The sequence below is a fragment of the Hordeum vulgare genome, chromosome 7H (assembly GCF_904849725.1).
Source record: "Hordeum vulgare subsp. vulgare chromosome 7H, MorexV3_pseudomolecules_assembly, whole genome shotgun sequence".
NCBI lineage: Eukaryota > Viridiplantae > Streptophyta > Magnoliopsida > Poales > Poaceae > Hordeum > Hordeum vulgare.
The window spans coordinates 477,252,333-477,324,421 of NC_058524.1; positions in this window are offsets into that span (position 1 = coordinate 477,252,333).

Sequence of the window (72,089 nt, forward strand, 5' to 3'; positions counted from 1 at the left end):
GGATTTCTATTACTTATGCACTAGATTTTGGGAAGGATGCATCCCTCTGAATTGCTTGAATGCCTCTTTGATCACTCTTATCCCAAAAAAGATGAACCCTACCTCGGTAAATGACTATCACCCTATATCTCTGCTGAACTGCCTCCTACAGCTCATCACAAAAATTCTTGCTGATCGTCTTCAAAAGGTCATTCTATCTTTGCTGCATTCAAACCAGTATCGATTTATAAAAGGAAGAACAATCAATGACTGTCTAGCCTCGGCCTTTGAATACATTTTCTAATGTGAGAAATCTGGAAATGAAGTGATCATTCTCAAATTAGACTTTGAAAAAGCCTTTGATCTCATTGAAGATGATGTCATCCTTTCGATGTTGGAAAAGTTGGGATTTGACTCCAAATGATTTCACTGGGTAAACTCTATTCTTTCCTCCGGTCATTCTTCGGTTCTCTTAAATGGAATCCTTGGGAAGAGTTTTCGTTGCAAACGTGGGGTACGCCAGGGGGATCCAATATCACCTCTCTTATTTGCTATAGCTACTAATCTGCTGCAATATGTAATCAATAACGAGTACAATGAGGGAAGGCTGCAGCTCCCAATTGATCGCTCTAGAGCATACCCGATTGTCCAATATGCGGATGTTACAATCTTGATCATCCCAGCTTGCCATGTTCAGCTTGCTATATACACTGGGCTTCGGATAATTTTTCAAAAGTCAAATCTTAAACCAATCAATATTTCTCATGAGAAAGCTTGAGAGCTTGCAAGCATTTTTGGATGTTCGGTTGGATCCTTCCCCTTCACTTACCTTCGACTACCTCTGGGTACCACAAAACCATCCATGAATGACCTCATGACATTAATTGATAGAGTACAACGTCACATCTCTAGTACATCGGCTCTCATGTGCCACGGTCAGAAAATAACTATTATAAATTCAATGGTATCCTCAATGATCACATTCGTGTCTTGCACCTTGGAACTGCCAGTTAAGTTCTTTGATACGTTTGACAAGATTCCAAGGAGATGTTTATGGCACAAAAACAATTATCATGGTGAGTCCTATAACTATTTGGTTGCTTGGAATAGAGTATGTTGACCTAAATATAAAGGAGGCCTTGGAGTAATTAATAGCAGAGTGCATAGTCAAGCTCTTCTTTTGAAATTCTTGGATAAGTTTTACAATCATGCAAACCTTGAATGGGTAAAATTGCTATGGGAATCATACTATGAAGGTTCTATCCCTCATGCTATCCCTAAGTGTGGCTCTTTCTGGTGGCGATCTTCGATCAAATTAATGCCTATTTACAGAGGATTAGTCAAATGTGGAGTTCAAAATGGACAACATGTCTCCATGTGGCATGATAAATGGAATGATCTTATTCTGGCTGAAAACTATGGATGTCTATACTCTTATGCAAAGGCTGAGGATATATCAGTTCATACATATTATGATAGTGAGGATTTGAGCATGTTGTTCCATCTGCCACTTTCCCCTGAGGCACTCTCAGAGTTGCAAACTATAAATAGTTTAAAACCGACAAATGTGTTGCACTCTGAATATGAAAACAAACGGTCATACCCATGGGGACCTGTCTATTCGGCTAAAAATATTATAAGCAATGCCATAGACACATTACTTTCCCAGAGCCCTTCAAATGGATATGGAAATCAAAACTACAAATGAAATTGAAGGTTTTCATGTGGTTCTTACTAGGTGACAGACTGAACACAAGGAACATGCTGAAAAGAAGACAGTGTCACATTGCTGACATAGAATCTTGTGTTCTATGCACAACCCAAGAGGAAGAGACCATTGACCACTTAATCTTTAATTGCCAATTCAGTCAACATTGCTGGGCCAAGATTGGTATATCCTAGAACTCCAGTACCTCAAGGATTGAAGCCACAATTAGAGCAAAAGAAAATTATTCTGGCAGACTATTCTTTGAAATCTTCACTATTACTGCCTGGAATATTTGGAAAGAGAGGAACAATTATATCTTCAATCAGATCGAACCTACACATAACTCTTGGCTTGAAAGGACTAAGGCTGATCTTAGTTGGCTTAGATATAGAGTGTTTACTGATCTGAGTGATTATAGCACTTCCCTTGTAAACAATCTCTAGACTCTCATTATTTTTTCTTTTCTTGTTTTGAGGACTTTCCTCCTCTTCATGTAAATATTATTTATTCTAATATAGCATAGTAGGAGCCCCTCCTACTATTTTCCAGCCAATTTTTTTTCATAAAAGATGTCCAAGATAGTGTATTTATATGTGAGTCTCCTCTCTTGTATCATAGTCTTGCTTAGATTGCAACAATGACCAATACTATGTTTGTTTACTATCAACAACTTTTATTACTTATACCCTTTTTGTGTGAAGTCATTACTTCTCAGGAGATGATCATATGATATTTAGATTTCTTTTTATTTCCATGCTATGATGATGGGTGAACATAGGTAAAGCACAAAAGTTCAACTAATCTTTATTATATAACTCGCATACTCGATTACAAGGATAGGTGGAACTCAAAACAAAAATTCTAAGCAAATCAAATCAAAAACTTATTTCTCTGAATAATGAAACAACTAAGGATCGAACTAAGATAGATAGTAATGACGGAAGTGAGGGTGATACGATACTGGGGCACCTCCCCCATGCTTGGGACAAGCCAAGAGTTGTGCCCATACCCATTTACTCAGGCATCCTCCTCATGTGTTGGTGGTGGTGTAGTAGGGGCATTCTTCTTCTCTAGCTTACATCGAAGGATAAAACTCTCCTCCCTCAAGTCATCGTTTTCTTGCTCAAGCTTCAATATCTTTTTGCATAATGCCATCTTGCTTTCCTACATACGTGACGGGATAAATTGATCCTTAGATTGATTTCCCCATTTGGAAGACTTGATTTCTTGAATTACACATGTATATCTTCAGGCTGGTGTAGTTGAACTTCATCTTCATCTGAGATGGATTCCTTTGTTTCCTCCAAATCCTTGTCATCCTCCTCATCCATGGACCAAAGGTAGGGATAGATATCCCCAAAGATCTTTGGCTCCGAATTATAGTGGGAGACAATGCTCTCTTCATATGAATCTTGAGACAACATATTCTCAGGCCTGCTAGAAAAGTAGCTCGAAACAAGAAAAGAGGAAAATCTCGTGATGCGGTGGTCAAAACACACGGGAGTATATATAATGAATTTTACCATGTTAGAATATGTACTTGGGAAGAATACGGATTCCGGGAAGCGCACGAGGGCCCCACAAGCCATTAGGGCGTGGCCTAGGGGTGGGGGTCACACCATGTTGGCTTGTGCCTCCCTCGTGGGTCCTCTAGACTCCTTTTTATTTTATATTTTTCAAAAATACCAAAACCAACAAAAAATCTTTTTTTTTTGGATTTTTTGGAGCCGGATTACTTACCGTACCACGCACCTACCCCTTTTTCACGTTTTGGAGTGTTCCCAAACACTTCCTTTATGTGCTCCTTCGGTGTTATGACTTGGATGAAATTAGTTTCTTCATTAATGGGTGTACCCAAATATAATGCTTGATTATTTGCCCATTCACCACACTTGGATTTTTACGTTCTAACTTAATAATTTTATAGCACCAGAGCAATAAACCTCCTCAACAACATAAGGTCCTTCCTAGTTAGAGTGGAGTTTCCCTGCAAAAAAATCTAAAACAAGAATTGTGCAAAAGCACTAGGTCCTCTACATTGAATTCTCTTGTCATGCCATCTTTTAACCTTTTCTTCAAATAACTTAGCATTTTCATAAGCTTGTGTCCTCCATTCATCTAGTGAGCTAATATCAAATAACCTATTTTCACCGGAAAGTTTAAAATCAAAATTAAGTTCATTAATTACCCAATAATCTTCATGTTCTAACTCAAGAGGTAAATGACAAGCGTTTCCATGGACCATTTATATGGGGACATCCCCATGGGATTCTTATAAGTAGTCCTATAAGCCCACGATGCATAATAAAGTTTCTTAGACCAATTCTTTCTGGACCTATTGACAGTCTTCTGAAAGATTAATTTTATATTGTGATTGCTCAATTAAACTTGACCACTAGATTGAGGATGATAAGGTGATGCAATTCTATGGTTAACATCGTACTTAGCTAAAAGTTTACCGAAAGCACCATGAATATAATGTGAACCACCATCACTCATTAAATATCCAGGGACACCAAACCTCCGAAAGATAATGTCTTTAAGCATTTTAATAGAAGTGTTATGATCAGCACTACTAGTTAGAATAGCTTCTACCCACTTAATAATGAATCAACAACAAGTAAAATATGAGTATATCCATTAGAGGAAGGAAAAGGTCCCATAAATTCTAAACCACACACTCAAATGGTTCAATAGCAAGTGAATAGTTCATAGGCATTTCCTGACGTTTACCAAGATTATCGACCCTTTGGCATTCATCACAAGAAAGGACATACTTATGAGCACCTTTAAAAAGTTTAGGACAATAGAAACCGGATCGTAATACCTTGTGTGCAGTTCTGTCACCGGCATGGTGCCCTTAGTAGGCCTCGGAATCACACTTCCTTAGAATTTGTTACTGCCCATGCTCAGGTATGCAATGTCTAATAACACCATCTACTCCTTTATAAAGATGTGGGTCATCCCAAAAGTAATGTCGTAAATAATAGAATATTTTTTCTTTTGTTGATAGGTTAAGCTAGGCGGAATATATTTAGCAACAATGTAATTAGCACAATCCGCATACCAAGGAGTACTACGTGAAGTGTTTATAACAACAAGTTGCTCATCACAAAAATTATCATCAATAGACACTGGGTCATCAAGAACATTTTCCATCCTAGACAAGTTATCTGCTATAGGATCGTCAGCTCCCTTCCTATCAACGATATGGAGATCAAATTCTTGGAGCGATAACACCAATCTAATGAGTCTAGGTTTAGCATCTTTCTTTTCCATAAGGTATTTCATAGCAGCATGATCAGTATGAATAGTTACTTTAGAATCAACAATATAAGATCTAAACTTATCACATGCGAAAACAACTTCTAAAATTTTCTTTGCAGTAGTAGCATAATTTCTTTGAGCAGTGTCTAGGGTCTTGCAAGCAAAATGAATACATTCAATTTCTTGTCTACTCTTTGCCCTAGAAGAGCACCAATAGTATTATCACTAGCATCACACATAATTACAAATGGTAGTTTCCAGTCTGATGGTCAGACAATAGGTGTTGAAATTAAGGATTTCTTAAGTATTTCAAAGGCTTCTACACAATCATCATTAAAAATAAAAGGAACATATTTTTTGGAGAAGATTAGTTAATGGCCTAGGAATCTTTGAGAAATCTCTAATGAAACACCTATAGAAACTAGCATGACCAAAGAAACTTCTTATACCTTTGATATCTTTTGTGCAAGGCATTTTCTCTATTGCATCAATTTGGCCTAATCCACCTTAATAACTCATTCAAATTTTTTAAGCTCAAGCACTATACCTTCATTCACCATAAAGTGACATATGCTAATTCAAGACGAGATTACTTTATTCACATATCTGCAAAACTAGATCAAGGTTGCTCAAGCAAGCATCAAAGGAAGTCTCGTACACGGAAAAATCATCCATGAAAACCTTAACAATCTTTTGAGAAAAGTCGGAGAATATAGCAGTCATACATCTTTGAGAGGCAGCAAGTATATTTCATAGACCAAAAGGCATACACCTATAAGCGTAAGTTCTAAAAGGGCAAGTAAAGGTAGTTTTCTCTTGGTCCTCTTTTGACACAGGTATTTGAGAGAATCCAGAATATCCATCAACAAAGCAAAAGTGCGTGTGCTTAGATAATCATTCTAACATTTGGTTAATAAAAGGCAAGGGATAATGATCTTTCCTAGTATCCTTATTCAAGTTCCAGAATCAATTACCATCCTATAACCAGTTACTATCCTTTGTGGAATAAGTTCATTTTTATTATTAGACACAACGGTAATAACACCTTTCTTAGGAACACAATGAACACGACTTACCCTTCTACTATCAACAATAGGATAGATTATACCTGCTTCGAGAAGTTTTAGGATTTCAGTTCTTACCACCTCTTTCATCTTAGGGTTGAGACGACGTTGATGATAAACAATTGGTTTAGCATCAGGTTCCATATTATTATTGTGCTCGCACAGAGTGGGGCTTATGCCCTTAAGATCATCAAGAGTATATCTAACAGCAGCCCTGTGCTTCATTAAAGTTTTGAGTAATCCCCTTTTTCATGTTCTGAAAGCTTAGCACTAATAATAACATGATATATCTTCTTTGTCATCAAGATAAGCATATTTCAAAGTATGAGGTAAAGCCTTAAGCTCAAATACATGATCTCCCTTGGGTGGAGGAGGGTGATACGTCCATTTTGCATCATGCTTTCATGTTGATAATTATTGCTTTATGGGCTATTATATTACTTTGTGATACCATATTTATGCCTTTTCTCTCTTATTTTGCAAGGTTTATTTGAAGAGGGAGAATTCAGGCAGCTGGAATTCTGAACTGGAAAAGGAGCAAATCTTAGTCCACTATTCTGCACATCTCCAAATGCCCTCAAACGTTACGTGGAATTTTTGGGGATTATATAAAAAATACTGGGCGAAAGAAGTACCGGAGGGGGGCTACCAGGGCGCCACAAGCCCTGCCACCGCCACTCCCTGGTGGCGGAGGGCAAGCTTGTGGGCTCCCTAACGGCCCACTAGCTCCCCTCTTTTGCTATATGAAGGGTTTCGTTCCAGAAAAAATCAACCGGGAGCTTTTTCGTGGTTTCGTCGCCGCCACGAGGCGGAACTTGAGCAGATCCCATCTAGAGCTCCAGCAGGACGATCCTGTTGGGGAAACTTCCCTCCCGGAGGGGAAATCGTCGCCATCGTCATCATCAACACTCCTCTCGTCGGAGGGGAGGCATCTTCATCATAATCTTCATCAGCACCATCTCCTCTCCAATCCCTAGTTCATCTCTTGTAAACAATCTCCATCTCACGACTCCGATTGGTACTTGTAAGGTTACTAGTAGTGTTGATTACTCTTTGTAGTTGATGCTAGTTGGATTACTTGGTGGAAGAGTTTATGTTCAGATCCTTGATGCTATTCATTACACCTCTGATCATGATTATGATTATGCTTTGTGAGTAGTTACTTTTGTTCCTGAGGACATGGGATAAGTCATGCTGATAATAGTCATGTGAGTTTGATATTCGTTCGGTATTTTGATATGCTGTATGTTGTTTTTGCTCTAGTGGTGTTATGTGAACGTCGACTACATAACACTTCACCATATTTGGGCCTATAGGAAGGCATTGGGGAGTAGTAAGTAAATGATGGGTTGCTGGAGTGACAGAAGCTTAAACCCCAGTCTATGCGTTGCTTCGTGAGGGGCTGATTTGGATCCACTAGTTTAATGCTATGGTTAAACGTTGTCTTAATTCTTCTTTTGTAGTTGCGGATGCTTGCGAGAGAGGTTAATCATAAGTGGGATGCTTGTCCAAGTAAGGGCAGTACCCAAGCGCCGGTCCACCCACATATCAAACTATCAAAGTAACGAATGCAGATCATATGAACATGATGAAACTAGCATGACAGAAATTCCCGTGTGTCCCCGGGAGTGATTTTCCTCCTATAAGACTTTGTTCAGGATTGTCCCTTGCTACAAAAGGGATTGGGCCACTTGTTGCACCATTGCTACTACTTGTTACTTGTTACTTTTTGCTTGCTACGTTTCACCTCGCTACACCATCACTTGTTACCGCTACTTTCAGTGCTTGCAGTTATTACCTTGCTGAAATCCGTTTATCAGAGCCTTCTGCTCCTCGTTGGGTTCGACACTCTTACTTACCGAAAGGACTACGATTGATCCCCTATACTTGTGGGTCATCAAGACTCTTTTCTGGCGCCGTTGCCGGGGAGTGAAGCGCCTTTGGTAAGTGGAAATTGGTAAGGAAACATTTATATACTGTGCTGAAATTTATTGTCACTTGTCACTATGGAAACTATTCCTTTGGGGAGGTTGTTCGGGCTATCTTCACCACGAACGGAAGCACAAGGAGTTGTTCCACGACCTGAGGTACCTACTGAAAATATATTTTATGAAATTCCTTCGGGTATGCTTGAGAAACTGCTAGCTAATCCTTTTACAAGAGATGGATCTTCACATCCAAACTTGCATCTGATCTATGTAGATGAAGTTTGTGGTTTATTTAAGCATGCAGGTTTTCCCGAGGATGAGATAAAGAAGAAAGTCTTTCCTTTATCTTTGAAGGATAAGGCGTTGACATGGTATAGGCTATGTGATGATACTGGATCATGGGACTACAATCGGTTGAAATTGGAATTTCATCAAAAGTTTTATCCTATGCATTTAGTACATCGTGATCGGAACTTTATTTATAAATTTTGGCCTCGTGACAGGGAAAGCATAGCTCAAGCTTGGGGAGGCTTAAATCAATGCTATATTCATGTCCCAATCATGAGCCCTCGAGAGAAATCATCACTCAAAACTTTTATGCTCGGCTTTCTCATGAAGACCGCACCATGCTTGACACTTCTTGTACCGGTTCTTTTATGAAGAAGGATATTGATCACAAGTGGAATTTATTGGAAAGAATCAAACGCAACTCTGAAGATTGGGAGCTGGAGGAAGGTAAGGAGTCAGGTATGAATTTCCAGTTTGATTGCGTTAAATCTTTTGTTGAGACAAACACTTTTAGAGATTTTAGCACTAAGTATGGACTTGACTCTGATATAGTAGCTTCTCTATGTGAATCTTTTGCTGCTCATGTTGATCTTCCCAAAGAGAAGTGGTTTAAATATCATCCTCCTGTACAAAGCAACATAGCCAAAACCAATCTAGTTGAGGAGAAAGTCATTGCTTTTACTGATCCTGTTGTTCCTTGTGCTTACACTGAGAAACCACCATACCCTGCTAGGATAAAGGATTATTCTAAAGCTCCAACTGTGATACGTAGGGGTTACATTAGAACAGTTGCACCCCCTGAGGAGATTAGAGTTGAACCTAGTGTTGCTATTATCAAAGATCTCTTAGCCGAAGACATAGATGGGCATGTTATCAAATTCTGTGAGGACTCCGTTAGAATTGCTAAACCTCACGCGAAAGACAAATACAGACCTGTAGTTGGTCTGCCCGTTGTTTCAGTCAAGATAGGAGATCACTGTTACCATGGTTTATGTGATATGGGAGCTAGTGTTAGTGCAATACCCCGTTCTCTATATGATGAAATCAAAGGTGAGATTGCACCTGCTGAGTTAGAACCCATTGATGTCACTATTACGCTAGCTAATAGAGACACTATCTGCCCTCTGGGAATTGTGAGAGACGTAGAAGTCCTGTGTGGTAAGACGAAGTATCCTACTGATTTCCTCGTCCTTGGTACTGCACATGATAGCTTTTGTCCCATCATATTTGGTAGACCCTTTCTCAACACTGTCAATGCTCACCTTGATTGCACTAAGAAGACCATCACTGTTAGTTTCAAGGGTGTGTCTCATGAATTTAACTTCTCCAAGTTTGGAAGACAACGCCATGAAAGAGAGTCGTCTGGTAGGGATGAATTCATTGCTCTTGCCTCTATTGCCGTACCTCCTACAGATCCTTTAGAGCAATATCTGCTTGAGCATGAAAATGATAGGCATATGGAGGTGAGAGATGATATAGATAAAATTTTCTTAGAACAATATCCTATTCTCAGGAATAATCTGCGTGTTGAACTGCTTGGGGATCCTCCCCCACCAAAGGGTGATCCTGTGTTCAAGCTTAAACAGTTGCCTGATACTCTTAAGTATGCCTATCTTGATGAGAAGGAGATATATCCTGTTATTATTAGAGCTCTCCTCCCAGAGCACGAAGAGAAGAAGTTACTAAAAACTCTGGGGAAGCACCGTGCTGCTATTGGATATACTCTTGATGATCTTAAGGGTATTAGTCCCACTCTATGTCAGCACAAGATTAAAACCGATCCTGACTTTAAACCAGTTGCTGATCATCAAAGGAGATTAAATCCTAAGATGAAAGAGGTCCTGAGAAAAGAAATATTAAAGCTTCTGGAAGCAGGAATCATTTATCCTGTTGCTCATAGTGATTGGGTAAGTCGAGTACATTGCGTACCTAAGAAGGGAGGTATCACCGTCGTTCCTAATGATAAGGATGAACTAATCCCACAAAGGATTATTACCGGCTATAGGATGGTAATAGACTTCCGGAAACTGAACAAGGCAACTAGGAAAGATCATTATCCTTTGCTGTTTATCGACCAAATGCTAGAAAGGCTATCAAAGCACACACACTTTTGCTTTCTAGATGGTTATTCAGGTTTCTCGCAAATACCTGTTGCGCAATCTGATCAGGAGAAAACCACTTTCACCTGCCCCTTCGGTACCTTTGCCTATAGACGTATGCCTTTTGGCTTATGCAATGCACCTGCCACCTTTCAAAGATGTATGATGGCTATATTCTCTGACTTCTGTGAAAAGATTGTCGAGGTTTTCATGGATGACTTCTCAGTTTACGGGTCTTCCTTTGATGATTGCCTCAGCAACCTTGATCGAGTCTTACAGAGATGCGAAGATACCAACCTCGTCTTGGATTGGGAGAAGTGCCACTTTATGGTTAATGAAGGCATCGTCTTAGGACACAAAATTTCTGAAAGAGGCATTGAAGTTGATAAGGCTAAGGTTGATGCAATTGAGAAAATGCCTTGCCCCACAGATATCAGAGGTACACGAAGTTTCCTAGGTCATGCTGGTTTCTATAGAACGTTCATTAAAGACTTCTCTAAGATTTCGAGGCCTCTTAACAACCTCTTGCAGAAGGATGTTCCTTTTGTTTTTGATGAGGATTGTGAGGAAGCCTTCGAAATACTTAAGAAGGCTTTGATAACCGCACCTATTGTTCAACCACCTGACTGAAACTTGCCCTTTGAAATCATGTGTTATGCTAGTGATTATGCTGTTGGTGCTATTCTAGGACAAAGAGTTTATAAGAAGTTGAATGTTATTCACTACTCTAGTAAAACTCTAGACAGTGCCCCAAGAAATTATGCCACTACGGAAAAGGAGTTTTTAGAAGTCGTGTTTGCATGTGAGAAGTTCAGATCTTACATTGTTGACTCCAAAGTCACTATTCACTCTGATCATGCTGCTATTAAGTACCTTATGGAGAAGAAGGACGCTAAGCCTAGGCTGATCAGATGGGTTCTCCTGCTACAGGAATTTGATTTGCACATCGTTGATCGAAAGGGTGCTGATAACCCTGTAGCAGATAACTTGTCCAGGCTAGAGTATGTCCTTGATGACCCACGACCTATTGATGATAGCTTTCCTGATGAGCAATTAAATGTCATCCGCACTTCACATAGTGCACCGTGGTATGCTGATTATGCAAACTATATCGTAGCCAAATACATACCACCCAGTTTCACCTATCAGCAAAAGAAGAAATTCTTCTTTGATTTGAGACACTACTTTTGGGATGATCCTCACCTTTATAAGGAAGGAGTAGATGGTGTTATTAGACATTGTGTGCGTGAACATGAACAGGGACAGATCCTGCAGAAGTGTCATTCCGAAGCCTACGGAGGATACCATGCTGGAGATAGAACTGCTCATAAGGTATTGCAATCAGGTTTCTATTGGCCCACTCTCTTCAAGGATGCCCGTAAGTTTGCCTTGTCTTGTGACGAATGCCAAAGAATAGGGAACATCAGTAAGCGTCAGGAAATGCCTATGAACTATTCACTTGTAATTGAACCATTTGATGTCTGGGGCTTTGATTATATGGGGCCTTTCCCGAGTTCCAATGGGTACAATCACATCTTAGTTGCTGTGGATTACGTCACTAAGTGGGTAGAAGCTATCCCCACTAAAAATGATGATCACCACACCTCTATTAAGATGCTTAAAGAAGTCATTTTCCCAAAATTTGGAGTCCCTAGATATTTGATGACTGATGGCGGTTCACACTTCATTCATGGTGTTTTCCGCAAGATGCTCGCTAAGTATGATGTCAACCATAGAGTTGCATCTCCTTATCATCCTCAGTCTAGTGGCCAAGTGGAGTTGAGTAATAGGGAGATCAAATTGATCCTACAAAAGACCGTCAATAGATCTCTAAAGAATTGCTCTAGCAAACTTGACGATGCACTATGGGCTTATAGGACTGCCTATAAGAATCCCATGGGCATGTCACCGTATAGAATAGTTTACGGTAAGGCCTGTCATTTACCTCTTGAGCTGGAACACAAAGCTTATTGGGCAATCAAAGAGCTCAACTTTGATTTCAAACTTGCCGGTGAGAAGCGGTTGTTTGATATCAGCTCGTTAGATGAATGGAGGGCCCATGCATATGAGAATGCCAAGTTGTTCAAGGAAAAGGTTAAGAGATGGCACAACAAACGAATACAGAAACGAGAGTTCAATGTAGGTGATTATGTCCTGTTATACAATTCTCGTTTGAGATTCTTTGCAGGCAAGCTTCTCTCTAAATGGAAGGTCCTTATGTTATCGAGGAAGTATATTGTTCCGGTGCCATCAAAATCAATAACACGGAAGGAAATTTTCCTAGAGTGGTAAATGGATAAAGAATCAAGCATTACATCTCTCGTACTCCCATAAATGTTGAGACCAATATCATCAATGTCATAACTCCAGAGGAGTACATAAGGGATGTTTATCACCCTGTTTCAGACCCTGAAAACGAAGAGGTATCTGTTTCGGTAAGAAATTGGACTCCGATGCTTTTCAAATAGGAAATTTCCTCCGTTTTCAAATTTTTGGAAAATTAGAAAAATAAAAATCAGTCCGGAGAGCGCACGAGGCGGCCACAAGCTTGGACACCGCCCCTACCCCCTGGTGAAGGAGGGAGGGCTTGTGGGCACCTCGTGTGCCTCCCGGACTCCGTTTTCTTGCAGAGCACTCCTTCTGGTCCAGAAAAAATAAATATATATTCGCCCGAAGGTTTTGATCTCCGTATCGCGCAGTCTTCCTCTCTTTTCATTTCGAGCCTGTTTCTGTGGCAGATCTAGATCATCATGACTTCCCCAAACGCTCTTAAGGACAAGATCTTCGAGAAGGTCATCAATCCTTACCTCACGGAAGTGCTGAAACACCCTCAATCTATCAAGATGAGCAAGGGGATGTTGCACATCCGTGATGTTGAGGGGCCTAAGAAGACCGGAAGCACGGAGACGAGGCTCGAAGCAATGGAGCAACAAGTCTTCAAGTGCTAAGGGATGGTGGAGCGTGGACTCAACGCCAACCACATGATGATCACAGAGTTCACTAGCAATCACAAGATGGATGCCATTGACATTGGGAAACACCTCTCCAGGCTCTATGACAGGGTTGATCAACTTCAGGGCCAGATCTATGACCTGCAGAACCAAAACTGTGAGTATGAGTACAGATATAAATCAATAAGGTTGGATGTAGATTTGAGGACTCCGGCTACTCGTTCATCCTGCCATGATGGAGCACCTATGCCTTGGAAGACGGAGGATTAGACTACTCCAACAAGTCCACCACCATCACCACCAAAGGAAGACAACCAAGCATTGGTTTGGGCAATCCCCTTGGCTTCTGCCAAGCATGGGGGAGTTGCCCTGGTATCGTATCACCTTTATATCTTTTGCTTTTATCTTTGTTTTAGTTTTTTCATTTTCAGTTTTTATTTCTACTCTTAGAGGAATAAGTCTTTAGTGTTTAGTTTGAGTCTTTTGCTTTGTCTCTCCCCCGATGTATTCAAGCTTGCGAGCTATATAAAAAAGAGTATCTTAGTCAAGGGCTTTGTTTTGTGTCGTGATCAAAAGTATGAAAAGAACGATAGCATGAAAGATCATGAGACGATCTTATGGAAAGTGATAACTTCACATATGACATGTATGATGATTGAAACTTGTTGAGAATAAATAAACATAGACCTTAGTCACTGTTGCAATTAATAAGAATTGATAAGGAAGGAGAGGTTCACATATAAATATATCATCTTAGACACTTTTTACAATTGTGAGCACTCACCAAACTATTACATGCTTAGGAGTAGATGTTGGACAAGGAAGACAACATAATGAATTGTGTTTGCTTGGTTCCAAACAATTTTATATGTTTAGAGATCCCTTAGCATGTGACGATTGCTTCCACCACATATTAGCCAAAACTCCTGCACCAAGTAGAGATACTACTTGTGCATCCATGAACCTTCAACCTAGTTTTGCCATGAGAGTCCACCATACCTACCTATGGATTGAATAAGATCCTTCAAGTAAGTTGTCATCGGTGCAAGCAATAAAATTTGCTCTCTAATATATATGATTTATTAGTGTGTGGAAAATAAGCTTTGTACGAACCTGTGATGAGGAAGACATAAAAGCGACAGACTGCATAATAAAGTTCTTTATCACAGGGGGCAATATAACGTGACGTTCCTCCGCACTAAGAGGACACGCATTCAAACCTCAAAAGCGCATGACAACCTCTGCTTCCCTCTGCGAAGGGCCTATCTGTTGGAAATATGCCCTAGAGGCAATAATAAAATGGTTGTTATCATATTTCCTTGTTCATGATAGTCGTCTATTGTTCATGCTATAATTGTATTAACAGGAAACAGTAATACATGTGTGAATAAATAGACCACAATGTGTCCCTAGCAAGCCTCTAGTTAGCTAGCTCGTTAGTCAATCGATGATCATGGTTTCCTGATCATGGGCATTAGATGTCATTGATGACGGGATCACATCATTGGAGAATAATGTGATGGACAAGACCCAATCCTAAGCATAGCACTAGATCGTATTGTTCGTATGCTAAAGCTTTTCTAATGTCAAGTGTCTTTTCCTTCGACCGTGAGATTGTGCAACTCCTGGATACCGTAGGAGTGCTTTGGGTGTATCAAACGTCACAACGTAACTGGGTGACTATAAAGGTGCACTACGGGTACCTCTGAAAGTGTCTGTTGGGTTGGTACGAATCGAGATCGGGATTTGTCACTCCGTGTGACGGAGAGGTATCTCTGGGCCCACTCGATAGACCATCATCATGAGCTCAATGTGACTAAGGAGTTAGTCACACGATGACGTGCTACGGAACGAGTAAAGAGACTTACCGGTAACGAGATTGAACAAGGTATAGGTATACCGACGATCGAATCTCGGGCAAGTTCTATACCGACAGACAAAGGGAATTGAATACGAGATTGATTGAATCCTTGACATCGTGGTTCATCCGATGAGATCATCGTGGAGCAAGTGGGAGCCACCATGGGTATCCAGACCCCGCTGATGGTTATTGTCCGGAGAGGTGTCTCGGTCATGTCTGCCTGTCTCCCGAACCCATAGGGTCTACAAACTTAAGGTTCGATGAAGCTAGGGTTATAGGGAATTGTTATACGAGGTTACCGAAAATTGTTCGGAGTCCCGGATGAGATCCCGGACGTCACGAGGAGCTCCGGAATGGTCCAGAGGTAAAGATTGATATATAGGACGGATGGTTTTGGACACCGGAAGTGTTTCAGGCATCACCGGTAACGTACCGGGACCACCGGAACCACCGGAGGTGGCCCCGGGGTTCCACCGAAGGGGGGCAACGACCCCAAGAGGCTAGATGGGCCAAGTGCGGGAGGGAACCAGCCCCTAGGTGGGCTGGTGCGCCTACCACACCCAGCCCAATGCGCAAGTGGCGGGGAGAGGGGGCAACCCTAGGCGCAGGTGGGCCTTAGGCCCACCAGGTGGTGCGCCACCCCCTCCCACTCTAGCCGCGGCCCCCCTTTTTTCCATCTGCTAGCCGCCGGCCCCTAGGGAGGGAACCCTAGGGGTGGCGCAGCCCCTCCCCCTCCTCCTATAAATAGAGAGGGGTTTTGTCCCTTGGGAGATAGACTTCTCCCTCTCCATCAGCGCAACCCTGCCCTTCTTTCTCCTCCTCTGTGCGATGCTTGGCGAAGCCCTGACGGGAGACCTCGTCTCTCCATTGACACCACGCCGTCGTGCTGCTGGAGCACTTCCCCAACCTCTCCCTCCTCCTTGCTGGATCAAGGTGCGGGAGACGTCACCGGGCTGCACGTGTGTTGAACGCGGAGGTGCCGTAGTTCGGCACTAGATCGGAATCACACCGCGATCTGAATCGCTTCGAGTACGACTCCATCAACCGCGTTCTAGCAACGCTACCGCTTAGCGATCTTCAAAGGTATGAATATGATCTTAGCTCTCTCTCGTTGCTGGTCTCTCCATAGGAAGATCTAAATATGGTGTAGGAAAATTTTGAATTTATTCTACGTTCCCCAAGAGTGGCATCCGAGCCAGGTTTTCTATGCGTAGATTCTATGTACGAGTAGAACACAAAAGTTGTGGGCGATGATTTGTTAATTTTCTGGCCGCTACTAGTCTTACTCTTTTCCGGCGGTATTGTGGGATGAAGCGGCCCGGACCGAATTTACACGTACGCTTATGTGAGACTGGTTCCACCGACAGACATGCACACCGTGCATAAAGGTGGCTAGCGGATGTCTGTCTCTCCTACTCTAGTCAGATTGGATTTGATGAAAAGGGTCCTTATGAAGGGTAAATAGCTTTGGCATATCATCATTGTGGCTGTCACGTAGGTAAGAAGGCGTTCTTGCTAGAAACCCAGATCAGCCACGTAAAACTTGCAACAACAATTAGAGGACGTCTAACTTGTTTTTGCAGGGTTTGACATGTGATGTGATATGGCCAAAGTTGTGATGTTGCATGTATGATGTATGAGATGATCATGTTATTGTAATAGGTTTCACGACTTGCATGTCGATGAGTATGACAACCGGCAGGAGCGATAGGAGTTGTCTTAATTTATTGTATGAGATGCAACGCCATGTGCTTACTACTTTTACTTCATTGCTAACGGTTAGCTATAGTAGTAGTGATAGTAGTAGTTGGCGTGACGACTTCACGGAGACACGATGATGGAGATCATGGTGTCACGCCGGTGAAGATGATGATCATGCGATGACTGAAGATGGAGATCGAAAGAGCAAAGATGATAATGGCCATATCATGTCACTATATGATTGCATTGTGATGTTTATCAGTTTTTACATCTTATTGCTTAGAACGACGGTAGCATAATAAGATGATCCCTCTTAAAATTTCGAGAACGTATTCCCCTAAGTGTGCACCGTTGCGAAGGTTCATTGTCTCGAAGCACCACGTGATGATCGGGTGTGATAGATTCTAACGTTCGCATACAACGGGTGTAAGTCAGATTTACACACGCGAAACACCTAGGTTGACTCGACGAGCATAGCATGTACAGACATGACCTGGAATACAAGAGACCGAAAGGTCGAACATGAGTCGTATGGTTGAATACAATCAGCATGAAGTTGCTCACCATGGTGACTAGTCCGTCTCACGTGATGATCGGACACGAGTTAGTCAACATGGATCATGTATCACTTAGATGACTAGAGGGATGTCGATTTAAGTGGGAGTTCATACTTAATTTGATTAAATGAACTTAATTGTCATGAACTTGGTCTAAAAGTTGTCTTTACAAATATTGTAGATGGCCAACGTCAACCTCAATTTCAACGCATTCCTAGAGAAAAACAAGCTGAAAGATGATGGTAGCAACTATGCGGACTGCGTTCGCAACTTGAAGCTCATCCTTGAAGCAGCTAAAAAGGCTTATGTCCTTAATGCGCCGCTAGGTGACCCTCCCGCTCCCGCAGCAGCCCAGGACATTCTGAACGTCTGGCAAACACGGAGTGATGACTACTCTCTGGTTAGGTGTGGCATGTTATACAGTTTAGAAACGGGGCTCCAAAGGCGTTTTGAGCAACACGGAGCATATGAGATGTTCCAGGAGCTGAAGCTAGTTTTTCAAGCTCATGCCCGTGTCGAGAGATATGAAGTATCCGACAAGTTCTTGAGCTGTAAGATGGAGGAGAACAGTTCTGTCAGAGAGCACATACTCAAAATGTCTGGGTTACACGGTCGTCTGACTTCACTTGGAATCGAACTTCCGGATGATGCTATAATTGACAGAATCCTCCAGTCTCTCCCACCAAGCTACAAAGGCTTTGTGCTTAACTACAACATGCAAGGGATGGAGAAGACCATTCCCAAGTTGTACTCGATGCTCAAGTGTTGATGGTCAACAAGACCACTAGTTTCAAGAAAGGCAAGGGTAAGAAGAACTTCAAGAAAGACAGAAAAGTTGTTGCCGCGCCCGGTAAGCCAGATGCCGGGAAGAAGAAAAAGAATGGACCCAAGCCTGAGACTGAGTGCTTCTATTGCAAGGGAAAAGGTCACTAGAAGCAGAACTGCCCCAAATACTTAGCTGACAAGAAGGCCGGCAACGTTAAAGGTATATGTGATATACATGTTATTGATGTGTACCTTACCAGCGCTCGTAGTAGCTCCTGGGTATTTGATACCGGTGTTGTTGCTCACATTTGCAACTCAAAGCAGGAACTGCGGAATAAGCGGAGACTGGCCAAGGACGAGGTGACGATGCACGTGGGGAATGGTTCCAAAGTCGATGTGATCGTTGTCGGCGCACTACCTCTACATCTACCGTCGGGATTAGTTTTAAACCTTAATAATTGTTATTTAGTACCAGCTTTGAGCATGAATATTGTATTAGGGTCTTGCTTAATGCGAGACGGCTACTCATTTAAGTCAGAGAATAATGGTTGTTCTATTTATATGAGTGATATGTTTTATGGTCATGCTCCGCTGGTGAATGGTTTATTCTTGATGAATCTCGATCGTGATGTTACACATATTCATAGTGTGAGTACCAAAAGATGTAAAGTTGATAATGATAGTCCCACATACTTGTGGCACTGCCGCCTTGGTCATATCGGCGTTAAGCGCATGAAGAAGCTCCATACTGATGGATTATTAGAGTCTCTTGACTTTGAATCATTTGACACATGCGAACCGTACCTCATGGGCAAGATGACTAAGACTCCATTCTCAGGAATAATGGAGAGAGCAACCGACTTCTTGGAAATAATACATACTGATGTGTGTGGTCCAATGAACGTTGAAGCTCGCGGTGTCTATCGTTATGTTCTCACTCTCACCGATGATTTGAGTAGGTATGAGTATATCTACTTGAGGAAGCACAAATTTGAGACATTTGAAAAGTTCAAGGAATTTCAGAGTGAGGTCGAGAATCAATGTGACAGAAAAATTAAGTGTCTATGATCTGACAGTGGAGGAGAATATTTGAGTCACGAGTTTGGCACACACCTAAGGAAGTGTGGAATCATTTCACAACTGACGCCGCCTGGCACACCGCAACGCAACGGAGTGTCTGAACATCGTAATCGCACTTTATTAGATATGGTACGATCTATGATGTCTCTTACCGACTTACCACTGTCATTTTGGGGATACGCATTAGAAACTGCAACATTCACTTTAAATAGGGCACCGTCTAAATCCATTGAGACGACACCGTATGAACTATGGTTTGGCAAGAAACCTAAGTTGTCGTTTCTTAAAGTTTGGGGCTGCGATGCTTATGTGAAGAAACTTCAACCAGAAAAGCTCGAACCCAATGCGGATAAATGCGTATTCATAGGATACCCTAAAGAAACTATTGGGTATACCTTCTATCTTAGATCCGTAGGTAAAACCTTTGTTGCCAAGAACGGATCCTTTCTAGAGAAAGAGTTTCTCTCGAAAGAAGTAAGTGGGAGGAAGGTAGAACTTGATGAGGTAATTGCACCCCCTCTCGAACAGGATAGTAGCGCAGCGTGGGAAGTTGTTCTTGTGGCGCCTACACCAACTGAAGAGGAAGTTAATGATGATGATCATGAAGCTTCGGATCAAGTTACTACTGAACCGCGAAGTTCCACAAGGGCATGCTCCGCACCAGAGTGGTACGGCAACCCTGTGATGGAAATCATGTTGTTAGACAACGGTGAACCTTCGAACTATGAAGACGTGATGGCAGGCCCGGATTCCAACAAATGGCTTGAGGCTATGAAATCCGAGATAGGATCCATGTATGAGAACAAAGTATGGACTTTGGTGGACTTGCCCGATGACCTGCGAGCCATAGAAAATAAATGGATCTTCAAGAAGAAGACTGATGCAAACAGTAATGTAACCGTTTACAAAGCTCGACTTGTCGCAAAGGGTTTTCCTCAAATTCAAGGAGTTGACTACGAAGAGACTTTCTCTACCATAGCGAAGCTGAAATCAGTCCGAATCATGTTAGTCATTGCCGCCTTTTATGATTATGAAATTTGGCAAATGGACGTCAAAACAGCGTTCCTTAACGGGAACCTTAAGGAAGAGTTGTATATGATGCAACCAGAAGGTTTTGTCGACCCTAAGGGTGCTAACAAAGTGTGCAAGCTCCAGCGCTCCATCTATGGGCTGGTGCAAGCATCTCGGAGTTGGAACATTCGCTTTAATGAGGTGATTAAAGTGTTTGGGTTCATACAGGTTTACGGAGAAGCCTGTCTGTACAAGAAAGTGAGTGGGAGCTCTGTAGCTTTCCTCATACTTTATGTGGATGACATATTATTGATGGGGAATAATATAGAGATGTTGGAGAGCATAAAGGCCTATTTGAACAAGAGTTTTTCGATGAAGGACCTTGGAGAAGCTGCATACATATTAGGCATCAAGATCTATAGAGATAGATCGAGACGCCTCATAGGTCTTTCGCAAAGCACATACCTTGACAAGATATTGAAGAAGTTCAATATGGAAAACTCAAAGAAAGGGTTCTTGCCAGTTTTGCTAGGTATGAGATTGAGTAAGACTCAGTCGCCGACCACGACAGTAGATAGAGAGAAGATGAGTTCTGTCCCCTACGCATCAACCGTGGGCTCTCTAATGTATGCCATGCTGTGTACCAGACCTGATATAAACCTTGCCATAAGCTTGGTAGGGAGGTACCGAAGTGATCCCGGTATGGAACACTGGACAACGGTCAAGAATATCCTTAAGTACCTGAAAAGGACTAAGGAAGTGTTTCTCGTTTATGGAGGTGACGAAGAGCTCGTCGTAAAGGGTTACGTCGACGCTAGCTTCAACACAGATCCGGATTAATCTAAGTCACAAACCGGATACGTATATGTGTTGAATGGTGGGGCAGTGAGCTGGTGCAGCACCAAGCAAGAAATCGTGGCAGCATCTACATGTGAAGCAGAGTACATATCTGCTTCAGAAGCGGCTCATGAAGGAATTTGGATGAAGGAGCTCATCACCGACCTTGGAGTGGTTCCAAGCGCGTCGAGTCCAATGACACTCTTCTGTGATAACACTGGGCCATTGCCATAGCCAAGGAGCCCAGGTTTCACCGGAAGACGAAGCACATGAAACGCCGCTGGAGTGTCCATCCAGGACCATGTCCAGAGTGGAGTGATAGATATTTGTAAAGTACACACGGATCTGAATATTGCAGACCCGTTGACTAAACCTCTTCCACGAGCAAAACATGATCAACACAATAATGCTATGGGTGTTCGACACATCACAATGTAACTAGATTATTGACTCTAGTGCAAGTGGGAGACTATTGGAAATATGCCTTAGAGGCAATAATAAAATGGTTCTTATCATATTTCCTTGTTCATGCTATAATTGTATTAACAGGAAACAGTAATACATGTGTGAATAAATAGATCAAAATGTGTCCCTAGCAAGCCTCTAGTTAGCTAGCTCGTTAGTCAATAGATGATCATGGTTTCCTGATCATGGGCATTAGATGTCATTGATGTCGGGATCACATCATTGGAGAATGATGTGATGGACAAGACCCAATCCTAAGCATAGCACTAGATCGTATTGTTCGTATGCTAAAGCTTGTCTAATGTCAAGTGTCTTTTCCTTCGACCGTGAGATTGTGCAACTCCCGGATACCGTAGGAGTGCTTTGGTTGTATCAAACGTCACAACGTAACTGGGTGACTATAAAGGTGCACTATGGGTACCTCTGAAAGTGTCTGTTGGGTTGGTACGAATCGAGATCGGGATTTGTCACTCCGTGTGATGGAGAGGTATCTCTGGGCCCACTCGGTAGAACATCATCATGAGCTCAATGTGACTAAGGAGTTATTCACACGATGACATGCTACGGAACGAGTAAAGAGACTTACCGGTAACGAGATTGAACAAGGTATAGGTATACCGACGATCGAATCTCGAGCAAGTTCTATACCGACAGACAAAGGGAATTGTATACGGGATTGATTGAATCCTTGACATCGTGGTTCATCTGATGAGATCATCGCGGAGCAAGTGGGAGCCACCATGGGTATCCAGACCCTGCTGATGGTTATTGGCCGGAGAGGTGTCTCGGTCATGTCTGCATGTCTCCCGAACCCGTAGGGTCTACACACTTAAGGTTCGATGACGCTAGGGTTATAAGGAATTGTTATACGAGGTTACGGAAAGTTGTTCGGAGTCTCGGATGAGATCCCGGACGTCACGAGGAGCTCCGAAATGGTCCAGCGGTAAAGATTGATATATAGGACGGATGGTTTTGGACACCGGAAGTGTTTCGGGCGTCACCTGTAATGTACCGGGACCACCGGGACCACCGGAGGTGGCCCCGGGGGTCCACCGAAGGGGGGCAACGACCCCAAGAGGCTAGATGGGCCAATTGCGGGAGGGAACCAGCCCCTAGGTGGGCTGGTGCGCCTCCCACACCCAGCCCAATGCGCAAGTGGTGGGGAGAGGGGGCAACCCTAGGCGCAGGTGGGCCTTAGGCCCACCAGGTGGTGCACCACCCCCTCCCACCCTAGCCGCCCCCCCTTTTCCCATCTGGTGGACGCCGGCCCCTAGGGTGGGAACCCTAGGGGTGGCGCAGCCCCTCCCCCTCCTCCTATAAATAGAGAGGGGTTTTGGCCCTTGGGAGATAGACTTCTCCCTCTCCCTCGGCGCAGCCCTGCCCTTCTTTCTCCTCCTCTCTGCCGGTGCTTGGCGAAGCCCTGCCGGGAGACCTCGTCTCTCCATCGACACCACGCCGTCGTGCTGCTGGAGCTCTTCCCCAACCTCTCCCTCCTCCTTGCTGGATCAAAGTGCGAGAGACGTCACCGGGCTGCACGTGTGTTGAACGCGGAGGTGCCGTAGTTCGGCACTAGATCGGAATCGCACCGCGATCTAAATCGCTGCAAGTACGACTCCATCAACCGCGTTCTAGCAACGCTTCCTCTTAGAGATCTTCCAAGGTATGAAGATGCTCTTACCCCTCTCTCGTTGCTAGTCTCTCCATAGGAAGATCTAAATATGGCGTCGGAAAATTTTGAATTTATGCTACGTTCCCCAACACTATCTTGTACCTTTACTTTTACCCTTGTAAGAGTCATGGTGATCTTCACCAATTTCCTATTTTTGCCTTTGTCTTGGCTACCTTCACATTCTTGGGAAAGACCTATCTTCATATATCAACTTGGAGTTGAGTACTTATGCTTTATTATTGTTGAGGTTACCCTTGAGGTAAATCGTTGGGAGGCAAAACTATAAGCCCCTATCTTCCTCTGTGTCCAGCTGAAACTTTGACACTATGAGTACCACGTGAGTTGTAACAATTGTGGAAAACAAAAGAGATGATTGAGTATGTGGGTTTGCCATACAAGCTCTTATTTGACTCTTTCTGATGTTGTGATATATTGCAATTGCTTCAATGACTATGGACTGTTGTTGGTTACTTCTCGGTAAGGTTTTTGCTTCATGCTTTGCTTTGTGAAGGAATTGTTACTTTCCCATAAGAATCTTTATGATGTATTGATGTTCTATGTGTGATCATGATGCCCTTATGTCCGTATTATGTTTTACCGACACCTTCGTCCCTAAACATGTGGACATGTTTATGGAACTTGGTTTTCGTTTGAGGACAAGCGAGGTCTAAGCTTGGGGGAGCTGATACGTCCATTTTGCATCATGCTTTCATGTTAATAATTATTGCTTTATGGGCTGTTATATTACTTTGTGGTACCATATTTATGCATTTCCTCTCTTATTTTGCAAGGTTTATTTGAAGAGGGAGAATTCAGGCAGCTGGAATTCTGGACTAGAAAAGGAGCAAATCTTAGTCCACTATTCTGCACATCTACAAATGCCGTGAAAAGTTACGTGGAATTTTTGGGGATTATATAAAAAATACTGGGCGAAAGAAGTACCGGAGGGGGGCTACCAGGGCGCCACAAGCCCTGCCACCGCCACCCCCTGGTGGCGGAGGGCAAGCTTCTGGGCTCCCTGACGGCTCACTAGCTCCCCTCTTTTGCTATATGAAGGGTTTCGTTCCAGAAAAAAAATCACTCGGGAGCTTTTTCGTGGTTTCGCCGCCGCCATGAGGCGGAACTTGAGCAGATCCAATCTAGAGCTCCGGCAGGACGATCCTGCCGGGGAAACTTCCATCCCGAAGGGGGAAATCGTCACCATCGTCATCACCAACACTCCTCTCGTCGGAGGGGAGGCATCTTCATCAGCTCCATCTCCTCTCCAATCCCTAGTTCATCTCTGGTAACCAATCTCCGTCTCACAATTCCGATTGGTACTTGTAAGGTTACTAGTAGTGTTGATTACTCTTTGTAGTTGATGCTAGTTGGATTACTTGGTGGAAGAGTTTATGTTCAGATCCTTGATGCTATTCATTACACCTCTGATCATGATTATGATTATGCTTTGTGAGTAGTTACTTTTGTTCCTGAGGACATGGGATAAGTCATGCTGATAATAGTCATGTGAGTTTGATATTCGTTCGATATTTTGATATGTTGTATGTTGTTTTTGCTCTAGTGGTGTTATGTGAACGTCGACTACATAACACTTCACCATATTTGGGCCTAGAGGAAGGCATTGGGGAGTAGTAAGTAGATGATGGGTTGCTGGAGTGACAGAAGCTTAAACCCCAGTCTATGCGTTGCTTCATGAGGGGCTAATTTGGATCCACTAGTTTAATGCTATGGTTAGACGTTGTGTTAATTCTTCTTTTGTAGTTGCAGACGCTTGCGAGAGAGGTTAATCATAAGTGGGATGCTTGTCCAAGTAAGGGTAGTACCCAAGCTCCGGTCCACCCACATATCAAACTATCAAAGTAACGAACGCGAATCATATGAACATGATGAAACTAGCATGACAGAAATTCCCGTGTGTCCTCGGGAGCGTTTTTCCTCCTATAAGACTTTGTTCGGCTTGTCCCTTGCTACAAAAGGGATTGGGCCACTTGCTGCACCATTGCAACTACTTGTTACTTGTTACTTTTTGCTTGCTACGTTTCACCTCGCTAAACCATCGCTTGTTACCGCTACTTTCAGTGCTTGCAGTTATTACCTTGCTGAAATCCGTTCATCAGAGCCTTCTGCTCCTCGTTGGGTTCGACACTCTTACTTATTGAAAGGACTACGATTGATCCCCTATACTTGCGGGTCATCAGAGGATCACCTAAAGTTTCAACTAGTAAGTTTAGCTTAATAGGATGTTGATCGAGGAGTATCCTATCTATTTGATTCCTTTCATGCAAATATTGTTCTAGTGGATTGGTAGGAGGTAGATCAATAGAAGCAACACGAATTATTTCATCCTTACTAGGCAATTCTTTTTCATGTGGCTGTTTTCTAAACTTGGAGAAACTAAACTCACGAGAAATATCACCAAAGCTCACTTTGACCTTCTAAGTAGCACAATTAATTTCAGCATTAACCGTATTCAAGAAAGTTCTACCAAATATGATGGGACATAATTTCAGTACTTGACTTTTCCGCACAAGACTTAAACATCTCTAACAATCCCAAGTGGCGAAATTGTATCATAGTTTGCAATATTAATAGTGATATGAATATCTTCAATTTTTTAGGGTGCTATATCATGCATAGTTTCTTGATATAAAGTAAAAAGTATAGCACTAATACCAGGAGCAACATCACACACGCCATGATAACAATGATCTGCAATTTTACCTCAGATAACAGGTGTGCGTACCATTTGTTTATTTTTATCTAGTTCATCTCCTTTGTTTCTAACAGGTTTTGCAATTCTAGAAGCTTCATCATAGAGATAAATAACCTGTCCATCAATATTATCAACTAGGAGATCTTTAACTCTAGCAATGTTAGGCTCACCATTTATTTGTTCTGAAAGTGTAGGTGTTCTAACATAACTCTTATTGACCACTGTTGTAGCCTTAACATGTTCTCTAATCCTAAGAGGAAAAGGTGGTTTCTCAATGTAAGCAATAGGAACAATTGGATCAACATGGTTAACAATTATTTTTCCTTATTAATTCTAACAGATTCCTTGGGTATTTTTTCAATCGGAGGATTATATTTAAACCAATTTTCCTTGTGAATGTCAGCATAAGCAACAAAAGATTCACATAAAGAAGCAACTATCTCAGAGTTAAGGCCATATTTATTGCTAAACTCATGAAAGGGAGTAGTTTCCATGAAAGATGTAACATAATAAAAATTAATCTTTATACCTGACCCTTTTCCTTCATCGAGTTCCCCATGTTCAGAGTTGCGTTTAATAATTTCCAAAAGATCCCATCTGAATTCAATAGTCTTCTTCATATAAGAACCAACAACAAAATAATCAAGTAATGTTCGATGTTCATGAGAGAGCTAAGCATAAAAATTCTATATAATCAATTCTCTCAAAAACTCATGGTTGGTGCAGGTGTTTGATACGCCTGCATCGTATCTACTTTTCCAAACTCTTTTGCCCTTGTTTTGGGCTCTAATTTGCATGATTTGAATGGAACTAACCCGGACTAACGTTGTTTTCAGCAGAATTGCCTTGGTGTTGTTTTTGTGGAGAAATAAAAGTTCTCGGAATGACCTGAAAATTTACGGAGAACTTTTCTGGAATTAATGAAAAATACCTGTGCAAAGATCCTCCGGAGGAGGTGAGCCAGTGGGCCACAAGCCCAGGTGGCGCGGCCACCCCCCCTGGCCGCGCCTGGCAGGCTTGTGGGTCCCGCGTGGCTCTACCGCCTCCAAACTCAGTTCTATTTATTCCGTTTCGCCCAGAAAAATCAAGGAGAAGGATTCATCCCGTTTTACGATACGGAGGCACCGCCACCTCCTGTTCTTCATCTGGAGGGCAGATCTGGAGTCCGTTCTGGGATCCGGAGAGGGGAGATCGTCGCCATCGTCATCATCAACCTTCCTTCATCGCCAATTCCATGATGCTTTTCACTGTTTGAGAGTAATCTCATCGTAGGCTTGCTGGACGGTGATGAGTTGGATGAGATCTATCATGTAATCGAGTTAGTTTTGACGGGGATTGATCCCTAGTAACCACTATGCTCTGAGATTGATGTTGCTACTACTTTGCCATGCTTAATGTTTGTCACTAGGTCCCGAGTGCCATGATTTCAGATCCGAACCTATTACGTTGTCGCCAATATATGTGTGTTTTAGATCCCATCTTGCAAGTTGTAGTCACCTACTATGTGTTATGACCCGGCAACCCCGGAGTGACAATATCCGGAACCACTCCCGGAGATGACCATAATATGAGGAGTTCATGTATTCACCAAGTGTTAATGCGTTGAGCCGGTTCTTCATTAAAAGGAGAACCTTAATATCCCGTAGTTTCCATTAGGACCCTGCTTCCACGGGAGGGATGGACAATAGATGTCATGCAAGTTCTTTTCCCTAAGCATGTATGACTACATACGGAATACATGCCTACATTAGATTGACGAATGGGAGCTAGTTACTTATCTCTCCGTGTTATAGCTGTTACATGATGAATCACATCCGGCATAATCATCCATCACCGATCCAATGCCTACGAGTCTTTTACTACTGGTCCTTGCTACATTACTTTGCCGCTATTGCTGTTGCTGCTGCTGCTGTTACTCTGCTGCTACTGGTTACTGTTGCTACTGCTGCTATCATACTACCTTGCTACTGATACTTTGCTACAGACACTAAATCTTTCAGGTGTGGTTGAATTGACAACTCAACTGCTAATACTTGAGAATATTCTTTCGCTTCCCCTTGAGTCGAATGAATAAATTTGAATTTGAATACTCTACCCTCGAAAACTGTTGCGATCCCCTACACTTGTGGGTTATCAAAACTATTTTCTGGCGCCTTTGCCGGGTAGGCACAACTATATTCTCTGAGTCAGTTGGGATTGACGTCTGCTGGTCACTATGAGGAATCCGATAGATCCAAGAACTAAAGTCTTGCCTTCCACTACGAGGACAGGTAAGGAATTGTCATCTATCTCTGCACTTGATTCACCTTCAGTTATGAGTAAGTTTGCGACATCACCTCTTGCTAGAAATTTTGACATGTCGCCTGTGCTTGATGATGCTACTTCTGCTGCCCATGATGCTTATGATGATGCTATGCTTGATACTATGCCTAATGATGCTATGCTTGATACTATGCCTGATGATGCTATGCTTGATACTATGCCTGATGATGCTATGCTTGATACTATGCCTGATGATGCTATGCTTGATACTATGCCTGATGATGCTATGCTTGATACTACTTTGCCTGATGATGCTATGCTTGATACTGCTTTGCCACTAGGTGCATTCCTTGATGCACAAATTGCTAGAGTTGCTGCTAGATGTGATGATATTTCTGAAACTGCTGATACTATTGAAGTAGAACTTGCTATTTTGCCTGAATTGCCTGTTATGCCTGAGCGTTATGTTATGGAGGGAGAGATAGCTGAGGACTTTCTTGTGTGTAAGGATAGCTATGATGTTGAGAAATTACTGCGCAAGTGGAAAGAAAAATCTCTGAACGCTAGGATGAAATATGACCCGAAGTTTGCTACTTCGCCTATCTTTGAGACCGATTAGGATTATGAATTCTCTGTCGACCCTGAGTTAATCACTCTAGTCGAATCTGATCCTTTTCAAGGTTATGAGTCTGAAACGGTTGTAGTCCATCTTACCAAACTGCACGATATAGCCACCCTATTCACTAGTGCGGAAAAGATCCACCACTACTATATCCTCAAGCAGTTTCCTTTCTCGCTAAAGGATGATGCTAAGACCTGGTTCACTTCTCTTGCTCCTGGTTGTGTGCGTAGCCCCCAGGATATGGTATACTACTTCTCTGAAAAATATTTCCCTGCCCACAAGAAGCAAGCTGCCTAGCAGGAAATATATAACTTTGCTCAAGCTGAAAAAGAGAGTCTCCCACAAGCTTGGGGGAGGCTCATCCAGCTAATGAATGCTTTGCCTGATCACCCTCTTGAGAAGAATGAAATACTTGATATATTCTATAATGGACTTACCGATGCTTCCAAAGACCACTTAGATAGTTTTGCTGGTTGTGTTTTTAGGGAACGAACCGTAGAACAAGCTGAGATTCTATTGAATAACATCTTGTGCAATGAGAATGCTTGGACTATTCCCGAACCACCTCCTAAGCCAACTCCGAAGAAAAGAGGTATTCTATTCCTCAGTCCCGAATATATGCAAGAAGCTAAGAAATCTATGCGAGAGAAAGGCATTAAATCTGAAGATGTCAAAAATCTACCAACTATCGAAGAGATCCATGGTCTTGATAACCCGATACAGGTAGTTGAAGTAAATTCTTTGCGTAGGTTTGATGAGAGTGATATTCCTTTTGATAAACCTGCTAGCCTATGCATGGATGAATTTGATAACTTTGTTGCCAAACAACAAAGTTTCAATGATTATGTTAGCAGACAATTGGAACAGAATGCTCATATGCTTAGTCATTTAAGTGCTTGTGTGGAAAGAAACGTCAACGATCTTAAGCTTTTGAGTAAACATGCCTCTATGGTTACTACTCAAGTAGAACAAGTACTTAAAGCTCAAAATGACTTGCTCAATGAGTTGAATGACAATTCCGTTAGAGTCGTTACTAGAGGCGGTAGAATGACCCAGGAACCTTTGTATCCTGAGGGTCATCCGAAGAGAATTGAACAAGATTCTCAAGGAGTTAGCACTGATGCACCTAGTCATCCTAGAAAGAAGAAGAAAGATGATAGGAACCTGCACGCTAAAAACCCTGTTGCTGCTACACCTGAGAGCCCAAATGATGTCTCTGTCTTAGATGCTGAAACACAATCTGGTGATGAACATGAGCCTAATGATAATATCAATAGTGATGTTCATGTTGATGCTCAACCTAGCAATGATAAGGATGTGGAGATTGAACTTGTTGATTTTGATAACCCACAACCTAAGAATCAGAGATACGATAAGAATGACGTCGCTGCTAGGAAGCATGGTAAAGAAAGGGAACCATGGGTTCATAAACCCATGCCCTTTCCTCTCAAACCATCCAAGAAAAAGAATGATGAGGATTTTGAGCGATTCGTTGAAATGATCAGACCTGTCTTTCCGCAAATGCGTTTGACAGGTATGCTCAAGATGTCTCCATATGCTAAGTAGATGAAAGATATTGTGACTAATAAGAGGAGGATACCTGAGGTTGAGATTTCCACCATGCACGCTAATTATACCTTCAAGGGTGGAACTACTAAGAAACTAGGTTATCCCGGTGTGCCCACCATACCTTGCTCCATTAAAGGCAACTACGTTAGAACTGCGTTATGTGATCTTGGAGCCGGTGTTAGTGTTATGCCTCTCTCTCTTTATCGTAGGCTTGAACTGGATAAGTTGACACCCACTGAAATCTCTCTGCAAATGGCCGACAAATCAACTCCTTTCCCTATCGGTGTTTGCGAGGACGTGCCTGTTGTGGTTGCTAACGTCACTATCTTAACAGACTTTGTTATCTTGGATATTCCCGAGGACGATGCCGTGGCGGTCATCCTCGGAAGACCCTTTTTAAACACCGCATGGGCTGTTATAGATTGCAACAATGGCAGTGTCACTTTCCATGTCAACAGTAATGAGCACACGGTGCACTTTCCGAAGAAACAATATCGAGTACATTGCATCAATGCTATCGAAAAGACTTCATCGATTCTTATTCGGAGCTTTGAATGCCCTATTCCTCGTGTTAAGATGAAGCATGATTTTCTTGTTGGGGAGATATACATCCCTATTGAGGTGACCTAGTGACTGTTCGAAAATTCTCCGTCTTCTTTTGTAATTCGAGAAGTTTTGTCGAGGGCATTTGATCAACCCCGTTGACGGATTTCTTTCGATGACCATGAGATGGATGAATCAAGGAGTCAGAAACCTCTGTTTTAAGCTTTCACCTTCGGTTGCTTAGAAGAAAAATTATAGATTTAGTTTAGTTTTCCTTGTTTTCTGCTTTTAGCGTCCCATGGAAAAGTACCCCGAAAATAAAAGTTCTCCAAACGTCCTGAAAATCAAGTCTGATTTTTTCTGGATTTTTTTGAAAAATATTGGGACAAAGAGCTTGTTTGGGGGCTGCACCAGTGGGCCACAAGCCCTGGAGGCGTGGGCACCCCCCTGACCGCGCCACCCAAGCTTGTGGGGCCAACAGGCACCCCCTCGACTCATTCTTGCTCTCATCTGGTTCTCCTACCTCCAGAAAAAATCGTTTCGCAGCTCAAACCCATGTTCTTGCTCCTCTTGCTGGGTTTTTTGATCTCTTTGCTCAAAGCACCATTCTCCGAACTGTTTTGGGGAAATTACTCCTTGGTAAGTGACTCCTCCATTGGTCCAATTAGTTTTTGCTGTAGTGCCTTATACTTCGCGTATTTTTGGTGCCTTGGTGACCCTGTTCTTGAGCTTTGCATGCTAATTTTAGCTGGTCCCAAGTAGTTTTGATGCGTAATATGGCCTCTAGGCACTTGTGGGAGTAGTTACTATGAGTTTTGTTGAGCCTTGTTCACTTTTCCTTAGAGTCACTAAAAATTTCCGAAATTTTCAGAGATAGGAAAAGGAAAAGATGAGGAGGTTCTTACGAGGCTCTTCAAGCCGTGACCCCAAGGATGATGGGAGTGAGAAGAAGCCCAAGTATCCGGTCCCTCAAGTCGCAGAAGTTCGAGCGTGCGAGTGGCCAAGCGATGTGGTCTTACGCGACGCCGGACATTATGAGGACTTTTACCACTTGGTGGAGAACGCAGGCCTTACCGCCTTCGTTGAAAATAAGTGTCTGCAATACCTCCTCCTCACTAATATCTTCGTACAAAGCTTTAACTTCTATCCGAGGAAGAATCCTCCTATGGTTGAGTTCAAACTTTATGATATCCCCCAGCGCATGTCACTCCATGATTTTTGGAATGTTTGCAAATTGCCTTTTGTTGTGGATATTCAGGAACCTCGTCCATGGGACTTGGAAGCTTTCATTGATACAGTTGCCGTAGGAGAGGAGAGAGGAGTGTCTTGTGCTAGAGCTGCTAGCATTCATTTTCCCGTGCTTCGGTACTTCTCATTATTTGTGGGAAAATGTTTGATTGGCCGTGAGAAAGCTGGGTCACTTAGTTCCCCAGATCTTGTGGTCCTGCGCGAAGCCCTTTATAACGATAAAACTTATAGCTTGGGCGCTATAGTAGCTCAATGGTTGAACACGAACCGTTCTAAAGGCATTGTCTATGGAGGTATCTATGATACTCGTCTTGCTAGACACTTTGAGATACCTATTAGACTTGATGAGGAGGAAGAGATTCTTCTTCCCGAGAGATATCTAGATTACGATAGCATGGTTCGCCATGACTTTCTTGATAGAGATACAAACAGAAGGATGATTTATAACCTGGAATTTAGTCAGGGTACTCGTGAGACTATTACTTTGCCTGCTCCTTCTTTGTTCAATCTTCATGCAGACAGGTACATTATTATGCCCTCGGACATCTACGCACATTGGGGCTTAGCCCAACCACAGGTGCCCGTGCCCGAGCCACCAGTCGAGTACCAGACGCCAGTTTATCAATGGGAGCCAGAGGAGCTCACACAGCAGTGGCATCCTAAGTCCACTTCGGTGTACCCCGGAGCTGGTTATTTCCCTCCTTGGGAGTAGAACAACTTAGGCCAAAAGCCTAAGCTTGGGGGTGTACGTGTTTCTCACCGACTTTACATTCTTGCTTATGCTTTCACTTTGTTGGTCGTTGTTCACACTTTTCCACTATATCATCCATGCTAGTTTATTTTCTTTTTCTCATTTTCTTTTCGTGTGTCTGTCTAGTTTGAGAAAACCCAAAAATATTTCATTTATCTTTTTTTGCTTGTTGGTAGCTTTCCCATGTAAATAGTTTTCTTTTTCTTTGGGTCAAGGTAGAAGATAATGGTTACAATGTTTAGTGGCTCTTGCATGCATACCTGTTTAGCTGTCATAGAGCAATATTACTTTGTCTTGTCCTTTGTGTTTGCCTACAGATTCCAGCTTTAGTCCAATGCACGAGCACTCTTATAATTGTTCACGTCATTCGGTCGTGCAAGTGCAAGGCAATAATGACGATATATGATGAAGTGACTGAGCCTGTAAAAGCTGGTATGAACTCGATCTATTTTGTTTTTGTAAATATGACTAGCTCACTGTTCCTAGTTCAGCTTTGTTGTGAGAGAAACATGTTTGCAATGACAACTTATAGATCATAGTTGTTGATGCCATGCTTAATTAGCTGGGAGCTTATAATGGTTTGCCTTGGTTGCCAACATGAATGTTGAGATGACTATGATGTAGTATGATAGGATGGTATCCTCCTTTGAATGTCTCAAGTGGCTTGACTTGGCGCATGTTCACGCCTGTAGTTGAAACAAAATCAACATAGCCTCTAAGATATTCATGTTCATGGTGATTTATGTCCTACTCATGCTTGCACTCAATGTTAGTTAATCTCAATGCATTTTGATGGCTGTTGTCGCTCTCTAGTTGGTCGCTTCCCAGTCTTTTGCTAGCCTTCACTTGTACTAAGCGGGAATACTGCTTGTGCATCCACCTCCATAAACCCAAAGTTGTTCCATATGAGTCCACCATACCTACCTATATGCGGTATCTACCTGCCGTTCCAAGTAAATTTGCATGTGCCACTCTCTAAATCTTCAAGAAATAATCTGTTTTGCGTGCCCGAACCTCTCATGTGGTGACAGGGGGCTATCAGTATCTTCCATGCTAGGCGTTTTATCCTCGATATGTGTTATTCACTATCATTCACGAGAAAGGGGCCGGTAATGGGAATTCCCAGTTCCATGCTCAAATTGAAAAGATAATTGCAAACAAAACTCCCCCAGGATTGATGTTGGTATGGACGGTACCCGAGGATTTGGCTAGCCGTGGAGTGTGATTGATTGGTGGTGGGGGAGTCAAAACTTTACTTTTCTGTTTGGGAACCGCCTATAGGATGTGTAGCGTGTAAGATGATTAGAACTCTTGGTCATTGCGTTGACAATGAAAGCATGCCACCCAAAATTATTATCTCTGTTTTCAAAGCTTGAGCTCTGGCACCTCTGCAAATCAATGCTTCCCTCTACGAAGGGCCTGTCTATTTATGTTCCTGTTGAGTCATCCTCCTCTTATAAAAGCACCAATTAGAGAGCACCTTTGTTATTTTTATGCTTTGCTTTTAACTCTGTTGAGTATGACTGTGACTGGATCTTCATTGCCATGAATTACAATGTTTAGTCAGGCCTTGCTCTTTGAAGGTGCTCTGCATTTATGTTTTACTTATTATTATTTTCGCGCTAGTTGATTATGCCATTGATATGAGTTTACCGTGAGACCTAGATGTCAATTGCTTATGTGGTTTGCTTGTGATCTTGCTGAAACTCTGGATATGAGTTAGACATAGTTGCAACAACAAGGTCAAACAGAGTTCGTCAAAGTTTTTCTTTTGTCTCTTTCAGTTTGTCAACTGAATTGCTTGAGGACAAGCAAGGCTTTAAGCTTGGGGGAGTTGATACGCCTCCGTCGTATCTACTTTTCCGAACTCTTTTGCCCTTGTTTTGGACTCTAATTTGCTTGGTTTGAATGGAACTAACCCGGACTAACGTTGTTTTCAGCAGAATTGCCATGGTATTGTTTTTGTGCAGAAATAAAAGTTCTCGGAATGACCTGAAAATTTACGGAGAATTTTTCTAGAATTAATGAAAAATACCTGTGCAAAGATCCACCGGAGGAGGTGAGCGAGTGGGCCACAAGCCCAAGTGGCGCGACCACCCCTGCTGGCCGCGCCTGACAGGCTTGTGGGGCCCACGTGGCTCCAGCGCCTCCAAACTCAGCTCTATTTATTCCATTTCGCCCAGAAAAAAATCAAGGAGAAGGATTCATCGTGTTTTATGATACGGAGGCGCTGCCACCTCCTGTTCTTCATCTGGAGGGCAGATCTGGAGTCCGTTCTGGGCTCCGGAGAGGGGAGATCATCGCCATCGTCATCATCAACCTTCCTTCATCGCCAATTCCATGATGCTCTTCACTGTTCGTGAGTAATCTCATTGTAGGCTTGCTGGACGGTGATGAGTTGGATGAGATCTATCATGTAATCGAGTTAGTTTTGACGGGGATTGATCCCTATTATCCACTATGTTCTGAGATTGATGTTGCTACTACTTTGGCATGCTTAATGCTTGTCACTAGGGCCCGAGTGCCATGATTTCAGATCTGAACCTATTATTTTGTCGCCAATATATGTGTGTTTTAGATCCTATCTTGCAAGTTGTAGTCGCCTACTATGTGTTATGACCCGGCAACCCCGGAGTGACAATAGCCGGAACCACTCCCAGAGATGACCATAGTATGAGGAGTTCATGTATTCACCAAGTGTTAATGCGTTGATCCGGTTCTTTATTAAAAGGAGAACCTTAATATCCCGTAGTTTCCAATAGGACCCCGCTGCCGCGGGAGGGATGGACAATAGATGTCATGCAAGTTCTTTTCCCTAAGCACGTATGACTACATACGGAATACATGGCTACAGTAGATTGACGAACGGGAGCTAGTTACTTATCTCTCCGTGTTATAACTGTTACATGATGAATCACATCCGGCATAATCATCCATCACTGATCCAAAGCCTACGAGTCTTTTACTACTAGTCCTTGCTACGTTACTTTGCGGCTATTGCTGTTGCTGCTCCTGCTGTTACTCTACTGCTACTGGTTACTGTTGCTACCGCTATCATACTACCTTGCTACTGATACTTGTTGCAGACACTAAATCTTTCAGGTGTGGTTGAAGTGACAACTCAACTGCTAATACTTGAGAATATTCTTTCGCTTCCCCTTGAGTCGAATCAATAAATTTGGGTTGAATACTCTACCCTCGAAAACTGTTGCGATCCCCTATACTTGTGGGTTATCAGTGTGCATCATAGATTTAAGCCTCCCCAAGCTTGAGTTATACTTTCTCCTTCACGAGGCCAGAAATTATAAATAAGATTTCGATCATGATTGATTAGATGCATAGGATAAAACTTCTGATGAAATTCCAGCTTCAAGCGATTCTAGTCCCATGATCTAATATCGTACAATAGCATATACGACATTAATGATTTTATCTCCAAAGATAAAGGGAAAACTTTCTACTTCATTTTGTCTCCAGATAAACAAGAAAGCTTAAATAATCCACAAATCTCATCGACAAACATCAAATGGTAATCATGATGAGTCATACCATCATATGGATTAGATAACAGTTTTTAAAGCATACCCAAAGGAATTTCATAATAAATATTTTTAGTTGGTTCAGTAGGTTAAGGAGTAATTTACTCATGTTTAGTTCGAGGCAAAGATGCCCCGATCAAAGAACTCAAAGGGTGGTCATTCATAGTGACAAGCATTAGTAAATTTTAGCATGTGTAGAAAATGTTTCCTTACCAATTCTCACTTACGAGAGTCACGTCACTCCCCGAAAACAACACCATCAAAGAGTCCTGATGACCCAAATATATAGGGGATCAATCGTACTCCTTTTAATAAGTAAGTGTGTTGAACCCAATGAGGAGCCGAAGGAAATGATAAGCAATTTTCAGCAAGGTATTCTCTCCAAGTGCTATAAGTAAGAGTGATAGATTGTTTCATAGCAAGATAATTTATAACAAGTGACAAGTAACAATAGTAGCAAAGGTGCAACAAGGTAGCCCAATAGTTTTATAGCAAAGGACATGCGTGAAAGTTCTCTTATATAAAGCAAGCGCTCCCGAGGACACATGGGATTTCTATCTAGTCATGTCCATCATATTTAGTTGATTCACGTTTGCTACATTGATGATTTGATATGTGGGTGGACCAGTGCTAAGGTGCTGTTCTTACTTGAACTAAAAACCTATTATGATTACTCCCTCTCGCAAGCATCCACAACTACAAAATAAGAATTAAGATAAATCTAACTATAGCATGAAACATGTGGATCCAAATCAGCGCCTTATGAAGCAACGCATGAACTGGGGTTTAAGCTTCTATCACTCTTGCAACCCGTCATCTATTTTTTTACTCCACAATGACTCCCCTTTGGCACATAACATGGTGAACTGTCATGCAGTCGAGGTTCACATGATACCACCGAGAGAAGTAACAACATCCATATCATGAAAATATCGAACGAATAGCAACTTTATATGATTACTAATAACAAGACTTATCCCATGTCCTAAGGAACAATAATTACTACTCACACATCATTAACATGTTCAAGGCCAGAGGTGAAATAATACTCATTAAGGATCTGAAAAAATATATTCCACCAATTAATCCAACAAGCATCAACTACAAGATGTAATCAACACAATTAGTAACCCACGGGTACCAATCTGAGGTTTTGAAACAAAGATTGAATACAAGAGATGAAATAGGGTTGGAGATGAGATGGTGCTCGTGAACATTGGTCCTCCCATGGAGGAGGAAGTGTGTTGATGACGATGGCTTCGATTTCCCCCTCCCGGAGAGAAGTTTCCCCGACAGAATCTCTCTACTGGAGACCAAAAGGGTTTCTGTCTAGGTTTTCACCTCGAGACGGCAGCGCTTCATCCTGAATTATTTCTTATTATTTTTTCTAGGGTAAAACACACCATATAGGAGAAGATGGTCACTACAAGGCCAGTTGGGCCCCCAGAAGGCATGACAGCGCGTCCTGGGACGAGGGGGGTCACCCTATTGGCTTGTGCCCAGCTGGTGCCCCCTCTTCGTTATAATTTATGCAAATAAATTCTCAAATATTCCAGAAAAATTATCCGTAAAGATTCTGGTCATTTGGAGGAAGTTGACTTTTCTGCCTTTTTCTCGATTTCCTAGTCGAGAATTCCAGTTTCTAGATATTTCCCTTTTAGTGATGTACCTTGCATATTGATACAGAAAGAACATAAGAATTGTATGATAATAACGGATAATGGGAAGGATAAACACAAATATCAATAGTAATTCATGATGCAAAATGAGTGTATCAATAGTTCAACACTCCCTACTAGATTTACCCGCATAAGCAAAAATGTCCAAAGAATCACATTTGGACATTAGCATATTAAGATTATTTTGTTCATCTAGTTTGTTTTTATTGGTAACATATACGGAGAAGGAGAAGAAGAATAAGAAGGAGAAGAAGAAGGAGAAAAAGAAGAAGAAGGAGAAGTACGATACAACTGCCTGATTTCACACCATGGTGCTTATGATTTTTGACTTATGTAGTGAAGATGGAGACATGCCATGCTAATATGATAAAATGAGTGAGAAGTAACATTTTTGAAGGATTGTATATAAAAAAGTTAATGAATGTGTAATTCATGTTTATGGATATTACTATGTTGATGTTTACTAGTTCATCGTTTCTCAATGATCATACCTGAAAAAGATTACATGTTGGGTAGCATGTGGCATAAAAAATCTTGTATTTATCATTTACCTACTCGAGGACGATAAGGAATTAAGCTTGGGGATGCTGATACGTCTCCAACGTATCTATAATTTTTCATTGTTCCATGCCATTATATTATCATTCTTGGATACTTTATATGCATTTATGTGTTGTTTATATCATTTTGGGGAACTAACCTATTGACCTAGTGCCTAGTGACAGTTGCTGTTTTGTGCGTGTTTTTAGATTTTCAGGAAATCTGTACCAAACCAAGTCATTGTTCTTTGTGACCAAACTCTGCCTCTACAAATCCTATAAAATCAAGAAAACACCAATGAGCCACCTGAAATAGTTGGTCTGCGATTACGAGCTTCTGTTCTGCCGTGATACCATCTGGAGCCCTATTCTGATACTCTAATAGAGTGGGTATCCATCACAGAGGGCCTTGATACGTCTCGAATGTATCTATAATTTTGGATTGGTCCATGCTATACTATTATCATTCTAGCATACATTTTGGGCATTTATATGCCGATTCATATTGTTTTTGAGCACTAACCTGTTAACCCACTGCCTAGTGTGAGTTGCTATTTTCTGCATATTTTTTGCCTTTCAGGTTTACAGTACCAAAAGAAGTCCAATTGTGACGATTTTTTTGATGATTTTTTAGGACCAAAAGAACACCTGGAAGCTTCAGGAGAAGACCAGGGGCCACATGAGGGAGCCAGTACACAACCTGGCGCGTCGAAGGGGTGGTTGCACCCTGTTATGTGGTGGCCCCTCCCGGTGTCTCCCGACATCCTCTATGGCCAATAAATTCTAATATATCAGGAAAACCCCAGAGATCCTACCGAAAAACTTTTTCCATCGTTGCAAACTTCTGTTCCGCCCTGTGCCCATATGGAGCCCCGTTTCGGTGCCCTGTCGGAGGGGGATCGATCATGGAAGGCCTGTACATCAACCTTGTTGCTCTCATGGTGATGTGTGAGTAGTTCACCTAAGACCTACGAGTCCATAATTAGTACCTAGGTGGCTATCTCTCTCTCTCTCTCTCAATACATAGTTCATTGCATCTTCGTTGTGATCTATTCGATGTAATCACTTTGTGCAGTGCGTTTTGTTGGGATCCGATGAATTGTGCGTTTATGTTCAAATTATTCATGGTAAAAGATTTGAGTCTTCTCTAAAGTTATTTGTGATTCTTATTTACGTGATTATTATAGTTCGTGAATCTCTCCGATCTATTGATTTGGTTTGGCCAACTAGATTGATGTATCTTCAAGTGAGAGGGATGTGTTGTAGTGGGTTCAATATGACGGTGCTCTATATCACAGTGAAGAAATGGACAAGACACGTCTTTGTATTGTTGACACTAAGGATAAAATGATGGGGTTAATTCATATTAATTGAGTTCTCTTTGTCTACATCATGTTATTGTTCTTCAAGCATTACTCTATTTTACTTAGTATTCTAGATTCATGCTTGATAGCGGTCGATGGGTGGAGTAATAGTAGTAGATGTAGGCAGGAGTTAGTCTACGTACATATGGATGTGATGCCTATATATACATACTCATTGCCATAAATAAATATTGCATAACTATGCGCTTTTGTATCACTTGCCCAACAGTAATTTGTTTACCCATCGTATGCCTTCTTCTTCGAGAGGATGCCATTAGGGAAAACTATGGGCCCCGAGTCTATCCATTTATATATTTACAAGCTCTATCAATACATTTATGTTCTTATTGACTTTTTATTTTATTTTACAATTTCCAATTATCTACTATCATCTACACACTTCATTTGCTTGCAAGTAACGAGTCCAAGGGGATTGACAACCCTCTTTCCCGTGTTGGGTGCAAGTGTTTGCTTCTTTGTGTGTATTCATTGAAGGCGGGTGATGCGTGCTACTCCTATTGGCTCGATAACCTTGGTTCTCTTTAAGGGAAATAGTTATCTATATTGTGTTGCATCACTCGCTCCTTCATAACCCATAAGTGTTGGGATCGTTTGTAGCCTTTTTCGATAAGTAAGAGTGTCGAACCCAACGAGGACCTAAAGGTAGAATTAATACTATCTCATATTCTATCGACCACCGATACAACTCTACGCATACTAATGCTTACTTTACCTAGAACAAAAATATACTACCTTGCGAGAATAAAACTAGGTGTAAAAAGATGGTATTACAAGATAATAAAGAATGTGTAAATAAAACTTAGGTGCTGTTTTAATAAAATAACAAGAAATTTAATATAGCGAGTGTGGAAAAGTGGTGGTAGGAATTGCGAGATTGTCCTAGGAAGTTGATAACAAGATCGGTAATCATTATTACAGTTTTATATGAGGGAGAGGCATGAGCTAACATACTTTCCGTACTTGGATCATATGAACTTATGATTGGACCTCTAGCAACCATCCGCAAATACTAGAAATCATTAAGGCAAACCCAACCATAGCATTAAACATCAAGTCCCGTTTACTCCCATATGCAACAATCCCCTTACTCGAGTTTGTGTTTCAGTCACTCACCAACCCACTATAAGCGAATCATGAACGTATTGCAACACCCTACATCGGAAATCCCCCACATGTGCACTACACGGAAGGCACCATAGGACAACACAAAAATAAACCACACAACTCAAACCAATAAAGATCATCAGTACACGCATAGGACAAAATGAATCTACTCAAACATCATAGGATAGAAACAAATCATTGGATAATAATACGAAGCATAAAGAACCATGTTCAAGTAGGGGGTACAGTGGGATGCAGGAGAGTGGAGCGTTGTAAATAAATGAGGGAAGGTGATGGTGGTTACGATGGCTAAGTTGTTTGCGTAGATCGCAACCATGATGGTCGCCCCGACGGCGTTCCAGTGCCACCGGGCGAGAGAGGGAGAGAAACCCCCTCCTTCTTATTCTACCTTGGTATCCGCCTAGATGGGAGGAGATTATCCCGTCTGGTCCATGGCCACCATGGCTCCCACACGACAGCAACCCCTCCGAGATTTGATCTCTCTCTCTCTATTTCTCTCCTGTTTTCGCTACTGTTTTCTAGCCCATCACCGTTTCTTAATTATCCGGAGATCCATAACTGTGATCGGTTGAAAATTTGAGGGGATATTTATTGCGAACTCATCTTTCCCGAATGAAAGAAGGGCCACAACCGACTTAAGGGGTGCCCACGAGATATCAAGCCGCGATCACCCACTGGTCGGGCCTTGTTGGCTTGTGGGAGGCTCGCGCACCATGTTGCATTAATTCTTCTTCCCAAAATTGACATATATTCAAAACAATTCTCCGTAAATTTTAATCGCGTTTGGACTTTTTTTGATATGGATATTTTCCAAAATAAAAACACACAAAAAACAGGAACTTGCACTTGGCATTGGATAACTAAGTTAGTACCAAAAATAATATAAAATGTTTCCGAAAGTACATGAAGGTTGTAGAATATTGACATGAAACAATAAAAAATTATAGATACGATGGAGACGTATCAGCACCCCCAAGCTTAATTGTTGCTTGTCCTCGAGTAGGCAAATGATAAAAAGAATTTGTTTCATGTGGAATGCTACCTACCATCTTGAACAAATGTATAATCATGGCATGAATATTAATATACAAGTGATTCAAGGCTATAGTCTATCATTTGACATAAAGACATCAATACTCAGGTTTACTCACAAGCGATCATGTAGGAATTAGGTTCATGTTGCTGATCTGGATGTCGCCCCTCTCCCCCTCCGTTTCTGCCACCCTCTCCCACCCCACCAATCGTGCTCCTCATGCCGCCCTCTAGATTGCTAGGATGTATTCCATCATTGATCGGGATTTCTCCCATGGCCAAAAGGTGGCTTCTCAGGTGCGTCGGCATTTTAACTCCCCAGTTCATTTCAGTTGATCTCTTCCTTCCTCAGAGTTCTTATTGGTGGTGGTTTTTCATTCAAGTGCCTTCCGTTCAGATGTGGATTTGTGTCCATGGCCCTCTGTTCTTGTTTGGGTGGTGACATTAAGGGATTCGAAGTACAACAATTATCGGATCTTCGTTTTCATTTCTCGATTGCCTCCAATCGTGTTGGTCACTTTATTCGATCCCTTGGAGGTTTTGGGATGCCTGCCTTCTGTTGTTGTTTCAATATTTTTCATGGAGTGAGGCCTCACCGTGATAACTTGGCACATTTGGATGATGTTGATTGGTCTTATAGTCCTCGAAGGAATCGTACCAAGCAATGCTATCTTTGCAATATCCCTTCACAGCTATCTGTTGGAGCTCATGGTTCTCATCATAAATCTGGTGCAATCAATACTTGCATTAAGGGTGGGTCTTCCATTAATGACACGACTCGTAAGTGAATTTCGGTATTTAACACGATGGATTCTCATGGCGACAACAATCTGGACAACTCTTTTGTCCCTTTAGCCACATTTAATTCAGATGATTCATTTTTTCCTTCACCAAATGAGGCAATTCTTTCTAATCCTTCCAAGATTGGTCCATTCTAGTTTTTCCTTAGTTCTTGGTCCTCTCCGAAGAACCCTCCTCGGATTGCAGCGATTCAGGAAGATTTGAATTATGAGTTGGCTTTTTCATTGGATCTTATTAAGGATTTAATTCCAACCGGTCATTCTCATGCGAATATTATGCAATTAGTTAAGAAGCATTATAATACATGCACAAATTGTTTTTCTTTCGGGCATATGGCTTGACCCTGTCACGTTGGCTGGCGGTGTCTGCACTATTTCTTAATTGGTCATCCACGTAAATATTGCTTACAAAGAGATAAGATGGATCAGTTATCCAAGATAAAACCTTCCCCTTCTACTTATCTTTGTTGGATTCCAAAATCATCGGAGAGGTTTTGTGTTAGGTGCCTGGCTGTGGGCCACCTCGCCTATCAATGCATCACGTCCCCGTGATGTCAGTTTTGTTGGGCTGATGGCCACATGGTAGTTGGTTGCATGCGACTGAAATATTCCATTGAGTATGTTTGGATTCCAAAGGGCACCATAAAACAGAATGTCTTTGCCCATGTCGCTCCCTATTCCACCATGCCGCATATAGCTCAAGATCTCTACTCCACCCTAACCATGGCAAAATTCCCCGTCAATCCCTTTATATTTTTACCCCATGGCATCACGATTGATCACGACCAAGACCGCAAGGCGCGGGCGAACTCCCGCTTAGTGGCCACCCGCCACTCAATCACGATCAGGTTCTCAAGTCTGAGACTAGCAGAGCTATTCCTGTTCATGTGCGAGGAGAAGCAAGATTTGCGATTGGTGGTATGCTCAACCATGATGGTTTCTCTGTTCGCTTATTTGAAGATTTGCCACTTGGTCTTGGTTTGTTTTGCATTCACACTATTCCCATTAGAGATGCTATCCCGGGCAGAACATATATGTTGTATGAGGAAGTTGAGGTTACTTTTGTTAAGAAAGATGAAGCAATTAACATGTGCATGCCAGTGCTTCGTAGAAATACCTGGGTCGTGTTACTTGCTTTTCCTCTTAACTATCAGACTCATTTTTGGGTTGATAAGCCACTCTCTCAATTTGGAAAGCTTCTCACATGGTACAGCCCAAGTGAGTCACTATGGAGGATTCTTGCTCACGTGTGGATTATGAGGCCTTCCCTTGTGCCTAAGGATTTTGTGATGCATCATATGTGTGGATAGGTAAGATATTGGACAGTCCTCGTGGCGCTTCTCTGATTTGATGTTGCCCAGGAGGTCCACTAGACACCACAGCATGCGAGAGGCCTCGTGCGGCCTAGTGTCTAGTGGGGCCCTCCGGAAGCTTCTCCACCTCCTGTGAGCTCTATAAATACCCCCATATTCAGAAAATCCTAGGGGAATCGACAAAAAATTGTTTCAACCGCCGCACGTTCCACAACCACAAAATCCAATCTAGAGCCCGTTCCAGAGAGGAACACAATGACGGAGGGGTTCACCATCCTCGTTGGTGCTCCTCCGATGATGCGTGAGTAGTTCATATGAGACCTACGGGTCCGTAGGCAGTAGCTAGTTGGCTTTCTCTCTCTTTTTGTTTCTCAATACAATGGTCTCTTGGAGATCCATATGATGTAACTCGTTCTTTTGCGGTGTGTTTGTTGGGATCCGATGAACTGTGAGTTGACAATCAGATCTATGAAAACATATTCATGCTTGTTTATTATAGCCTCGTATTTCTTCTCCGATATCTAGTTTTTGTGTGGCCAACTTGATCTTTTAGCTTGCAATGGGAAGAGGTGCTCTGTGATGGGTTCGATCTTGGAGTGCTCAATCTCAGTGACAGAAAGAGACATGACACACATGTATCGTTGCTATTAAGAATAAAACAATGGGGTCTACTCCTACATGAATAGATCTTGTCTACATCATGTCATGCACTACATGAATCAACTTCTTTGCTGTCTACCATATCAAACGGAAAAGGACCATTCCACGGACGACATTTTGTTTGCCATAGCTAGGCTCAGTAAAGACCTTCTCTGTTGTTTGTTGGCTTGCAGAGAACGACAAAGAGATTTGTCGTCAGTCTTCCAAGGCCGCGAGACGGCAAAGGAGCTAGACGACAGCCGTCAGGAATCAACTCCATTAGGTGGCTAACGGAGCCTTTGTCGTCTGCTTGGGGGAGCCCCTTTGCTGTCTACGAGGGGGGGGCTTTGCCGTCTGCCTGGAGGGAACCCCTTTGTCGTCTGCAAGGGGGGGGGCTTTGACGTATCCTAGGGGGGCTTTGCCATCATCCTGGGGGGCCTTTGTCGTCCTCCTGGGGGGGCTTTGTCGTCTGCCTCAGGGGGACCTTTGCCGTCCGCCACGTTCACCAGCTGATGGCAAAGTGACCATATAGGTCAGCTGTGCTGCTCCCAGGTTGCACAAGTGTGTGCCACATGGCACCTTTGCATCAGTTGGCACACGACAAAGGCATTTTCCTTCTTTTGGCAGACGAAAAAATGCGTATATTATCACTTTTTGTTAGTTTTCCAGTTATTTTGTGCATTTTAAGAATACTTATATGATATATGTAATTTCAATCATCATATGTAGATTCAGACAACATAGAAGAAGTATAGGCCATGTATCCAACATCACGTGAAAATATTGTGCAAGACAACAAATAATTTCACATACTTCATCCATATATATGTTGGGGAATGTTGCATGGGAAACAAATTTTTTCCTACGCACACGCAATACCTATCCATGGTGATGATCATCTACGAGAGGGGAGAGTGAATCTACATACCCGTGTAGATCGCTAAGCAAAGTGTATTTAATGCGGTTGATGTAGTGGAACGTCTTCGCGATTCAAATCGCAGCCCGTCCCGCGATCTCATCACAATCCAGCCCGCGATCCCATCACGATTCATCCCGATCTAGTGCCGAACGGATTCACCTCCTCGTTCAGCACATGTACAGCTTGATGACGATCCCCGCCTTCTTGATCCAGCAAGTGGAGCGGAGAGGTAGATGAGTTCTCAAGCACGGCGGCATGGTGGTGGTGGTGGTGAACTAATCCAGCAGGGCTTCGCCTAAGCACCGCCGAACTAGACTAGAGGAGAAACAGATCTAGAGAGAAGTAGAGGGAACACGTGGCAATTAGGGTTAGCTTTTCCCTCTAAATCCTCTAGTATATATAGGAGGGAGGGAGAGGAGGAGGCAGCCAAAAAACCCTCTAGGGGTTCGGTCGAACTAGGAGGAGGTGGAAGAGTCCACCTCCAATCCTACTCCAAGTAGGATTCCTTTCCTACTTGGACTCCTTCCCTTCCTTTCCTTTGGGTTTTTCCCACCTCTAGCCTCATGGGCCTTAGTGGTTGGTTCGGACAGCCCACTAGGGGCTGGTTTAACTCCTCCCACAGCCCATGAGGCCTTTTGGGTCGAGACACCCCTCCCGATGGCCCCCGGTACCCTCCCGGCACTCCCTGTACACTACCAATGAGCCAGAAACCTTTTCGGTGACCAAAACAGGACTTCCTATATATCAATCTTTACCTCCGAACCATTACGGAGATCCTCGTGACGTCTGGGATCTCATCCGGGACTCCGAACAACTTTCGGTCACCAACACCTATAACTCAACTATACCAAAACGTCACCGAACCTTAAGTGTGCAAACCCTGCGGGTTTGAGAACTATGTAGACACGACCTGAGATACTCCCCGGTCAATAACAAATAGGAGGACATGGATGTCCATATTGGCTCCTACATATTCTACGAATATCTCTATCGGTTGAACCTCTATGTCAAGGATTCAGATTGTCAAGGATTCAAATAATCCCATATGTAGTTCCCTTTGTCCTTCAGTATCTTACTTGCCCGAGATTCGATTGTCGGTATCTCTATACCTAGTTCAATATCATTACTGGGAAGTCTCTTTAATCATTAAATAATACATGACTAACTTCTTAGTCACATTGTTTGCAAGGCTTATTGTGATGTCGTATTACCGAGTGGGCACCGAGATACCTCTCCATGACACGCAATGACAAATCCCAATCTTGATCCATGCCAACCCAACAGACACCTTTGGAGATACTTGTAGAGCACCTTTATAGTCACCCAGTTACATTGTGCTGTTTGATACCCCACAAGGTATTCCTTCGGTGTCCGGGAGCTACATGATCTCATGGTCATAGGAAGAGATACATTGACATGCAGAAAACAGTAGCAATAAACTGACATGATCATATGCTACGTTCGTAGTTTGGGTCTTGTCCATCACATCATTCTCCTAATGATGTGATTCCATTATCAAGTGACAACACTTGTCTATGGCGAGGAAACCTTTACCATCTTTGATCAACGAGTTAGTCAACTAGAGGCTCACTTGGGATAGTGTGTTGTCTATGTATCCACACATGTATTTGAGTTTCCAATCAATACAATTCTAGCATGGATAATAAACGATTATCAATGACAAGTAAATATAATAATAACCAATTTATTATTGACTCTAGGGAATATTTCCAACAGTCTCCCACTTGCACTAGAGTTAGTAATCTAGTTCACAGCACTATGTGATTGTAATGAATCTAGCACCCATATAGTTCTGGGACTTGATCATGTCTTGCTTGTGAGAGAGGTCTTAGTCAGCGTGTCTGAACCTTTCAGATCCGTGTTTGCTTTACAAATCCCTATGTCAACCCATAGATGATGCTACCACGCACCATTTGGAACTATTCCAAATGACTGCTCCACTATACGAATTCGTTTTACTACTCATAGTTATTCGGATTAGTGTCAAAGCTTGCATGAACGTAACTCTTTACAACGAACTCTTCAATCACCTCCATAATCGAGAAAATTCCTTAATTCACTAGTTACTAAGGATATCGTTTTACTACTGTCTAGTAATCCATTCCAGGATCACTTCTGTACCCCTTGACACATTCATGGCAAGGCACACATCCGGTGTGGTCCACAACATAGCATACTTTAGAGCCTATGGCTAAGGCATAGGGGACGACCTTCGTCCTTTCTCTTTCTTCTGTCGTGGTCAGGCTTTTGATTCTTACTCAAAATCACACCTTACAACACAGCCAAGAACTCCTTCTTCGCCGATCTATTTTGAACTCCTTCAAAACTTGTCAAGGCATGCATTTCGTTGAAAGTTCTATTAACCGTTTTGATCTATCTCCATAGATCTTGATGCTCAATGTTCAAGTAGCTCAATCCATTCCTTTGAAAAGCTCCTTTTGCTTTCAAGAAATTCTACAATATTTCTGATCAACAATATGCCAACCACATATACTCATCAGAAATTCTATAGTGCTCCCACTCACTTACATGGAAATACTAGTTTCTGATAAACTATGTATAAACCCAAAAACTTTGATCATCTCATCAAAGCATATATTCCAACTCCAAGATGCTTGCTCTAGTCCATATAAGGATCGCTGGATCTTGAATACTTGTTAGCATCCTTAGGATTGACATAACCTTCTAGTTGTATCACATACAACCTTTCCTCAAGGAAACCGTCAAGGAAACAATGTTTTGACATCCTATCTGGAAGATTTCATAAACAATGCAACAACTACTAACTTAATTCCAACAGACTCTTAGCATCGCTACGAGTGACAAAATCTCATCATAGTCAATTCCTTGAACTTGTCGAAAACATCTTTGCGACTAGCCGAGCTTTCTTAATGGTGACTTCTCACGATCATCGTTTGTCTTCCTTTTAAAGATCCAACTGTACTTAACAGTCTTACGACCATCAAGTAGTTCTTCCAAAGTCTACACTTTGTTTTCATACATGGATCCTCTCTCGGATTTCATGGCTTCCATCCATTTGTCGGAATCCGGGCCCACCATCACTTCTCCATAGCTCGTAGGTTCATTGTTGTCCAACAACATGACCTCCAAGACAGGGTTATCGTACCACTCTGTACGAGTACGTGACCTTGTCGACCTATGAGTTTTTTAGTAACTTGATCCGAAGTTTCATGATGAGTATCATTAGCTTCCACTTCAATTGGTGTAGGCGCCACAGGAACAACTTCCTGCGCCCTGCTACACATTGGTTGAAGCGATGGTTCAATAACCTCATCAACTTTCCACCATCCTCCCACTCAATTCTTTTGAGAGAAAGTTTTCTCGAGAAAGGACCCGTTTCTAGAAACAAAACTCTTTGCTTCCGGATCTGAGATAGGAGGTATACCGAACTGTTTTGGGTGTCGTATGAAGATGCATTTATCCGCTTTTTGTTCGATCTTATCACGCTGATTTTTTTTCACATAAGTGTCGCAGCCCCAAACTTTTAAGAAACGACAGCTTAAGTTTCTCCAAACCATAGTTCATACGGTGTCATCTCAATGGAAATACGTGGTGCCCTAATTAAAGTAAATGTGGTTGTCTCTAATCCCTAACCCAAAATCGATAGTGGTAATTCGATAAGAAATATCATAGCATCCACCATATCAAATATGGCGTGGTTACGACGTTCAGACACACCATCGCTATGGTGTTCGAGGTGGCTTTAGTTGTGAAACATTTTCCACAATGTCTTAATTGTGTACCAAACTCGCAACTCAGATGTTGATCTCTACGATCATATCGTAGACATTTTATCCTCTTGTCACGACGATTTTGAACTTCATTCTGAAATTACTTGAACGTTTCAATAATTTAGACGTGTGTTTCATCAAGTAAATATACCAGTATCTACTCAAATCATCTCTGAAGTAAAACATAACGATATCCACTGCATGCCTTACTGCTCATTGGACTGCACACATCGAAATGTATTACTTCCAACAAGTTACTTTATTGTTCCATCTCATTGGAAAACGAGGCCTTGAATCATCTTGCCCATGTGGTATGATTTGCATGTCTCAAGTGATTCAAAATCAAGTGAGTCCAAACAATCCATCTGCATGGAGTTTCTTCATGCGTTTATACCAATAGGCATGGTTTGCATGTCACAAACATTTCAAAAATGAGTGAGTACAAAGATTCATTAGCATGGAGCTTGTTCATGCATTTTATACCAATATGACTCTAGCGGCACTACCACAAGTAAGTGGTACTATCATTACTACTTAGTATCTTTTGGCATCAATATAATGAACATGTGTATCACTATGATCGAGATTCAATAAACCATTCATTTTAGGCGCAAGACCATTGAAGGTATTATTCAAATAAACAGAGTAACCATTATTCTCTTTAAATGAATAACCGTATTGCAATCAACACGATCTAATCATGTCTATGCTCAACGCAAACACCAAATAACAATCATTTAGTTTTAACACTAATCTTGATGGTAGAGGGAGCGTGCGATGTTGATCACATCAACCTTGGAATTACTTCCAACACACATCGTCACCTCACCCTTGCTAGTATCTGTTTAATCCGTAGCTATAAATTCGAGTTACAAACACTTAGCAACTGAACCGGTATGTAATACCATGGTGCTACTAGCAGTACTAGTAAGGTACACATAATTATAATGTATATCCAATATACTTTTGTCGACTTTGCCAGCCTTCTCATTTAAAAAGTATCTAGGTAAGTTCCGCCTCAGTGACGTTCCCCTCATAGCAGAAGCACTTGGTCTCGGGTTTGGGTTCAACCTTGGGTTTCTTCACTAGAGCAGCAACTGGTTTGCCGTTTCATGAAGTATCCCTTCTTGCCCTTGCCCTTCTTGAAACTAGTGGTTTTACTAACCATCAACAATTGATGCTCCCACTTGATTTCTACTTTTGCGGTGTCAAACATCGCGAATAGCTCAAGGGCTCATCATACCTATCCCTGATAAGTTATAGTTCATCACGAAGCTCAACTAGCTTGGTGGCAGTGACTATGGAGAACCATCACTATCTCATCTCGAAGATGAACTCCCACTCGATTTAAGTGGTTGTAGCCTCAGACAATTTGAGCATATGCTCAAGGTTGATCTTTTCTCCCTTACTTTGTAGAAAAACAATCTTGTCGGAGGTCTCATATCTCTCAACAAGGGGACGAGCCTGAAATCCCAATTTCATACCTTGGATCATCTCGTATGTACCACGACGTTCGAAACGTCTCCAGCGCCTCAATTCTAAGTCGTTTAAGCATTATGCACTGAACTATCATGTAGTCATAAAAAACGTGCATGTCAGATGTTCATAACATCTACATACGACACTCGATGTTCAGCACACCGAGCGGTGCATTAAGGACATAAGCCCTGTGCGCAGCAATGAGGACGATCCTCAGTTTACGGACCCAATACGCATAATTGCTACTATCATCTTTCAACTTAATTTTCTCTAGGAACATATCAAAAACAACAGAACTACTGCGCTACAACATAATTTTCGAAGACCTTTTGACTATATTCATGATAATGAGTTCAGTTAATCATATTACACAAGAACCCCCACTCAAATTGACATCCCTCTAGTCATTCGAGTGTCGCATGATCCAAATTCACTATATCTAGTATGATCATCATGTGAGTTGAGTTTAGCTTCAATGGTGAACATCTCCATGTTGATCATATCAACTATATGATTCATGCTCGACCTTTCGGTCTCTTGTGTTCTGAGGCCATGTTTGTACATGCTAGGCTCGTCAAGTTTAACCCGAGTGTTCCGTGTGTGCAACTGTTTTGCACCCGTTGTATGTGAATGTTGAGTTTAACACACCCGATCATCACGTGGTGTCTCGAAACGACGAATCGTTGCAATGGTGCACAGTCGGGGAGAACATAATTTTATCTTGAAATTTCAGTGAGGGATCACCTTATAATGCTACCGTCGTTCTAAGCAAAATAAGGTGCATAAAAGGATTAGCATCACATGCAAATCATAAGTGACATGATATGGCCATGAACTTGTGCTTCTTGATCTCCATGACCAAGGCACCGTCATGATGTCCATCGTCACCGGTGCCGCACCATGATCTCCATCATCATGCCGCCATCGAGGTTGTCATGCTATCTATGCTGTCACTACTAAAGCTACAACCTAGCAATATAGTAAAAGCATCTGCAAGCACAAACGTTAGTTTAAAGACAACCCTATGGCTCGTGCCGGTTGCCGTAGCATTGACGTGCAAGTCGATATTTAACTATTACAACATGATCATCTCATACATCCAATATATCATATCATATCTTTGGCCATATCACATCACATGCATACCCTGCAAAAACAAGTTAGACGTCCTCTAATTTATTGTTGCATGTTTTACTGGCTGCTATGGGTATCTAGTATGATCGCATCTTACTTACGCAAAGCCACAATAGTGATATGCAATTTGCTGTTTAACCTTCTCCAAGTACCGCCTCGGTCAAATCCGATTCAATGAAAGTTGAAGAAACAGACACCCGCCAGTCATCTTTATGCAACAAGTTGCATGTCAGTCGATGAAACCGGTCTCTCGTAAGCGTACGAGTAAAGTTGGTCCGGGCCGCTTCAATCCAACAATACCGCCGAATCAAGAAAAGACTAAGGAGGGAAGAAAATTGAATATCAACGCCCACAAACTCTTTTGTGTTCTATTCGAGATATCATCTATGCATGAACGTAGCTCATGATGCCACTGTTGGGGAACGTTGCATGGGCAACAATTTTTTTCCTACGCACACGTAATACCAATCCATGGTGATGATCATCTACGAGAGGGGAGAGTGGATCTACATACCGTTGTAGATTGCTAAGAAGAAACGTATATAACGCGGTTGATGGAGTGGAACATCTTCACAACTCAAATCGTAGCCCGTCCCGCGGTCTCATCACGATCCAGCCCGCGATCCCATCACGATCCATCCCGATCTAGTGCCGAACGGACGGCACCTCCACGTTCAGCACAATTACAACTCGATGACGATCCCCGCCTTCTTGATCCAGCAAGACGGGCGGAGAGGTAGATGAGTTCTCCACCAAGGCGGTGTTGTGGTGGTGGTGGTCAACTAATCCAGCAGGGCTTCGCCTAAGCACCGCCGAACTAGACTAGAGGAGAAACAAATCTAGAGAGAAGTAGAGAGAACACATGGCAATTAGGGTTAGCTTTTCCTTCTAAATCCTCTAGTATATATAGGAGGGAGGGAGGGGAGGAGGTAGCCAAAAAACCATCTAGGGGTTCGGCCGGACTAGGAGGAGGTGGAAGAGTCCACCTCCAATCCTAGTCCAAGTAGGATTCCTTTCCTACTTGGATTCCTTCCCTTCCTTTCCTTTGGGTTTTTCCCACCTCTAGCCACCTGGGCTTTAGTGGTTGGTTTGACCAGCCAACTAGGGGCTGGTTTGACTCCTCCCATGACCCATGAAGCCTTTTGGGTCGAGACACCTCTCCCGATGACCCCCGGTACCCTCCCGGCACTCCCGGTACACTACCGATGAGCCCGAAACCTTTTTGGTGACCAAAACAGGACTTCCTATATATCAATCTTTACCTGTGGACCATTCCGGAGCTCCTCATGATGTCTGCGGTCTCATCCAGAACTCAGAACAACTTTCGGTCACCAACACCTATAACTCAACTATACCAAAATGTCACCGAACCTTAAGTGTGCACACCCTGCGGGTTCGAGAACTATGTAGACATGACCTGAGACACTCACTGGTCAATAACCAATAGCGGGACCTGGATGTCCATATTGTCTCCTACATATTCTACGAAGATCTCTATCGGTTGAACCTCTATGTCAAGGATTCAGATAATCCCGTATGTAGTTCCCTTTGTCCTTCAGTATGTTACTTGCCCGAGATTCGATTATCGGTATCTTTATACCTAGTTCAATCTCGTTACCGAAAAGTCTCTTTACTCGTTCCATAATATAAGATCCCGTGACTAACTTCTTAGTCACATTGCTTGCAAGGCTTATTGTGATGTTGTATTACCGAGTGGGCCCCGAGATACCTCTCCATCACACGGAGTGAAAAATCCCAGTCTTGATCCATGCCAACCCAACATACACCTTTGGAGATACCTGTAGAGCACCTTTATAGTCACCCGGTTACGTCGCCACGTTTGATAACCCACAATGTATTCCTCCGGTGTCCGGGAGTTGCATGATCTCATGGTCATAGGAACAGATACATTGACATGCAGAAAACAGTAGCAATAAACTGACACGATCATATGCTACATTCTTAGTTTGGGTCTTGTCCATCACATCGTTCTCCTAATGATGTGATCCCGTTATCAAGTGACAACACTTGTCTATGGCCAGGAAACCTTGACCATCTTTGATCAACGAGCTAGTCAACTACAGGCTCACTAGGGACAATGTATTGTCTATGTAGCCGTACATGTATTTGAGTTTCCAATCAATACAATTCTAGCATGGATAATAAACAATTATCATGCACAAAGAAATATAATAATAACCAATTTATTATTTACTCTAGGGCGTATTTCCAACAATATACACATACTTTGCAACATCACACTATTCATCCATACAAATCGAAACAAAAAGAAAACAATCGCAACCCATGAATGCCACCTTCATTGAAGTGAACAAAATCTGCAAAATAAGAATAAGAAACATAGAAGGAGAAGAAGGAGAAGAAGACTAGAAGAAGAAGAACAAGGAGAAGAAGACTAGAAGAAGAAGGAGAAGAAGGAGAAGAATACTGGAAGAAGAAGAAGAAGAAGGAGAAGAAGACTAGAAGAAGAAGAAGAATAAAGACAAGGAAAATAATAATAAGAAAGAACATAAGCTAAGTATATAAAGAATAAGCTAAGTATTCTTTCTTTTTCTCCTCTTTCCTCTTCCATTCTTTATTTTTCTTTTATGCCAATTTTGAGCTTATTATGTCATTTTGGAGGAACATAAGCTAATTATATGACATCTATGAGGTAACCAAGGTTCTTATGCTATTTTTGACCTAACTATGCTAATTATGTCATAAATGAACTATATAAGCTAATTATGTCATTTTGGAGCATAATTAGCTAAGAAGAAGAAGAATAATAAGAAGAAGAAGGAGGAGAAGAGGAAGAAGAAGAAGAAGGAGCGGAAGGAGAAGAAGGAGAAGGAGAACAAGAAGAAGGAGAAGAAGAAGGAGAAGGAGAACAAGAAGAAGGAGAAGAAGAAGAAGAAGAAGAAGAAGAAGGAGGAGGAGGAGGAGGAGGAGGAGGAGAAGGAGGAGAAGGAGGATAAGGAGAAGAAGAAGAAGAAGAAGAAGAAGGAGGAGGAGGAGGAGGAGGAGAAGGAGAAGAAGAATGAGGATAAGAAGAAAGAGAAGGAGAAGAAGGAGGAGAATAAGAAGAATGAGAAGAAGGAGAAGAAGAAGGAGGAGGAGGAGGAGGATAGGAGAAGAAGAAGGAGGAGAAGAAGAAGAAGAATAAGGAGAAGGAGAAGAAGGAGAAGAAGAAGAAGGAGAAGAAGAAGGAGAAGAATAAGGGGAAGATTATTAGATTACTTATCTTATTTTGAGCTTATTATGTCATTTTGGAGGAAGATAAGTTAAGTATATGACATTTATGAGCTAACCAAGGTTCTTATGCTATTTTTGACCTAATTATGCTAATTATGTCATAAACGAACTAAATAAGCTAATTATGTAATTCTGGAGGATAATTAGCTAAGTATGTCTTTCTTGGGGAAAATAAGATAAGTATGTGGCATAATAGGAATAGCTAGCATGTACGAAGCTAATTATGCATTTGATAAGCAGAACACTAGAGAAAACTTACCGTCATCGTCATCAAGGATGTGAACCACCAGGGCTGCTCGGGGCGGGTTCACCTGGAGAAGGTTGCCGTGGAGAAGGGTTGTGCGATGCGGCTCATGATTTATTCTGCACCAAAGATATTTTGAAAAGTCTTGTTAGCATGATGACACTCAAATGTTAATACTAGTAACTAATGACCATTCAAATGAAACTCACCATTCCGACCACAGAAATGTGTGGCATCGATGGAGGGGCCTGATCGGTCTTCTCGCACATAGACCGCATATTTGGTTTTGAAGACTCAGTAATAGTAGTTAGTAATGAAATGGACAATAATTGCATGATTTGGATAATGTGTAAAATAAATTTACCACAAGGAGCTCGTGCATGGCCCGGTGAGCCACCTCATTCCGTGCCCTCTCCTCCTCCAACAACCGAGCCGCAAATTATTGTATTTCTGAAATGAACGGACCTTATAGTCAAAACCAGTAGCGGCTTGTCTCAATTAGGTGTCCATAGACTCTTAATTAGCCTACAAGTTTAATACAAAACAATTGTTGCATTAACCGCAAACTAGAGTAAGAAATTAAATGGTCCATAATTGATAATTACCATTTGTTTGAACCAAGAGATGAAACCGGGATAGCCGCCTCCATGTTTGCCAGAAGCTCATACTCTTCGACGGAATCATTTTGGATCACCGCTCCATCCGAGAATTTTGCGATGTATCAATTCTATCAAATATCCGAGAGTGAAAGAAGTTCAAAGGAATTAGAAGTTGCGGAAAAATATATCGAGAACTTACTCGATGTACGGCCGCACTTCTGTTAGGTTGTTGAAGATATGCACCGAAATGGTCTGCCATTCTTCGACATCCAATGTTATTGGGTTCAAAGCACCGGCTGGTGTGAGCTTCCCTTTGAATAGGCTAAGGTTGGATCCACCTAATTTAGGGTCGCCATCATTGTACCGAGGCTTCAGTTTATGCAAATGACGATTTCTTTCTTTGTAGTGTGCTGTCACGAAGTTTGTTACCTCCTTAGTAATGAATGTTGTTGGTGAACATTGCATGGGAAACGAAAATTTTCCTACACACACACAAGATCTATCCATGGTGATAACCATCTATGAGAGGAGAGATCAGATCCACATACCCTTGTAGGTCGCTAAGTGGGAAGCATTAAGAAACGTGGTTTATGTAGTCGAACTTCTTCATAATCCAAATCGCAAGCCGTCCCACAACCCAATCACGATCTAGCGCTGAACGGACGACGTCTCCGCATTCAGCACACGTATAGCTCGATGATGATCTCCGCCTTCTTGATCCAGCCAGATTGGCGAAGAAGTAGATGAATTCTCCGACTGCACGACTATGTGGCGGTGATGTTGGTGGAGCTGATCTGGCAGGGCCACGCCGTGCATTGCTGAAGTATCCTACGGGATGTCACGAAGTAGTGCAGGGAGAGGGGCTGTGCCATGTCTTGTGGTGTGGCTAGCCTCTCTCCTCTACACTATATATAGGTGGGAGGGAGGGGTGGCACCCTATTGAAAAATCGCTAGGGTTGGTCGGCAGCGCACAAGGGGGAGGAGTCCTCCTCCAATTCGGTTTGGTGGAGGAGGAGTCCTCCTCCTAGTGGTATTGCCCCGCCTCCTCACTCTTCGGAGGAATAGGCCCATGAGGCTGGCCGCCCAACCCACCAGGGGCTGGTGCACAACCTCTAGGCCTATGTGGTTCTCCTCAGGGTGGGTGACCCCTCCCGGTGAACCCCCGAAACCCATTCGTCACTCCTGGTACATTACCAGTAATGCACGAAAACTTTCCTGAACCCGAATACATCTTTCCTACATATCAATCTTCGTCTCTGGACCATTCTGGAACTCCCCGTGATGTCTGGGATGTCATTTGGGACTCCGAACAACATTCGGTTACTACCATACATAATTCATCTATACCAAAACGTCACCAAATCTTAAGTGTGCACACCGTGCGGGTTCGAGAACTATGTAGACATGATCGAGACACTCTCTGGTCAATAACCAATAGCGGGACCTGGATGTCCATATTGAGTCCTACATATTTTCTAAATATCTTTATCGGTTGACCCTATATGTCAAAGATTCAGTTAATCTCGTATATTATCCCCTTTGTCATTCGGTATGTTACTTGCGTGAGATTCAATTGTCGGTATCTCTATACCTTGTTCAATCTCGTTACTAGCAAGTCTCTTTACTCATTCCGTAATACAAAATCCCATGACTAACTCTTTGATCACATTGCTTGCAAGGCTTGTTGTGATGTTGTATTACCGAGTGGGCCGTGAGATACCTCCCCGTCACACGGAGTGACAAATCCCACTCTTGATCCATGCTAACTCAACAGACACCTTCGGAGATACCTGTAGAGTACCTTTATAGTCACCCAGTTACGTTGCGACGGTTGATACACACAAGGTATTCTTCTAGTGTGAGTGAGTTACATGATCTCATGGTCATAGGAACATATACTTGACATGCAGAAAATAGTAGAATTAAAGTTACACAATCACATGCTACGTTCATAGTTTGGGTCTTGTTCAACACATCATTCTCCTAATGATGTGATCCCGTTATCAAGTGACAACTCTTGTCTATAGTTAGGAAACCTTGACTATCTTTAATCAATGAGCTAATCCATTAGAGGCTTACTAGGGACAGTGTGTTGTCTATGTATCCACACATGTATTTGAATTTCCAATCAATACAATTCTAGCATGGATAATAAACGATTATATTGAACAAGGAAATGTAATAATAACTATTTTATTATTGCCTCTAGCGCATATTTCGAACATCAGCCATAGATGCTTCAGTTCTACGTTTATTTTTATGTTTTGCTCGAAGCGTCTTCTGAATCCTCTCATTTGCAAAGCACCAACAAATTCGCATGGGCCCACCCAATCTTTCCTCGTTCGGGAGATGTAAAATCAAATGCTGCATTGGATTAAAGAAGCCCAGTTGAAAGGTCTTCTCTAACTTGCAGAGAAACTCCGGCGCCAACTCCTCCTTGTCATCTACCACGCCAGGCGATAGTACTTTTGTACAAAGAAGACAGAAGAAATAACTCAGCGATGCCAGTACTAGCCATTCATCCTCAGGAATAAAGCCACGTAACATCACTGAAATTACCCACTCAAGCCATATGTGCATTTTGACCCACAAGATAATTTACCTCACACCTGGCCTTCCAAGATTGAACCAGGCCTTTGGTTTTGACCTGTTTTGCTTTCCTTTCGATTACCACATGTTTTGTAACGATCTATGGCATAGAGTCTCTTGATCGACTCTAGCCTTAGGATTAGCGTTTGACTTCCCTTCTGTGCCTAACAATGTACGAAAAATGGCCTCTTCGATATTCTTTTCAGTGCGAATCATGTCGATGTTGTGTACAAGGAGGTCTTCAAAGAGATGTTGTGTAGAAGAAGGAGGTCTTTGAAGCAAGGCAGATCCCACAAGCATGTCTTGTGAGTCCAGGCGTGTTGTGAATTATAGCCCTTGGAATACCCTAGATGATCTGGATCAGGCTCGAGAGTGTTTAACTGATCCATGATCTGTTGGCGTGTCGTCCCACGTACTGTAGAGTTTTTGACAACTTTACCTTTGATAAAGTTCTTTTTGTCTTTTCTGAACTGATGACGAGGATCCATGCACTGTCTATGCAAGTCAAAGGAAGAATACTTCCGACCCGCCTACAACCAATGAAACTGAAGAGTTGCCTTGCATGTGGGGCACGGGAACCATCCATGAACACACCAGCCAGCGAATAACACATACATGGGCAAGGCATGCATTGATTACATGTACGAGACATGCATTTTGAAGATTTCTTTTCTAGCGGCATCATATGTCTTGAACCCATTATCCCAAGCTTCTTGCAATTCATCCTTAAGTGGCTGCATGTACACATTCATATTCTTCCCCGGATAGTTGGGCCCTGGAATTATCAATGTCAGGAATATGTTCTTTCTTTGCATAATCTGTCCGGGGGGGGGGGAGATTTAGTGGAATGACAAATACATGCCAACTACTATATTGGGTTTCCGTCATACCAAAGGGATTGAACCCATCCATGGCGACACAGACTCGAGGATGCGTTGGATATGTCGCTTTATCCGGATGTAATGCATCGTAGTGCTTCCACGCTTCTGCATCCGATATGTGTACCGACATCTTATTCCCATCTGCATCTAGTTCTGTTCTTCTGGCCGTCTCTTCATCCTTGAAAAGACGTTGAAGCCTTGGTATGATTGCATATATTGAAGAACATTAATTGGGATTTTGGTCTGGCTTTTCTCAACCGTACCATTGTCTACTACAACATACCTGGAAGACTTGGAAATGGGACAATAGTTCAAGTCCGGATACTCCAGCCTAAATAAGGCACATCGTCTCTCACAGGCATGTATCTTCTCATAGGGCATCTTAAGTACACGACCTATTTTTTCCCACCGGTACAGGTTTGCACGCATGGCATGGCCTTTGGGTAGAAAGCGTCCAAATAGTGTCAGAGCCATTACTTTTGCAATGGCATCCAGCTGACAAAGCTCAGTGTGCTCGTGGAGAGGACGTTTTTAAGACTCCAACATTTCATAGAAGGCCTTTGCAGATTCCTCCATCTCATAGTCTGAATCCTGAGCATCACCAAAGTCTTGCACCATGTCTTTGATCCCGGTACCATGCTCGTCGGTGCGACCAGCTCAGCTCTGGTATGTTGGGCAGACTCACCATGAAATGTCCACACTTTATAATCAGACGTAAAATCCATCCTCTGCAGTTGTTTACCCATTTTAGCCCGTGTCCTCTTTTCAAATTTGTCACACCCAGGACAGGGGCACTAGTTTCTTGTCTGGCCATTTGTAGATGCGGCTTTCACAAACTCCTTGGTTTTTGAAAACCATTATTTGGTCATCTCTTTCTGACTAGTGTGACCTCCGTACATCCACACACGATCACTCATCTTGCCTAGCTAGTAAACCCACAAGAAATATATATATAATTCAACATATATATTCATCGGTTAATCAAGTTTGTCAGTTTTATTACGACCATGCAACCTACACGCTAATAGGTAAAGATAGGTACTAATCCCATTCGAGTATGTGTATATTAGGTTCAATTTCCCGTGCTCTGCTTCGGATCCAAAGCAAAATTTCGGCAGCACCACCCTGCTGTTGTCATGATACACGTCTCGGGAATAAACAGAGAGGATGTGTACCCGGAGAACAACACGGAGACACTGAGAAAATTATGCATCGGATCTCGAGCAAAGCATATGGGAAAATGAACCAAATGTACACATAATCGGGCTGTCCATGGATAACATTGGGCAATTCGGAAGAATCACGGTTATAAATATATACAAATGCATGCATATTTATAACTGTAACACTTTCGAATGGGAGACACAAACTACTCATGCATACTGATGATTTAATGTACCTATATCTAGCAAGTTTCATTGGCACGAAGACTGGCTAGAGCAAATAAAGGGGGGGGGAGATGTCATTTGTGCTCACTAACAAATGCAGGGGCTAAGCTCGTCGAATGCACGGGGAGGTCATCGAACACCAGACCCTCGCAGCGACGAAACAACATCACATGTAAATCCACCTTATCAACACAAATATTTTGTTTTTTATAGAACAAATTGGAAAATATATGACCTAACTCATAATTTGCAAAATTATGACCCAGTCGACCTCTAGAAGGCACAAGATGACCTTTTTGGTCAACAAGAGGCCAAAGCGGTGTCGGGGTCGTGGGTGAGTGGCATCGGGGGTGACGTATTAACAGCTGTGTGCGGAATTATAATGGCGATCTATTAGTGACATCTTCCTATCGCCACATGCAGGTGAGGTGCCTCATGTCATGCCAGGGTGTCGGGTAAGGGTGTCGAGGTGTCGTGTCAAGAGATCATGTCGGGTTTTAGGGGCGTTGTGTTAGGGTGTCGGTGTGTCGTGTAAGGGTTTCGGGGTGTCGTGTCAGGGTGTCATGGTGTCATTTTCTTCTTCTTCCTATTCTTCTATTTTCCCTCTTCTTTCGTTTCTTCTTCTTCCTCTCGTTCCTCTTCCTCCTTTTATTCTTCTTCTTATTCTTCTTCTACTTCTTCTTCTTCTTCTTCCTCCTCTTATTCCTTTTCTTCCTTTTTTTCTTCTTCTTCTTCTTCTTCTTCTTCTTATTATTATTATTATTATTATTATTATTATTATTTTCTTCTCCTCCTCCTCTTCTTCTCCTTCCTCTTTTCCTTTTTCCTCTTCTTGTTCTCCTCCTCTCCTCTTTTTCTTCTTAGACTTATTATTACTATTATTATTATTATTTCTTCTACTCCTCCTCCTTTTCTTATTCTTAGACTTATTATTATTATTATTATTATTATTATTATTATTTCTGCTCCTCCTCCTCCTCCTCTTCCTCTTCTTCTTCTCCTCGTCCTCCTCCTCTTCTCTTTTTCTTCTTCTCTTCCCTCTTCCCTCTTCTTCTTCTTCTTCTTCTCTGTATCCTTCTTCTTCTCCTTATTTTCTTCTTCTCCTCGTCTGCTCATTCTCCTCCCCTCCTCCTTCTTATTCTTCTTCCTCTTCTTCCTTTTTTTTCCTTTACCCTCTTTGTCTACTTAATTCTTCTTCTTTTCTTCTTACTTTTATCATCTTTATTCTTCTTATTCTAATTATATAAATCTAAACATAAACCTAAACCTAGCACTAACCTAAACCAAACACTAATTACCCTAAACATAAATAGTAAAAAACAAAAAAACGCACCTAGGGTCGGTGGAGGGGGGAGGCGCGGTGGTCGTGGGGCAGCGCGATGGTGGTGGGGGGCGGCGTCGGAATGGGGGATCCATGGGTAGGGGGCCGACATGGATGAGGGAGGGCATATGGGGGTGGGGAGATAGGGGTTTGTAGCCGTTAGTGGCCGTCCCCTTTGCCGTCCGCCTCGGGATCCAGCTCACGACAAAGAGGTTGAGGGAGACGACAAAGAGGCTTGCGTCAGACGGCAAAGAAGCAACTAACTCCAGAGGAGACTGCTCCAGCTATGATGAATCTTTTCTCTCTGCGTGGTCCATCTTTGCCATCAGCTAGCTCTTTGCCATCTGCGTGTTCAATCTTTGCTATCTGCGAGAAGACGACAAAGAACGAACTGATAGCAAACAATATCTCTGCCATCGGCCAATTCTTTGGCGTCTGTTTGTTGGCGGGTGATGGCAAAGAGACTCTTTGCCATCAGCCAGTGATACGTCTCCAACGTATCTATAATTTTTGATGGTTTCATGCTAATATCTTGTCAAACTTTGGATGTTTTGCATGCCTTTTATTTATTTTCTGGGACTAACTTATTAACTCAGTGCCAAGTGCCAATTCCTGTTTTTTCCATGTTTTTGACCCCTTTCAGAGGAAATTTTGAAACTGAGTCCAAACGGAAGAAAATCCCCGAAAAGAATTTTTCTGGAACGGAAGATCGGAGGACTTGGGAGCCAAGCCAGAAGAGCCCCAGGGGCCCCACAAGCCCCCACCCCGCAGCCAGGGTGGCGCCATGCAGGCTTGTGGGCCCCCTGGAGGTCCCCTGACCTAGATCTTGCGCCTATATATTCCCAAATATTCCCAAAAAAATCAAGAGAGGGTCGCAATCGCTTTTCCGCCGCCGCAAGCTTCTGTTTCCGCAAGATCCCATCTAGGGCACGTCCTGGTGCCCTGCCGGAGGGGGGATTCGAACACGGGAGGCTTCTTCATCCACACCATGACCTCTCCGATGATGCGTGAGTAGTTCACCATAGACCTACCAGTCCATAACTAGTAACTAGATGGCTTCTTCTCTCTCTTGGATCTTCAATACAAAGTTCTCCATGATCTTCAAGGAGATCTATCCGATGTAACCTTCTTTTGCGGTGTGTTTGTCGAGATCCGATGAATTGTGGATTTATGGGAGAAGTGCTTGGCTTTGGGTTCATACCGTGCGGTGACCTCACCCAGTGACAGAAGGGGTAGCGAGGCATGCATTGTGTTGTTGCCATCAAGGGTAAAAAGATGGGGTTTTCATCATTGGTTTGAGATTATCCCTCTACATCCTGTCATCTTGCTTAAAGCGTTACTCTGTTCGTCATGAACTGAATACACTAGATGCATGTTGGATAGCGGTCGATGTGTGTAGTAATAGTAGTAGATGCAGAAAGTATCGGTCTACTTGTCTCGGACGTGATGCCTATATGTATGATCATTGCCTTAGATATCGTCATGACTTTACGCGGTTCTATCAATTGCTCGATAGTAATTTGTTCACCCACCGTAATACTTGCTATTCTGAGAGAAGCCTCTAGTGAACACTATGGCCCCCAAGGTCTACTCCACACCATATTTTCAGCATTACACTTTTTACTTCGTTTCACTTTCCGCCTTCATATCTCACTTCGCAAACAATCTTGAAGTAATTGACAACCCCTTTGAAGCATTGGGTGCAAGATTGTTTGTGTTTGCGCATGTACTCTGGACTTGATGAGACCCTCCTTCTGGATCGATACCTTGGTTCTCAAACTGAGGGAAATACTTACTGCTCCTGTGCTGCATCACCCTTTCCTCTTCAAGGGAAAAACCAACGCAAGACCAATCTCCGTCAACGTGTCAATTTGTGGCGCTGTTGTTTGAGAAGTAGCAGAATTATTTCTGGCACCGTTGCCGGGGAACAACTTTTGTTGCATAGCAGAAGAATTTCTGGCGCCGTTGCCGGGGAGGAAGATCAAGTCAAGAACTCGTCCAAGTAGGTGGCGCAAACTCATCTCTTGCATTTACTTTGTTTGCCAGTTGCCTCTCGTTTTCCTCTCCCCCACTTCACCAATTCGCCTTTTTCGTTTGCCTTTTTCGTTCGCCCTTTTTTCTCGCTTGCTTTCTGTTCGCTTGTGTGCCAAGTTCCTTCAATATGCTTGCATCTTCGCTTAATGAAAATCTAGTGATATGGATCCTCATCCACTTGCTAATATCTTTAAGAGATCCAATTATGTTGATCCAATTGCTAGTGAGTTGAGTGCACTTGACTATCTTTATGGAGTTTTGCTTGAGATGCGTGAATCTGAAAATTGTGAGGAAGAAATTTATGAAGTGATTCACAAGGGCTCCTTGGATGAAAAGCATGATTGCAATGGTTTCACTATAAATTCTATTAGTGACAATCATGCTAAAAATATGCAAAACCCTAAGCTTGGGGATGCTAGCTTTGCTATGTCCACTACTTGTTGCAATGATCATGAGTGGGGCGATGATTTTTCTTATGATCTTGAAAATTTGTTTAAGCCTCATGATGAATATGATATTTGCAATATTATTGAAAGTGGGTTTGGAGAAGTCATGACTTTTGATGATAATCCCACTATTTTTGAAGAGCGTCAACTTTGCATGCATGTGGATCATGAAAAGAATATCCTTTGTGATAGCTACATTGTTGAATTCGAATATGATCCCACATGTAATTTCTATGAGAGAGGAAAATATTGTGGTAGAAACTTTCATGTTACCAAATTACCTCTCGTGATGTGGAGATTGCTATTGTCTCTTTCTTCTTCCTTGCATATGGTAACTATTGGTTGTCTTGACAATCTGTTTTCCTATAAAATGCCTATGCATAGGAAGTATGTTAGAATTAGATGTGATTTTCACATGCTTTATGATGCTCTCGTTGTGCTTTCTTGTCTTTTGTGTGAGCATCATTGATTTATCAATGCCTAGCTAAGGGCGTTAAACAATAGCGCTTGTTGGGAGGCAACCCAATGAATTTATCTTTTTCTTTCTGTTTTGTTGCGTCCACACTTTCATAATTCTGTTGTGATTGTGTTTTTTGTGTTTCTTTTTGTGTTTGAGCCAAGCAAAGCCTTTATGACTAGTCTTGGTAATGGTCGTTTGATCCTACTGGAAAAAGACAGAAACTTTTCTCTCACAAGATGATTTTTCATTTTTTTCAGAAAGAGATTTTGAGTTAATTCTTTTTGCTGCTGATTGACATGCTTTTTCCCCAGACCGTCGTAATGTTTCAGATTTTTTGAGGTATCAGAAGTATACTAAGTATACAGATTCCTAAAGACTGGTCTGTTTTTGACAGATTATGTTTTTGTTGGGATGGTTCCTTGTTTTTATGAAACTATGGTTAGTATCGGGGGGTACTAGCCATGGGAAAGTGAGAATATAGTAGCCCATCATCAATATAGATAGAATTCAAGTTTGCTCAGTACGAAAAGAAGTGGTAGTTTGTTTTCTTGTACTATTGTTATCACAAGTTTCTGTTTAAGTTTTGTGTTGTGAAGTTTTCAAGTTTTGGGTGACGTTCTCATGGACAAAGAGATAAGGAGTGGAAAGAGCTCAAGCTTGGGGATGCCCAAGGCATCCCAAGCCAAATTCAAGGACACCAAAAAGCCTAAGCTTGGGGATGCCCCGGGAAGACATCCCCTCTTTCGTCTTCAATCCATCGGTAACATTACTTGGAGCTATATTTTTATTCACCACATGATATGTGTTTTGCTTGGAGTCTCTTGTATCATAGGAGTCTTTTCTTTTTGTTGTGTCACAATCATCCTTGCTGCACACCTTTTTGAGAGAGAGACATGCACTCATCGTGATTTTGCTAGAATGCTCATTGCGCTTCACTTATATCTTTTGAGCTAGATACTTTTGCTCATGTGCTTCACTTATATCTTTTGAGCTAGATACTTTTGCTCATGTGCTTCACTTATATCTTTAGAGCATGGTGGTGCATTATTTGGTAGTTGGCTTATGCTATGAAAGTAGTCCCATGTGCTAGGTACCCAAAGAGGATGCAAAAACCTCCATCTTCATGTGCATTGAGTAGAAAGAGAAGTTTCGATTCCTCTCAATTAGTTTTGAGACATGGATGCGGTAATATTAAGAGTTATGTTAGTAGGGTGCTGTGAATCTAGAAATACTTGTGTTGAAGTTAGTGATTCCCGTAGCATGCAAGTATGGTGAACCGCTATGTTAGGAATTCGGAGCATAATTGATCTATTGATTGTCATCCTTTGTGTTGAGGTCGGGATCGCACGATGGTTTACACCTACCAACCCTTCCCCTTGGAGTATGCGTTTAGCACTTTGTTTCGATTACTAATAAAAACTTTCGCAACAAGTATATGAGTTCTTTATGACTAATGTTGAGTCCATGGTATAGATGCACTTTCACCTTCCACCATTGCTAGCCTCTCTAGTGCCGCGCAATTCTTGCCGGTGCAAAACCCACCAAATTCCTTCCTCAAAACAACCACCATACCTACCTACTATGGCATTTTCATAGACATTCCGAGATATATTGCCATGCAACTACCACCGTTCCGTCTCATGACTTGTGCCGTCACTCTCATATTGCCATTGCATGATCATACTAAATCGTTGCATCCCGGTACACTGCCGGAGGCATTTCCTATGGAGTCATCATGATTGTGATCTTCGAGCTATGAGTAAATAAAAGTGTGATGATCATCATTATTAGAGCATTGTCCCATGTGAGGAAATAAAAAAAGAGGCCAAAGAGCCCAAAAAAAGAGAGAAAAGAGAAAAAAAGAGTCCTAAGAGCCCAAATAAAAAAAGAGAGAAAAAGAGATAAGGGACAATGCTACTATCTTTTTCCACACTTGTGCTTCATGATAGCACCATGTTCTTCATGATTGAGAGCTTCTTGCTTTGTCACTACCATATTCTAGTGGGAATCTTCACTACATAACTTGGCTTGTATATTCCAATGATGGGCTTCCTCAAAATTGCCCTAGGTCTTCGTGAGCAAGCAAGTTGGATGCACACCCACTAGTTTCCCTTTTGAGCTTTCATATACCTATAGCTCTAGTGCATCTCTTGTATGGCAATCCCTACCCATTCACATTGATATCTATTAATGGGCATCTCCATAGCCTATTGTTACACCGAGTCAATGTGACCATCTCCTCCCTTTTTGTCTCGCAACCACCACCACACTCTATTCCACCTATAGTGCTATATCCATGGCTCACGCTCATGTACTGCGTGATAGTTATAAAAAGTTTGAGAAAGTAAGAGTGCGAAAACAATTACTTGGCCAATTCTGGGGTTGTGCATGATTAAATTTAGTTGTGTGAGGATGATGGAGCATAACCAGACTATATGATTTTGTAGGGATAACTTTCTTTCACCTTGTTATTTCGAAAGTTCATGATTACTTTGCTAGTTTGCTTGAAGTATTACTGTTTTCATGTCAATAGCAAACTATTGTTTTGAATCGTACGGATCTGAACATTCATGTCACGTGAAAGAAGTTGCAAATGACAACTATGCTAGGTAGCATTCCACATCAAAAATTCATTCTTTATCACTTCCCTGCTCGAGGACGAGCAGGAGTTAAGCTTGGGGATGCTTGATACGTCTCCAACGTATCTATAATTTTTGATGGTTTCATGCTAATATCTTGTCAAACTTTGGATGTTTTGCATGCCTTTCATTTATTTTTTGGGACTAACTTATTAACTCAGTGCCAAGTGCCAGTTCCTGTTTTTCCATGTTTTGAAACGGAGTCCAAATGGAAGAAAATCCCCGAAAAGAATTTTTCTCGAACGGAAGAAGATCGGAGGACTTGGGAGCCAAGCCAGAAGAGCCCCAGGGGCCCCACAAGCCCCCACCCAGCGGCCAAGGGGGGCGCCATGCAGGCTTGTGGGCTCCCTGGAGGTCCCCTGACCTAGATCTTGCGCCTATATATTCCCAAATATTCCCAAAAAATCAAGAGAGGGTCGCAATTGCTTTTCCGCCACCGCAAGCTTCTGTCTTCGCAAGATCCCATCTGGGGCACGTCCTGGTGCCCTGCCGGAGGGGGGATTCGGACACGGAAGGCTTCTTCATCAACACCATGACCTCTCCGATGATGCGTGAGTAGTTCACCATAGACCTACGGGTCCATAGCTAGTAATAAGATGGCTTCTTCTCTCTCTTGGATCTTCAATACAAAGTTCTCCATGATCTTCATGGAGATCTATCCGATGTAACCTTCTTTTGCGGTGTGTTTGTCAAGATCCGATAAATTGTGGATTTATGATCAGATTATCTATGAATCTTATTTGAGTTTCTTCTGATCTCTCTTATGCATGATTTCATATCCTTTGTAATTCTCTTCGAGTTGTGGGTTTTGTGTGGCCAACTAGATCTTTGATTCTTGCAATGGGAGAAGTGCTTGGTTTTGGGTTCATACCGTGCGGTGACCTCACCCAGTGATAGAAGGGGTAGCGAGGCACGCATCATGTTGTTGCCATCAAGAGTAAAAATATGGGGTTTTCATCATTGGTTTGAGATTATCCCTCTACATCATGTCATCTTGCTTAAAGCGTTACTCTGTTCGTCATGAACTCAATACACTAGATGCATGCTGGATAGCGGTCGATGTGTGGAGTAATAGTAGTAGATGCAGAAAGTATCAGTCTACTTGTCTTGGACGTGATGCCTATATTTATGATCATTGCCTTAGATATCGTCATGACTTTGCGCGGTTCTATCAATTCCTGACAGTAATTTGTTCACCCACCGTAATACTTGCTATTTTGAGAGAAGCCTCTAGTGAACACTATGGCCCCCAGGGTCTACTCCACACCATATTTTTAGCATTACACTTTTTACTTCGTTGCACTTTATGCCTTCACATCTCACTTTGCAAACAATATTGAAGGGATTGACAACCCCTTCGAAATGTTGGGTGCAAGCTTGTTTGTGTTTGCGTAGTTACTCTGGACTTGACGAGACCCTCCTTCTGGATCCATACCTTGGTTCTCAAACTAAGGGAAATATTTACTGCTCCTGTGCTGCATCACCCTTTCCTCTTCAAGGGAAAAACCAATGCAAGCCCAATCTCCGTCAACGTGTTAATTTCTGGCGCTGTTTTTGAGAAGTAGCAGAAGGATTTCTGGCGCCTTTGCCGGGGAAGAACTTTTGCTGCCGTAGCAGCGAGCAGACGGCAAAGATCAAGCACCTGGCAAATTCCCTGATTCCAGTACTGATTGTTCTTAAGGCATTACTCCGTTTCTTCATGAACTCAATACACTAGATGCAAGCTGGACAACATCGATGTTTGGAGTAATAGAAGTAGATGCACACAGAAGTCGGTCTACTTATCTTGCATGTGATGCCTATATACATGATCATTGTCTTGAATATCATCATAATTATTTGCTTTTCTACCAATTGCCCAACAGTAAATTGTCTACCCACAACTTGCTATTTTCTCGAGAGAAGCCACTAGTGAAACTTACGGGCCCCGGGTAAACTTCATATCATCTATTTGCAATCTCTACTTTGCTATTTGCGTTTCTACTTTATTTTCTCTTTTTTTTCAGATCCATATTATCAAAAAACCCTAAAATACCTTGTTGCATTCTATTTACTATCACTCTTATTTGCATCTATCAATCCATCCTTACTCTACCCATGAAGGATTGACAACCCCTCTACGCGTTGGGTTGCGAGGATTTGCTATTTGTATGCAGGTGCTGCTTACATAGTCTTGTGGATCTTCCTACTAGATTGGTACCTTGGTTTCTTAACTGCGGTAAATACTTGTCGTTGTTTGTGCTAGAACACTCTTTAAGATTGGAGGGAGACCAACGCACCTGCTAGGACCCAGCAAACATTTACGGTCCTTGTGCAGGGGAGGACAGGGAGAACATCGTCTCCTGGCTTTATGACCTTCACATTGCTCCATATGACGACTAGTTATTACTTAGTGACTTAAATTTCATCACATCACTCAAGAATATAAACAAGCCATGTGGAGATGTTCTAGACATGCTCACGTCTAATGAAATTATTAGAACTCTTAACTTGGTAGAAATCCCTCTTATTGGGGCCGACTTCACTTGGAGCTACATGCAGCAGAATACTCTTCTTGAGCAGTTGGACTCGTTTCTTACATCGAACAATCAGACATCATCCTACCAAATACTAGTGTTAAATCTATGCCTAGACGGGTGTCGGACCATGTTCTGTGCCTTTTCTATGCTTAGACCAATATTTCTAGATCAAAACTCTTCAGGTTCGATATTTTTTGGGTCTCTCATCCGGTGTTTAAAGAGGTGGTCCTGAATGCATGGAATTCTCCAGTTCGTTCAATGGATCCTCCTCAGAAACTGAGCTTAAAGTTTAAGAATCTTCGTCGTGCCTTGAAGCAGCGGAGCAAAGTCTTGTCTCGTCTCACCTTGCTACTTAATAATTATGAAAAAACTCTGAAACTCATTGTAGCATTGAGGAGGAAGGGTAGTTGTTCATTCATGAATGGAATTTCAGAATTATCCTCAAAAGCCATGATGAAAATACAAAGTTTTTCCAAAGAATGGCCACAGAGAGGCACATAATTAATTCCATTGCCACACTTACTCTGCTCAATGGGGTACAACTGGAGGATCATGATAGCAAGGATGATCGATTCTTTCATGCTTTTAAAGGGAGACTCAGTATGTGAGTTCCCGCCGATATGGAATTTAATATTGATTCTCTAATTTCTGCCAATCATGATTTAGGTGGTCTGTCTGCGTCTTTCACCCAGAAATACATTGATGAGGTAGTGAGAAATATTCCTTTTGATAAAACACCTCGCTTGGATGGCTTCAGTGGATGCTTCTTAAAACCCTACTGGGACATCATCAAGAAAGATTTGTACTCTCTTTGCTTGCATTTTTGGGAGGGTACAATTGCTTTGGATTGCCCAAACGCCTCTCTTATTACTCTTATTCCAAAGAAGCTAAACCCTACGACGGTCAATGGGTATCGTCCAATATCTTTAGTCAACTATTGTCTTAAGTTGTTGACCAAGTTGCTTGTTTACTGACCGCAGAAGGTTATATTGCAAATTATCGATGAAAATCAGTATAGGTTCATTAAAGGTAGGTCTATACAGTACTGCCTTGCTTGGGCATTTGAGTTCATCTACGAATGCCAACATTCTAGTCAAGAAATTGTTCTCCTTAAGCTTCATTTTGAAAAAGCATTTGACCTGGTGGAGCATGAGCTTATTTTTCTATGATCCAGAAATTGGGCTTTCCTGATAGGTGGACTAGTTGAATTAAAATCCTCCTTGCCTCTCTTCATTCCTCGGTCTTACAAGATGCTACTCCGGGCAAGTCCTTTCACTTGAAAAGGGGAGTGCGGCAAGGGTATGCAGTATCGACTCTTTTGTTTGTCCTTGAAGTGGTATTACTACAATATGTCACCAATCATGAATTTCAGCAAGGAAACCTCAGTCTACCGATCCCAAGGGACGGGAAATATCCCATT